Raw genomic sequence first — 71,707 nt, 5'->3', positions numbered from 1 at the left:
GGGCCTTGTACCCCTGGGGGTTTGGAGCTCTGGAATTTGTCTTTCTGCCTGGGGAAAGGCCATGGAAAATTACTGGGAAAACTAGCCACTAATACAACAGGTGACAGAGCTCCAAATATGTGTGTGAAGAATACAGAAAACACAGAAAAGGAAAAAGGGTAAAAACCAAAAGGGCATCACTCTGAGCCCTTGAGGTCAGGTATTGCCTGTTCAAAGCTGTTACAGAACCCAGCAGTGCTGCTGCTCTGGTTACACTCAAAGGCTTTTCAGCAGAGCTGGGGATGTTCTTGTTGCTGGACTGGGCTTGTTTTGTCAGGTTTTGCAAGTCCAAAGTATTTTGCTGAAGCAAAACTTCTTTCTCAAGACTTTTTCCAGGCTGTTGTAGTTCCTGGCACTACAAGATAAAACCATCTGAGGAGTGAAACAGAGCTTTGGATGAGTTTTAGTGATGACTAAACTCGCATGACTCAGTTCAACTCGAGCAGAGGGTATCTCACAGAGTTGTAGAATCATGCAATGATTTGGCTTGAAAAAGGCCTTGAAGGTCATCTTGTTCCACCTCTGCCATGTGCAGGGACACCTTCCACTGTCCCAGGGTGCTCCAAACCCTGTCCAGCCTGGCCTTGGACCCTGCCAGGGACGGGAATCTCACCTGCTTGGCTCTGACCCTGCAGTGTGAACATGGGAAGCAATTCCTGAGGCATGGCTGCAGGGTAGGCCTGATCTGGAGTACCTGCACTGCTGCAAGGCTGGCCTCAGCCCTTGGTGCTGTGTTAAAGAGAGGTTTAAGAGCACCTGCATTGCTCTAGCCCCAGTCTGAGTGGGTTTCTCTTACAACTCTCCCATCTTCACCAATGCCAAGTGTGCCAGGCTGCCCTCTGTGGTGTAGGCTAAGGCTGGACTTTGTTTTATTGCAAAAATTGTGTTTTACTGCTGTGCTTTACCCAGAGAGCCCTTTTGAAGTGGCTGAGGGGATGGGGACCTCAGTTTGGTCCTGATACCATTAACCATTCACTCTCTGATGTGGGAAATCACCAGAGAGTGAATCATTGTTTAATTCCACCACAGAGCAGGAGAACAGGTGGTGTGGGCTGTGAGGCTCCTTGTGTTCCTGTTTCACATGAACTGGAGCAGTTTCATCCTCTGCTCCAGCAGAATCACCTGTGTAGAGTTTTAGAGCTGTAATTTCACATCACTCTGTGATTCTGTGCATCAAGCTCTCAGCCCCTGTTAATTTTCACTGGGTGTCTGCTAATCATGAGCTCATGCCTCAGTTTCCCCACTCAGATGGCAATCAAAGCTGCTCCTACAGCTAATCAGGCCTCTTTGCATATTATTCATGCTCAGCCTAATGCCATAACATCACTAAACCCAGAGCAGAGAAACCCTGAGCCTGCAAATTCATTCACCAAGCTCTTGGTGAGTATCTGTGGCTTTGCAACCCCTGTCGCTGCAGTCACCAGCATTTGAATATTATTAAAAGTATGAATATGATAAAATAGGAATAATAAATGTAAATGAATATATGCATATTATGAAAAGCTTTTTCATCAGTCTATTCTTCATCTTTAAAAACCTCTCCTGGACCCTGGAGCCTCTGTTCCCCTACCTGCCGAAGGAATTTGTCAGAGCAGAGGGTGTTGTGTGGGAAGGAGAGTGTTTGGTTGCCATGTGGACTGCAGGGCTGCTTGTTTTGTGATGACAACACGAGCTAAGCGAGACCCTCCTGGGCTTTTCCTGAGTTGCACTGGCACCGTGTTGGTCTGAGGAGTAAAAACATGTGTTTGTGTTTCTGCTCAGAGTGTGACTCACAGCAACACGGGGAAGATGTTTGTGGTGATGAGGTGTCACTTTTATGCAGTTTCTTCTCTGAATGCAGCCACATTTTAAAGCTTCTTTGCATGCCTGAGGAGCAGCAGGACTGAGACAAGGGGAAAACCACTGAGACTGGAGTGGTGCAGAGCAAAATTCTGGAAAGCAGCACGGAGTTGGGAGCCCATGGCACAGCCTTAGGGATGCAGGAGTGTGCCCTGTGCTGGCAATCAGATCCTCTGATATTTTGGAATTTGATGCCTTTGGTCCACTGTGATCTGTTTATGTCAGCAGAGCACTCAGATAGAAGCTCTTTAATCTCCCAGAGCTTATGCACATACCTCACAACACTGCAGATGGATTGGATAAGCACAAAGCAAAAACCAAGCCCAACCGAAAAATAAAAATCAACTCAAGCACAGCCTCTTTAAGCAGCTCAGAGCACACATCCCAGGGGTGCTTTTGACCATCTTGCCAATGCAATATATGTTTTACAGTCCTTTTAAAACCTGGGCAGGGTAATTGAGCTCTGAGCATGTTTGCACTGGGAGCAGGGTTAGTGAATTAACCCTTGCAGCAGCTCAGGGTCACCTCTCCTCTTTTCCTAAAGGTCACATTTCCCATGGCCTTGCAAGATTTCCAAGAAACATTCCTTCTCCAGGGCCTGTCATGGATCTTTTCCTGTGCCATGGGGTGACCCTGGCTCCAGGGGATTGTCTGAAGTTACAAGATCTGTCTGGGCTGTGTGTTCTATCCCCATCTGGCAGAGCTGGGGCAGTTCTCTGCTCTTCATGGGGCAGTTTTTTCTTTATCTCTCCCACAGCCAATCCTCCCTCCAGGAGATCTCTGCTGTTCATGGGCCATTAATCATTAATTATCTTCTGTTCATGGGCCATTATTCATTAATTCTCTTCTGTCCATGGCCACTGAGTGTCCCTGCAGGGCTGATCCAATCCCATCATCCCATGGGGAGATGCTCCGCCCAGGGGAGGAGCCAAGCATTCCTACCTGGATCCAATCTGAGCTTTGGCACAGCCCAGCAGCCTTTGCCCAGTGCATTGCCAGAGGAGCAGCTTCTGCTGCCCTGCATGGCCAGAGGGAGCCCAGGCCCATCTGCAGCAGCCCTGGAGCTGCAGAGGAAAACTCCCCCCTTGTGCAGGATCCCTGCTCCAGCAGAGCCACAGCTGGCACTGCAGGAGGGCTGAGCCCCCATGGGATGGGGCTGTGCCACCCCCTGACACACAGGGGACAGGTTGTGGGTTTTTTTTTTTGTTTGTACTATTGCATTTGCATTTTTAATTTTCCTAGTAAAGAACTGTTATTCCTGCTCCCATATCTTTGCCTGTGAGCCCTTAATTTCAAAATGATAACAATTCAGAGGGAGGGGGTTTACATTTTCCATTTCCTGAGAGTCTCCTGCCTTCCTTAGCAGACACCTCTCTGTTCAAACCAGGACAGGGATGCCTTGGAAGAGCTGTCACAATTCCTGCCTCTCATGCTGGCAGCTCCTGGCTTCTCCCTTGTCCTGATTGTGTCCTATTTGCAAGGCAAGGGAAAAGAGGTGATCTCAGCATTGTGAGCTGATACCAAATTCTTTTTGTCTCCAGTGTGGCTCGGTATCCTTCAATTCTGTAGTTAAATTTTGTGGGGAGAGCAAAAATCTATTAATCTTACATGCAAACTCAGAAATTAGTGAGGGTGGAATGAGCTGTGCTCCATGGTACATCTGGTTATTCCCTAAAGCATCATGAGTGATAAAATCCATGTTATTTTTCTCCCAGCTCACACATTAATAATGCTGAAATAGTGCATTTATTCCAAAGCTTTGGTAATTAAAACTCCTGGACTCTAATCTCAGATTTTATTACAGGTTTTTATTTGTGAAAGTGGCCACTGCTTTTGGGTGCAGGAGCCCTGTAGTTGGCTTTCTCAAAACTCATGGTGGGATTTTTGGGGCTGTTCTGTGCAGGGATTTGGAATAGAAATAGGATTTTGTGCAGGGATAGGATTTAGACTTGATTCCAGAGAAACTGTGGCTGCCTCTGGATCCATGGCAGTGGCCAAGGCCAGGCTGGACAGGGCTTGGAGCAGCCTGGGACAGTGGAAGGTGTCCCTGCCATGGCAGGGGGTGGCACTGGATGGGCTTTAAGGTCCCTTCCAACTCAAACCAGTCTGGGATTCTGGGATTCTGTGATTGATTCCCTTCTTGCATGAGGTTATTGTCCTTATTCTGCCTTCCTGAGGGCCACACTTGCCTCAGTGCAAGAGGAATTGGGTGATTGTCCCATCAGACAGGGTGGGAGCACTCATGGCCTCCAAAATCTGGCCACAGGGAGCCACTGCTGGCTGAGTTGAGTTTTCCTGCTGCTCTGAAATTGGGGTTTCTGCTGTAATGAGCCATTCTGTGATCCTTGTGGGTCCCTTCCAGCTCAGGACATTCTATGATTTTAGGGCAGATTTGTGAGGGTTCTGATCATCCCAGCCCCAGCTGCCACCTCTGGAACACAGGCCCTGTTGAAAATTGCAATGCAAGTTGTTTTCAATTACCATCTGTATGGCAGATTATCTTTTGTCAAGTGGGCAGTTTGCCTTATCTCTCTCTCTGAATGGCCACATTCACTCCTCCCTCAGGAGGGGACATCTGCTGATAACAGCTATGGAATGTCCCTGCATGGCTGATAAGAACTACAGCATCCCATTGGGAGATGTGAGCCCAGAGGGAGGAGCCAAGAATTCCTACCTGGATATAATCTGGAGATCCTGGAACACCAGCCAAGCATTCCTACCTGGATATAATCTGGAGATTCTGGAACACCAGCCAAGCATTCCTGCCTGGATATAATCTGGAGATTCTGGAACACCAGCCAAGCATTCCTACCTGGATATAATCTGGAGATTCTGGAACACCAGCCAAGCATTCCTACCCAGATATAATCCAGAGGTTTTGAGACACCAGCACAGCTTCTCCATGGGATTCCCCAGAGAAACAGCAGCTGCCTCTTCTTCCACTGGATCTTCAGAGGAAGAATTCATCCTTCTCTACAGAATCCCTGCTCAAGCAGAACCAGCCCTGACACTGCAGGAGGGCTGAGCCACAATTCCAATGGTTCTGCTGCCAACACCCTGACCCACAGGGTGTCAGGCTCTGTTCTGACTCTGGCAGTGTTGTTCTAGTTCACTGCATTGTTTATTTTATCCTTTTATTTTTTTTCCTTCCCTATTAAAGAACTGTTATTTCCTTCTCCCCTATTTTTGCCTGAGAGCCCCTTAATTTAAAATTTATAGCAATTCAGAGGGGTGGGGAGGGTTCACATTCTCCATTTCAGGGGAGGCTCCTGCCTTCCTCAGCAGACTCCTGGCTTTCCAAACCAAGACAGGCCCTCAATCCAGTGCCATCATCAGCCCTGCTGTGATTTCATATTCAGCATCCCAGTGCTGAAGTCCCCAAATGTGCTGGCTGCCTTCTCAAAATGTGGGCTGGAAAATCACCTCTGTGTGCCTTGGCTCCTCCTGGAGAGCAGGGAGGAATGGTACCTACCTCAGAGCAGGGCTGTGCTCGATAATGTTCGCAAAGTGCTTTTTAATCCCCTGCTGAAAGGCTCTGTGCGAGTGTGAGTTATAATTATTACGTAAACGTGCCTCAGATTTTCCTGCCCAAGCCTTCAGCTTGCCACAGAGATGTTTTCCCAGTCTTTATGTGGATGCCATTGGGTTTGTAGCTTCCTGGCTCACTGTAGGAAGGCACAGACTTCCAAAAGAGAGAATTAAATGCTTTTCATCAGCTTGCAAAGCCAAACCAAACCCCAAACCGCTTTCAGTCAAGCTTTCCAAAAGGAGAATTGATTATCCATCAGCAGGGAAGAGATGCAACTTCATTAAGGATGGGTGAATGGCTCCAGTTCCTGCAGGTGCCCACGTTGGGAGCAGGGCTTGGGCCCCTGGGTCAGCCAGGTCTCCTGGAGGGAGCAGAGACAGCTGAGCAAACATGGGCTCTTCATGGTGTCAGAGCAGGCTAAAATAAACCATGAGGTCATGCTGGCATCACCGTGGCACCCTGAGATAATTAAACCAAGCCCTGGTCCCCCTGCAGCCCCCAGCCCCAGCCTTGCTTACAGGTGTGTTGTCATTGAGCAGCTGCTGTAACAAATCCCTGCCAGTGCCAAGTATGAAACAGCTCAGGACCTGTCCAAAAGCAACAGAGCCCAGCCTGGAGATGGAGCCCAGGGGGTGCAGCTCTCCCTCCTGGAGATGAAAACAAATCATAAAGGTTAAAAGGCAGGAACTGGGGCTGGTGATGTCTGCAAACTGAGGAATCTCTGTGCCTCTTCCCAGGAGGAAAGCAGTTAATAGGTAGCCAAGGTGAAGGTTTAAAAATAGAGCTTTTTGCATAGCTATTTGGTGATGTCTCTGGCACTTCTGCTGCCACAAATCCCAGTGTGTTCCCAGCAGGTCTTTAATGCTGGGTGTTTGCAGGCTTTTTATGATGGGTTGGTGAATAGGGAAAATGGGCTTTGGAAGGAATTACTTTGGGGCACTGGAAACCAGGTAACAGACTGTGTTGGGCCCTCAGTGGTGCTGGCACGATCCCAATGGAATTAACAAGGTGGGTTTGAAACTGGGAGGACACTTCATGGAGCCCACAGTGTGTGTGAAGTGATGGGTGTCCCAAAAAGCTGTGCCTGCCCCTGGAACTGCTATAAGCCAGGCTGGATGGGGCTTGGAACCACCTGGGACAGTGGAAGGTGTCTCAGATTGGAAAGGGATGAGCGTTAAGGTCCCCTCCAACCCAGACCATTCTGTGATTTCTGTGATTTCTGTGATTTCTGTGATTTCTGTGATTCTGTGATTGATTCCCTTCTTGCATGAGGTTATTGTCCTTATTCTGCCTTCCTGAGGGCCACACTTGCCTCAGTGCAAGAGGAATTGGGTGATTGTCCCATCAGACAGGGTGGGAGCACTCATGGCCTCCAAAATCTGGCCCCAGGGAGCCACTGCTGGCTGAGTTGAGTTTTCCTGCTGCTCTGAAATTGGGGTTTCTGCTGCAATGAGAATTCCTGAGCCAGCAGCAATCCCTGGGCACAGAGCAGAGGCTGTGGCTGACAGTAAATGGGAAAGCTGGTATTGAAACTCAGCTTTTTTCACTTCATGAATGCTGCTGCTTTCATTTACACAGGTATCCCTATTCCAGAAAGGGATTTCACAGTCCCTGCTGGGGCAGAATTTCCTGTCTTTGCCAGTTTGGGTAACTGTGGTGAAAGAGAAGAAAATCTCTCACCACAGCAAGTTTTCTGATCTATACAAAGTTCCTGCAAGGCCCTAAATATTTTGCTTTCAAGGAACTTTTCCCTTGTGATTTTTAAGACACTGAAGGATTGCTGTGCCTTTCTTTCACATTATTTCCATTTATTTTGAGCACATCTTTGAAATGCTGTTAAAAGATGTACTGGGGAAATGCAGGGTTGGATTGGAAATTGGATTAGCCCCTTACAACTCCAATAATCTGGCTTTGGTTTGATTAGAAGATTTTGTTTCATATGCTCACAGAACAATGCAGTGTTGCATAGCTGATGGTCTTCCCACCCCATTTTCTCCACAGTTCAGTTCCCTTCACTTTTCCTCATCTACAAACACAGAGCAGGAGCAATGAGTCCTCCAGGAACAGTTTGATCCATGAGGAGGAGCTGGGCTTCAGCTCCCACTCTTCAGAGGAATGTGGTGTCCCTTTTCCTCTGTCCCAGTACAGACAGGTCAAGCGAGCAGGAGAAAAACTCAGCCCCCAGCATGACTGGGAGTCCTCTGGACCAGCTCTTTCTGCTCTCATCCCTGATAGGCAGCTGTTCCATTGAAAATTGGGATTTCTGAACTCTCTGCCTTTGGTCCTGCTCCCATCAGAGAGAGCAGCCTGCAGAAGGAGCCCAGCACAAGATCCAGTGCTCCACTGGCTCTGTCCTCACATGTTCTGCGCTCTCTGACACTGTTAAGGAATAAAAGATCCTGTGCTGCCATGCCAGAACTTTCAGGAAGATTTTTTGGAAGGTGCTAATCCAAGGGGTCAGAGCAGACAGGAGGAATGTGCAGACCCCAGGTTTCCCAAAAGGAATGCAGACACGAACACAACACTACCCATCAAACCAACACTGTCCACAAAGGCTCTTCCCCAGTGTCCTGTGTCATCAGCCCCTGCTGGGTGCTGGGCACAATCCTAGAAGAAGGATCAAACATCTTCCATGTCGTGCAACAAAGAAGAAATAAATTTTAGGAACAAATTCTTCCCTGTGAGGGTGGTAAGGCCCAGGGTGCCCAGAGCAGCTGTGGCTATCCCATCCCTGGAAGTGTCCAAGGCCAGGTTGGATGGGGCTTGGAGCACCCTGGGATGGTGGAAGGTGCTACAGCAAGGCCTGGCTGCCAAAAAAAAATGGAACAGATGAAGTGGGAGATGTATAGAGATTTTGTACACATTGTGTACACAGACCCCAGAGACCAGAAACTGGAGTGCTGTGAAAAGAACAAGGAATGGGAAATGTCCTGCAGAATGGCTTTTGTTGTACCTGTGGACTTGGCAGCCTTTGGAGTGTGTACCCAGGGTTAGGAGACCTTTAAAACTCAGATTTGGAAGGGTCAGGATAGACACTAAGCATTTCCCAAGTTTTAGGCTAGAGCTATAGAATTTAGGTCAGGATTCCCACCTAAAAATTAATTACTACTCAGAGGATTAATCCTGGGAACATGGATGTGTCAGGACAGGACTTAGCCATGTGTTCAGCTTGTTACAGCTGAAGGAGGTGGGACAAACTGGCCATGGCAGGAGGGTCCCCTCCAACCCAAACCACTCCATGATTTTATGGTTCTGTGAAGTTGTAGTGAAAATCTTCCTGTGGTGAAAGAGAAGAAAATTTAGGCAGCCAGAGCATGAAGGTTAATGCACATTATCTAGGGCTTCTAAACAACTGAATGTTCAGGGGTGGGGATTTTAAATCCACAGGGTGATGGAGGTGACCTGTCTCACCAGGCTGATGAGGGCCTGGGAACACAAACCCTGTGAGGAACCCCTGAGGGAACTGGGGTTGTTTAACCTGGAGAAAAGGAGACTCAGGGGTGCCCCCATCACTCTCTACAAGAGAGACAGGCTCCTTTCCTTCCTGAAAGGTGCCTGTGCTCAGCTGGGGCTGGGCTCTGTCTCCAGGAACTGACACAACCAGAGCACACAGCCTCGAGCTGCACCAAGGGAAATACAGGTGGACAGCAGGAAGAAGTTTTTCACAGAAAGAGTGATAAAGTTCTGGAATGTTCTGCCCAGGGAGGTGGTGGAGTCCCCATCCCTGGGTGTGTTTAACAAAGCCTGGATGTGGCACTGGGGGCCAGGGTTGAGTTGAGGGGTTGGGGCTGGGTTGGACTTGATGATCTTGAAGGTCTCCCCCAGCCTGGTCATTCTGTGATTCTGTGAATTCCCAAGGTGCTGGTTGATCCTCCATCCCTTGGGAAATGAGGAGCAGGCAGAGCAGGAACAGAGGGAACCAGGTTTGCTTCTCTTGAGTGTGGAGAAGTGTTGGTCCAGCTTGAATCCACTTGGAGCTGACTCCCCCCTCCACGAGGATTCCCTGAACAGGAGTGCCCAGACACCTCTGCTGGGGGAACTGCTGCTGCCTGCTGTTGTCTCCCCTTGGAGGAACACATTCCCCTCAAATCTGAGATAAAGGCCCTGCTGTTTAAATGGTGTTTGTGTTGCAAACACCAAACTCTTGCTCAGTGAGGAGAGTCTGGCAGTTCTCCTGCTCCCCTGCTGCCTGACGGGTGGGAATCCACGATTTGGGGTCTGCTCTGCAGGGCTGGGTTTATTATTGGTGACTGGCCTCTGCTGTGGACTCCATTCCTGCTCTGATCCTGGAGGATAACTCTCTCCTAGGCTGCTCTCAGAGGGAACTTGCATTCCTTTCTTATCTCCCACCAGCATGAGTTATGCTCTCAGAAATTAGTCCTTATTTATTAGCATGGCGCAGCCAAAAGCCATCTCCAGGATTTTCAGTTGCTTGTGCAAAAATTCCTCCTCCCTCTTCTAACTCCCCTGGAGAGATTTGTTAGGAATAACCTCACCTTTCAGGGAATCAGATGCTTCTCCAAGGATGTTGACTCCCAGCATGTTTGGAGACAGTGTCCCAAAGAGGTTAATGGAGTCAGTTCATCTGTTTTTATTTAATGTAGCACTGGAAGTGCATCTGGAGAGCTGTGAAATAAACACAAGGGCCCTTAATTCTCCTGAAAACTCTAAACTGAGGCAGAAAAACTGGGATTCTAAGGGGGGGTAATTTCACTTTCTTTCAGATTCAAAACAATCAGGGGAAATTTATAATCTGGTTCCATTTTGGTGCTTCCTAAGGAGAGGAGAGTGAAACCCGAGGGCAGCCCCAGAGCAAAGCCTGTGCCTCATCCCCACCTGGCAGGACAAGGATGGGGAGGTGAAGAAAACAGTGACAGACCCAGCTGGACAAGGACAATTCTGATTTTGGTTTGAGTCAGAGGAAAACTCTGCCCTGCTGATGCCCAGAGGTAAAGAATTACAACAATGGGAGGGACCACGATCAGCAGGGGAAGCAGGAAAGGCACCAGGGGGATCAAACAGCCTGAGAGGAGAAATGCAGTATCAGCAGCTCCCAGACACTGGGAATCACCAGGAAAAGCAACAGCAATGCAGAGGTGGCTCCAGTGCAGTTAAAAAAAATGTTTCATTAATGAATAAATTTAATTAGTTAAATAAATTAATTCTAGTGCAATTAATAAAACCTGTTTCATTAATGAATAAATTTAATTAATTATTAATTCCAATGCAACTAATAAAACCTGTTTCATCAATGAATAAATTTAATCAATTAATTAATACCAGTTTAATTAATAAAATATTTTAATTAATTGATTAATTAAATTAATAAACCCACTGCAAACCAGTGGAACTCAGCTATTGCAGAGCTGCAGCTCTGAGCTGGGGTGGTCAGGAAGTCAATCCCAGAGCAGGCACAGAGCAGGGCTCGTGTTCCCTGTCCTTGTGCACTCCTGCATCCCTGTAACCCTGATTTGTGGGAAATCTTGGTTTGTGTATCCCAGAGGAAGGAAGTGCTCTCTTGAGACAGGGTCAGACCCTGGATCCAGCCTAGCTCCATGTGTTTGCAAACCACTCAGGGAATGTGATAAGTCCCTGGTTTTATTCCCTGCTGACAGTTTCCTGAAGTATCTGCAGGTGTGGAGGGCTGGATGGGTTTCTGTGCCCCTGGCTTCTGCTGCAGCTCATGGCTGTGGAACAGCAGGGCTTCACTTTGCTGGAGAGAAGAGATAATGAGGGCAGGGATGTTTTCTTTAACCAGTCAACAAGCAATTGTGAAGAAATCAATCAATCACCAATCCCTGTGCTGCCAACAACTGGAAAATTCAGATTATCTGTGTTTTTTCACAGACAAGACATTTTTTCATTGCAGTGCAAAGAAACACGGGCAAGACATCAAGTTACAAGGCAGAAATCTCACGTAATGGATAATGGCCCATTATTGACATAGGAAGTGGGATGGTTTTGATAAAACAAGCCCACAAAAATGATTTTCTGGACATACAATTTGAGGAGTTTTTGGAAGGAATGTGATTATTGTTTTTCCCTGTCTTCTTTTTGCTTGTTCCATTATTGAACAGAAAGGGAGGGCATTGCAGGAGGAGATTCAGCACCCCTATTGCTCAGGGAGGCTGTCACTGCCTGCACCCCATGAGTTTTTCCCAAAAACCATCTGGTAGGAGCCTGAGTGGGGTGGTAATAATGGAAAGCACATCCTCTGTGGTGAAAAATTGTTCTGCACATGTGCTGTGTCTTGGGCCAGTTCTCAGACAAAACAATCCAAGTTCCCTATGTTGCTGCTGAGAGGTTAAAATGATAACTGGATACAACTTTGGGGATGCTTTTGGTCATATTTGTGTTTTCAGGGGATGCTGGACTGAAAAATTTGGAGACCCCAGTTCGTGTCATCCTGTCTGTCACGTTATGGAGAGAAACAGACACACTTTGCTTTCTTTCATCTCCATTTGGTGATTTTTTGGGATTTTTTTTCCATCTCAAAACCATGTTCCATCAGCCTGCCTGCATGTTTTGAACGTGAGGAATCAGGGGTCACACTCAGGGTTATGCTGATCCCAGCAGTCCCATTTTTGTGGTGCGTTTGGCTGCCAGCTTTCTTCACCCATTTTGAAATCAAATGGTTCGTGAAGACCTAAATTAATTTGAGGTGGGAATGTTAAGTATCATTAAAAGTGATTAATCTCTTGCTGCTGCCAATCCCACAACCATTTTTGGAATCTTCTGGCTGGATTTGTAGGTTGAATCCTTGAGCTTCTGGCAGCCTGGAATCAAGTGAACAAGGTTGTTTGTGTTCAGTTTTCCTCGTTGGCTTTGTTGTTGTTGGTTTAGGGCAGGAGGAAATTGAAGTATGAAATTAGGGGGAAAGGTAAATCTGGATGGGATTTGTGCTGCAGTTTATTTGGATGTGTGATGTTACATAGAAGTAAACTCTCAAAGTACCTTTATCTCAAAGTTTACAAATACAAATAAGTCCTACACAAAACTTAGTACATGATGAAAGATGCAAATATACACAGGGAGAGTGTTTATTTGAACGTGCTCTGGTTGCTCTGTTTGTATTCAGAAGTGGCTGTTTCATTGTAGGAGGTCCAAAAAAGTTAATTCACCAGAAGAAGTGAAGTTTTGGAAACAGCAGGAAAAGGACTGAAGCTATTTGGGGATCTGGTTTTCAGTTTCTTTATTCATTTTTGGAAAAAGTTTGTTCTGGCTTGAGCCAAACCAAGCTTTTTCTGAGATCTTCGTTTACCCAGCTCTGATGCACAGCCACATACCCAGCCAAGCTCAGTAAATTTCTCAGACTTTCATTTTTTTCCCCAGGGCTCCTTTCCTCCCCACAGCCCTCCCCAGGTGCCTGCACCGCAGCTCCAAGCCATGGCCAGGTTTCCCTGGGGTTCTGCTGGGTTTGGAGATGGGGAGAGTCCTGGTTTGGACAGACAGGTGTCTGTAAGGAAGGAGCCTCCCCTGAAGTGTAAAATGTAAACCCCCTCCCTCTGAATCGTTATAATTTTGAAATTAAGGGGCTCTAAGGGGTTATAAAGTTCTTTATTGCCTTGTAACAAAGAACTTGTGTGACTACTCTTGAGCTATGGTCAACTGCTTGTCCTCTAAAATCTCACAGCCTCTGAGACTGATGTTTATCTGAGCAATAAAACATTCTTAGCCTGAAAACAGTCCCATGCCTTCATTACTGGTGGTGATAATGGTGAGAGACCTGTGGAGCAGAGGGATGGGGTTACAGCCCCACAGTTATGGGACAGCCAGGGCCAAGGGCCAAGGGATTGTGTCATGGAAGAGCCAGGAGCTGGGCCCGAGCCTTTCCAGTGCTGGTGACTCACTCCCTGACATTTCTGGCCACTTCCTGGGCTGGAAAGGGCAGAGGGAAAAGCCCTGGAGCCGTGATGCTGCCTGCCCTGGGCACAGGGCTGCAGGAGAGGGGTTTCCACAGAGGATGCCTGGTGCCTTCTGCTGCCTCCTGGGAGCAGCTGTGGGCAGTGTTCAGACTTTTAGGCACTGCAGTGCTCATGGGGATAACTTGGAGTTGCATCTAGGAAAGCATGAAAGGTCCATGTCTCATTCTTGCTGAGAAACTGTGGAAAAGGATGTTTCAAAACACTTTATGCAGGCAGTGCAATCTAAAAATTTCCCAGTAATTTCTCATTGAAGTCTAACAGATGTGTCTTTCCTATCTGTTTCCCAAGGACAAATCTCTGTATTCTCTTTTTTCAGCTGTTGTATTGGTTGCTCTGTGTTTCAGCAGGGAAAATATTGAATATGACATTTAGGAATTGGCTCTTAACTCTCAGCACTTCTCTCTGTGCAGAAAGAGAAGCTGTCTCAGCTCTGTGCTCCAGCAGAATGGAGCTCACACCATCTGAAAAGGTTAAATGCTGCTTGTCTGTGCAAAGGGGAAGGGGAGGTTATTTTTGTGGTGGGTTTGGGGTTGATTTTTTTTTGTTATGGTTGTTTGGTTGGGGTTTTGTTGTTTTGTTTTGTTTTTTAATGTTTGGCGTGCATTAAAAATGCCTGAGACTGCACCTTCCACCCTGTGCCTCCTCTGCCTCTGGCACCTGCAGTGTGTGTATTTTAGAAGGTAATGAAATTGGAATTATTTTCTGTCATGCCTCTAAAATAGACTTAAAATCTCCACTTAGGTTTAGACTTCTCAAATTTGGGAGTAAGGAGTTGAAGGAATCAGAACTACACCTCTTGGGTTTGGTACAAAATCCCAGTTTCCTTGTTTTTCAACAGCAGATGTGCTTTGAGGTTTGGTTTGCTGAAGGGAAAGTATTTTCCATTTTTATAACGTCTTTGTGCTTTCTTTTCCACATAGAGGAAATCGGGAGAAAAGCAGGAGGAAAAAACAGTTTAAACTTGTGGGCAGGACTATTTCTGTAGGGGAGAAAAAAACCACAGGCTTGTGCCCAAAGGGAGAATTCCCTTCAGAAAGCTCCACCATGGCACTGGTGCCACTCTGCCCAGGTGGCAGCTCCTGTGTCATCTCTCTGAGCCTTTCCTTGCCAACATCTGGTCCACAGCCTCTGAAATCACCAGGAATTTTGCCCTTCATTCCCCAGGCTTTCAGATAATGTTTTGTACTCATGCAAACGAACGTGAGCATTAAATATCCTGTTAAGTCTGCTTGGCTTTTTCCATCAAACGTGTCATTTAAATAACTTAATTAAATGAAGTCCTTCCATTTTAGATGATGTTTAGATGATGCATATAATTGCCCTGAGAGTGCAGCCATCCAGCTGGCAGGGAGGTTATAAAAGATGTAAAACATTTTAATAAAAACAAGACCCTCCTCGGGTTTGGACTCTGTAAACTTGATGCCTCAGGTTTTGGCTTTTCTATTTTTCAGGTTCTGTGCTGCTTTAGTGTGTGGGTCTGGGTTCACATCAGGGGATGCTGAGCTCTGGGCACAGAGCAGGGAGACAAAACAATTCCTGCTCCAGCTGGGCACCAAGGACAAATGATCCAAATCTCAGCCCAGGAGCACAAACCCCGTGGGCTGAAGAGAGAAAAACAAGGATGGGACTGCAGGGGCTAAAGCTGGAATGGGACAATGAACTGCAAGGTGCAAATGGAGCAGAACTGATCCAAGGGAGAGACCCCGGGAGCGCTCGTGCATTTTGGGACCATTTTGGTTCATCTTGGGTGCATTTTGGGGCCATTTTGGTTCATCTTGGGTGCATTTTGGGACCATTTTGGTTCACCTTGGGTGCATTTTGGGACCATTTTGGTTCATCTTGGGCTCATTCTGGGACCATTTTGGTTCATCTTGGGTTCATTTTGGGACCATTTTGGTTCATGTTGGGTGCATTTTGGGACCATTTTGGGTCCATCTTGGGCTCATTCTGGGACCATTTTGGTTCATCTTGGGTTCATTTTGGGACCATTTTGGTTCATCTTGGGTTCATTTTGGGACCATTTTGGGTCCATCTTGGGCTCATTCTGGGACCATTTTGGTTCATCTTGGGTTCATTTCGGGACCATTTTGGTTCATGTTGGGTGCGGCCCTGGCTGGGCTCTTGTGCTGCCCAAGGTGTGTCCATGGAGGCCTTTTAATAAATCCCTGCTTTATTCTTTAACTCTGTCCAGCCTCTGTTCTAGGCCAGCCTTCCCAAGGCATCAAAGGCATGGAAGGTTCATGCATTGCAAGGGCTTTGATAACAGCCCCAGGCACCAGGGAGCTGTCAGGGCTCTGAGTGCAGAAATTTTCTGACCTTTCCTGTCCTGAATGTTACCTCGAATTCATGGGATGTTCATGGAGTCAGAATATCCTGAGTTGGGAAGGATCACAGGGATCACCCAGCCCAGCTCCTGGCCCTGCCCAGACACCCCAACAACCCCACCCTGTCCCTGAGAGTGGTGTCCAAACACTCCTGCAGCTCTGGCAGCCTCGGGGCTGTGCCCATTCCCTGGGGAGCCTCCAGTGCCCAGCACCCTCTGGAGGAAAAACCTTTCCTGATATCCAACCTCACCCTCTCCTGATTCCTGAAAATTAAAGGATTTTACCTCTTGGCTGGCACCTCAGTGCAGCACAGCTTGGCAAGGGACGTCCTGCTGCTTTTATACCTCATGCCTAAAGGATGCTGGAGCTGAAGTCTAAAAGGTCTTATGAGAGTCTTTGTACCAAACTGGGAGAGAAACTTCTGGGCTTTTTGCCTTTTTAAGCAGACAAAGAATAAATTAGTTACTCTGTCAAGAGGGCACATTCATACCAGGCCCGGCCCCACACTCCTGAGCACCTGCTGCCATTCCCTGTGCTCTTCCTGCCCAGGAGCTGACAGATCCCTGGCTTGCTTAGATTACATTATAAATGGATAATGAGATGATTGGCTCTCACAATTAAGGGATAACTATTGTGTGAATATTAAGACAAGCTTTAGTGATGTACAGTTATGTTATTGCAGTTTAGATGGCCTCTGTTCTCCCCATGGTTCCTTTCCCCCCTGTATTGCTGCCCTCAGACAGCCTGGGCTGTCCAGGACAGGTACAAAGAAGCTGCACAGGTGTCCCTTACCTGGGGCAGGTGGGAATGGAAAAGCTTGGGGGTGCTCAGGGGGTGGGCATGGCAACACCTGAGCTCCAATGCAGTGACAAGAAAGCAGTTTGCACTGATAAATGGCACAGAAGAGCTGAGTGACAGACCTTGGGAGGGGCCAGGGCTGGCTGATGCAACCCCAGGGGTATAAAAGCCTGAGCACCCATCTTGAACATGAACTGGCCATGTGCTGTGCACGAGGGGCAGCTCCCAGCGCTGCAGCTTCTCCCTTGTGTAGTCCTTTGTTGTATTTTTGTCAAGGTTTAATAAACCTCTTTAAATTTCCAAAGTGAGCAGTTGTTTCTCCCAGATTAGCTGGAGTTCCTTCTCCCAGGCATGCAGAGCACACACATCTGCTCAGCAGGGACACGCTTTTCCAGGAGCCCCTTCCCTGCACTGTGATCCCATCCCAGCCAGAGCTGGGAATCCTCAGAGCCTGGCTGTGCTGACACATCCATCCTCACCACAACACAGCAAACCCTGCTCACTGGGGCCTTTTAATCCTGCTCCAAGCTACAAAGTGCTCAGTGTTTCCCTTTCCAAAGGATTTGGGCCACGTCAGGTCCTGCAGAGACAGGGGCTCTGCACACCAAGGCCCTGGGGAGGGATGCCAGCAGGATGGGCTCCTTCTCAGCTGCAATAGGTGAGATCCCACCCAGTTAACTCTGTGCTTCCATGAAAAAGCATCTCCCACCTCACATGGGACTCCCCTTTCCTGCTCCCTCCCAGGATCAGAAGTGCCCACCAAGGCTTGCTCCATGTGTAGACCTCAACTGTAGCTATGATATTTTCTGAAAAATCCTTTCCTTAGGATTTTATCTCCTGAGAAGCTGAGAGGCCTCAGGAACAAAATGTAAACAATGGTTATCTGCTGCTGTGGAATGCCACAAAAGCATCTTTGGTCTGACATGGTTTTTTCTAATCAATGGCCAATCACAGTCCAGCTGTCTCGGACTGTCTCAAGTCACAAGATTTTATTATCATTCCATTCCCTTTCCTTTCAAGCCTTCTGATTAATCCTTTCCTCTCTTCTTTTAGTATAATTTTAATATATAATTTACTTTTAATATCATATGTATCATAAAATAATAAACCAGCCTTCTGAAACATGGAGTCAAGATTTTCATCTCCTCTCTCGTCCTGGGACCCCTGTGAACACCACCACACTCGACCTTGTCTGCTCAAGCAATATCTGAACCTCCCCAGCGCCCAGACTTGAGGAAAACAATCCCAGCACAACCTCTCCATGCTCAGTGTTTCCCTTTCCAAAGGATTTGGGCCACGTCAGGTCCTGCAGGGACAGGGGCTCTGCACACCAAGGCCCTGGGGAGGGATGCCAGCAGGATGGGCTCCTTCTCAGCTGAAATGAGATCCCACCCAGTTAACTCTGTGCTTCCACAAAAAAGCATCTCCCACCTTGCATGGGACTCCCCTTTCCTGCTCATTCCCAGGATCAGAAGTGTCCACCAAGGCTTGCTCCATGTGTAGACCTCGACCTTGTCTGCTCAAGCAATATCTGAACCTCCCCAGCCCCCAGACTTGAGGAAAACAATCCCAGCACAACCTCTCCATGCTGTCACCTCCACTTACAGACCATGGGGGTGATGTTGCTGGGGTGGTTTTTAGCCAAACTGTGGTCTGGGGCACCTGGCTCTGGAGGAGGGACCTTTCTCCATCCACAAAATCCTGCTGGAGCCCTCCAGGAAAGCACAGCCAAGGCAATGCTGATGCTGCCCTGCTGCCTCTTTGCAGCCTGGGTTGTTTTATTTTTCCTCTTGCCCCCTCTCTCCTGCAGCACAAAAGGACATTCTTGTACCCAAGTATTTTTTTTCCTGCATATTTGCAGCATGAGCAAAGCAGGAGGGGTGAGGGCAAGGAAGGGGATTGAAAGGTTTGGGAAAAAAAAATCTCACACAGGGCTTAGTTTACAAGGGACAGCTGAGTGTATAAACCCTGTCTCCAAAGAGGGTTGTTAGGAGCTTTTCTGGCAGGGTTTCCCCTCCTGCCCCCAACTTCTGGCTAAGCTGCTCGGAGGGAAAACAAGGAATGAGAAGGAGGGGGAGAGTTTTTGAATGTTCCAAAAGTCAGAGCTAAAAAATCCCCCTCTGTAAGATCCAGAGAGGCTCCTGGAGCTGAGCAAACAAACCTGGGCGAGTGGCTTGGGTGGGTCAAGAGCTGCAGGTGGGGGCTGATGGTTTGTGCATCTGAACCAGCATTATTTGATAGTGGAAATGATCCCAAAGAGGGACAAGCATCCCTGTCACACAACGAACTGGTGACTGGGGTGAGGGGGATCCCAAAGCATCCCAGGCACACAGAGTGCTCTATAAATCCCCTGAGGATGCCCATCCCAGGCAGTTCTGTTGGGGGCTGATTTCCCTGTGATGGCTCAGGACACAGCAGAGGGGGGTGCCAGGGTAAGATGCCTTTCCTGACAGATCCCTGGTAACCCTGTCTTCCCTCTTCTTCTCCATGCACTTCTGTCTTAGGTTGGAAGATGTGTCCAGGGGTGTGTGTTCTATCACCATCTTTTAACATTGAGCAGGGTAATTGAGCTCTGAGCATGTTTGCACTGGGAGCAGGGTTAGTGAATTAACCCTTGCAGCAGCTCAGGGTCACCTCTCCTCTTTTCCTAAAGGTCACATTTCCCATGGCCTTTCAAGATTTCCAAGAAACATTCCTTCTCCAGGGCCTGTCATGGATCTTTTCCTGTGCCATGGCGTGACCCTGGCTCCAGGGGATTGTCTGAAGTTACAAGATCTGTCTGGGCTGTGTGTTCTATCCCCATCTGGCAGAGCTGGGGCAGTTCTCTGCTCTTCATGGGGCAGTTATTTCTTTATCTCTCCCACAGCCAATCCTCCCTCCAGGAGATCTCTGCTGTTCATGGGCCATTAATCATTAATTCTCTTCTGTCCATGGCCAGGGAGTGTCCCTGCAGGGCTGGTCCAATTCCAGCATCCCATGGGGAGATGCTCCGCCCAGGGGAGGAGCCAAGCATTCCTACCTGGATCCAATCTGAGCTTTGGGACAGCCCAGCAGCCTTTGCCCAGTGCATTGCCAGAGGAGCAGCTTCTGCTGCCCTGCATTGCCAGAGGGAGCCCAGGCCCATCTGCAGCAGCCCTGGAGCTGCAGAGGAAAACTCCCCCCTTGTGCAGGATCCCTGCTCCAGCAGAGCCACAGCTGGCACTGCAGGAGGGCTGAGCCCCCATGGGATGGGGCTGTGCCACCCCCTGACACACAGGGGACAGGGCATGGGCTGACTCTGGCAGTGGGGTTTTGTGTTACTGCATTTTTATTTAAATTTTCCTAGTAAAGAACTGTTATTCCTGCTCCCATATCTTTGCCTGTGAGCACTTAATTTCAAAATTATAACAATTCAGAGGGAGGGGGTTTACATTTTCCGTTTCAGGAGAGGTTTCTACCTTCCTTAGCAGACACCTGTCTGTTCAAACCAAGACAACTTCCTTATCTGCAGTGTGACTGAGACTCTTGATGTTTCAATAATTGTGATCACTTTGGACAGGAGGGTCCAGTTCATAGACATGGAATTGAAAATGCAGTTTCTGGGATGCAGAAGGCCTTTGCTTTCTGCAAGTCCTGCTCATAAAACTGAGCCATGCAAGCTTGCCTCACACCAATATAAGATTTTTTTCTTCTCCTTGGGCTGTGGGAAGCAAAAAGCATGGTGCTTGCACAGGCCTTTTCTTCTGGTATTGAAATTATCTCTGGATCTCAGCAAGTCTGTCAGCCTCATGATAAAATTAATTTTCAGGCATGCGGTCCCAGTGTTTGATTTGGGGGTAGTGCTGGGCAGCAGGGAGGATGCAGGAGGGTCTGGATGCTACCCACCACCCCCACTAAATACCTTTAAAACAGTTACAAATTAATATAACCCTGATTTGTTGTTGTTGTTAGGTGTGACACTATAACGTGTTTTCATCCTGTCCCAAAGCAACGCTAATGCTGCGAAAACACAGCTCCTAAATCTGCATTTCATTTGCATCTGGTGTGGGTGCACCCCAGGTATGTGCACAGCACCTCAGCTGAGACAAGTGCTTATTAGGAACACATTTGCTGGGAATTCCCAGCCCTGTCCACATGGATCCCTCATTAAACACCCGGGCTGGAGGCAGGGAGGCAGGGAGGGATTGCAGCCTCGGGCTCTCTGCGAGATCTCTCAGCACCACATGCAATAAATATGGTTTTAATAAGCAGTCATTAATGAGTGGACAATAACAGCTTTATTAAGCTTAAATTAAAGGCATGCTTGGGAACCTTAGGCTGAGATTATATGGTGTAATGGAATATAGTGGAATTTGGCATTTTTAAGGCTCCTTGCAGGCCAGTGGGGGTGGGGGGAAGATGCATTCCCTGAAGGCTGCTCCTGCCCTGGGATCTGTTGTGTCTGGAGCTGATTTCAGTGCTGGAGCACCCTGGGGAGGAGGGATGCAGTGCCAGCACAGGAGGTGCTTGGTGCAGAGGGACCAAACTGCCTGAGGGTGCTGTGGTGCTGCCTAAGCCTGGCTTGCACCAGGAGCTTGGGAGGAGGGAGAGCTTTCACCCTGCTGTCCTGCCTGTGTAGGGGAGCACTGCCTGATCCCCTCAGCACCCCAAGAAGGGAGGGTCCTTCCCTCCTCCAGCCCGGCAGTGCTGGGTCCCCAGCTCAGTGTGTGGGCACTGCCTTTTCCTGGTGGGAGCCCTGATAAACCCCTCCAGTGCTCTGATAAACCACTGCCCTTGGTGTGTCTGCAGCTGCTGAACCCCTGCCTCCCAAATCCATGGGGGTGGATTCCATACCCAGGGCTGAGTGTCTGTGGAATTGGGTTGGAAGGCTGGGGTCAGGTGCCTCTGGTGTTGTCCTTGCATTTAGAGAGCAGTGAGTTTGGAAAAGAATCCAAGGGCCAGGCGTTGCTTTGGGACCCAAACCAGCAGGGATGCCAAAAAGGAATCCCACTCTCTATTAGATGATGATAAAACCATGGTAAAATAACAACAACACCTAGGCACAAATATCCAAAGTACATTAAGCACAGGGGTTTGGCTGGAAAAATCCCAGGACAACCTACAACAAACTCCCAAGCCATTGGACAGCAATTTACCTAATCCTGTCCCATGCAGGTTAACAGCCCTGCATCCTCCCAGCCCCCCAGTGACTGCTCAGCTCTGCAATTTGCTTTCTTAGGTGGGTTACTTCCCATTTGTGCTGCCCCCCTGGCACAGCTGCTCTTGCACACTGGTGTTCAAGGCTGTAACCACCAGCCCCAGTCCTCCCCAGGAATATCCAGCCCCTGAATGCACACAGTGTTTGGGTTGTGTCTCTTTGGGCACAGGTCAGACCCCTCCTGATGCAGACTGTGCCCAGTGTCCCTGCACAGAAGTCAGGCCAGCACTGCTTCAGCCTGCTCTTCCAAAGCCCTCAGTGTGAATCAGACCTTGCCCAAGCCCAGAGCACAGGGCTTGCATCAGCTCTGTTCCCTTAAATCCAGTTAGTGTCCCTCTGACCTGGACTCCCTGAACTCCCTCTGCTCCTGCCCTGTCCCAGCTGCATCCCTGGCCAGCCCCTGCTGCCCTCTTCCAGCCTCCCTTACCATCTGCATTTTGTTGCTTCATTTACTCTCCTGCTATTTTTTTTTTCCACTTTCTTTTGAGAATTCACATCATTCCCAGTTCCCTCTGCTTACTATAATTGGATGAGTGTGTGTCCCCAGTGTTTTAAATACAAACTGTACTTAGGAACAGGATTGTTAAGTTGAGCTGAGCCAGCCCAACATGTGTCACACACACGTGTCCACACTCAGGTCTGACTCTGATCCCTCTGCCAGCTCAGAGGACACTCTGAAATGCTGTGAGATGACATTTGGGCAGTGAGGGGGGCTCTGTCTGTTCCTTCTGACATCTGTCAGGACAAAATGAACCACATTCCTCTCTGAATTTGTCAGCTCCTTGCCAGGGATGAACAATCCAGCAATAAGGATTTGTTGAATTGGTTCCCTGAATATTCCACTTTATGGAGAAACTGGTTGTGTATGTTCTAGCACCAAGTGTTGCTCTGAATTGGCTGGAATACATAAGATTTTTCTGCACAATATTTCAGTGTTTGATGGGAAGGACAAGGAGTAAGTGAGTTCAAACTGAAAGAGGGAAAATTGAGGTTAAATATCAGGAAGAAATTCTTTTCTGTGAGAGTGGTAAAACACTGGCACAGGCTGCCCAGAGAAGCTGTGGCTGCCCCATCCCTGGAGTGTTCAGGTTGGACAGGGCTTGGAGCAACCTGGACTGGTGGAAGGTGTCCCTGGAGTTTGTTTACATGGGTTCCTGTGCTTGAAATTGGGCTGTTTTCCCAGTGTACTCTCAAATCGGAGGGATCTCTATGGTTTTTACCTTTTCAGTGCCAGCTAAAATGTGGGTGTTAAATCCAGCACCACCTGCCTATTCTTGTGGGCTTCCCTGCACACAAAACAGACAGAAGGCACTGACTTCAGAGCCTATTCAACAAGAAAAACTACCTCCAAAACAGGCAAAAGGCACTTTATTTCAGAGCCTATTCAGCAAGAAAAACGACCTCCCACCTCTGCATTTTACAGGTTTCTTACTCCAGATATGATAAATATTTAGCTCCAGAGAAAAGCCCGAGCAGGGAATGACATCCCCAAAGAGCTTTGCCATGTAGACATGACATTAGACTGAGCTTTGGAGCCATCCACAAAAGCAAGGAGATAACAAAATCAATTTTATCTACAAAAACCTCCTGGTGGCTGGGGCTTTCCCCCTTCTGATTGTATTCTGGATCAATGGGAGCTCAGTGAGGCTCTGAAATAGCAGCTGGAGGCTTCAAAGACATTAAAGCCCTGCCAGGGTGCTGTGCAAATACCACAAATCCTTCTCCCTGCTCTGAGAGGGAGTAGGTAGGAGAAAAGGGGATTTACAGCCACTTTCTGGTGTCACCCTTAGCCTGGAACCCTGGTTTGGTGTCAGGAAGGGATGGGGTCTGTAGGAAGAGTTTTGCTGTGCTGCTGATGGGCTTGAAAGGGTGCCAGGGCAGGGGCTGGCAGTGTGAGCAAGTCCTGCAGTGTGAAAACTGCCATGCTAACTGCAGGGAGAGCTGCTCCAGCCTTCTGCATTTCCCTGGAATTTGTTAGCACAGCTGTAAGCAGGATTTCATTCCCAGCTCAGGGCAGGGGATGTCCAAGGGTTTCCTGGCACAGTGGGCTTCACTGAGTAAGGCTGAGCTGGAGAAGTTACTCCAAGTCCTTCCTCATGCAGTCACTTTGCCCTGACAGCTTCCAGAAGTGTTCTCCTCAGCATTAATCACTCCATTCCCCCTGGTGGTGTTGTGCAAGCCCCTGGGTCAGCGCATGGAGCAAGGGACAGGGGGATCAGGAGCTGCAGAAATGTTCAATCAGCACCTCCTCCCCTGCAAACCTCCTGCAGCACTTTGCAGAATCCAGACCTGTGGCATTCACATTCTCTGAAAAATCCCCTCACCCAGGATTCTTCTCCTGGGAAGCTGAGAAGCCTCAGAGAAAAGGAAAACAATTCTTATCTCATTTGCTTCTCCTGTGTTGTGCTTATGTAGAATGTGTTTGGAGATTGTTCACCCACAGGTGATTGTTCCATTGGATTCTGCTGGGAGTTGTTTTCACTCTTTGGCCAATCAGGGCCAAGCTGTGTCAGGACTCTGGAAAAAGTCAGGAGTTTTCATTATTATCTTTTTATTCTTCTGTAAGGATCATTTCTGTATTCTTTAGTATATTGTAGTATAGCATTGTTTAATATAATATAGTATCATAAAATAATAAATTAGCCTTCTGAGAGCATGGAGTCAGATTCATAGTTCCTTCCTTCATTGGGGGGGCAACTCAAATCCAATCCAGACCTGGAGAATAAGGCTGAGCAAAGGATGGAGGTTGTGGACCTCAAAAGGTGTAGGAAAACATCATTTAGGGCCAGGCTGCAGATTTCTGCCTCTCTGATCCCTCTGAGGAAACATCTCCCCAGTACAGAGCTGGGGTTTAAATCTCTCCTCAGGAGGGAACTTCCTAAAGCAAAACAACCTTGTGAATGCTGGTGGGACTCAAACCTTTGGCTCCAGTGTGTCTAGGGACTGGAAAGCTGATGATTAGATAACTGTAAACCATCCCCATTTTACAGCTCAGGCTGGCTTTGCTCACAAAGGGAATGAAGCACAGCAGGCCCCTGGAGTGGAGGGAAGAAAGGGGGCTGTGGTTAAATGAAGCCTCACATTATTGAAGCTGAAGCACCTGAACTTGCTGCAGGGTTTGGGCAAGTCTGACTCCCTCAGTGCCTCAGTTTCCCCAGTGCCCCCCACCTGCAGAGCTGCTGCCCAGCCCAGGGAGGAGCTGGAGCTGGTGCAGAGAGTCCAGAGGAGGCTCCAGGGTGAGCAGAGGGATGGAGCAGCTCTGCTGGGAGGAAAGGCTGGGAGAATTTGGATTATTCAACCTGGAGAGCAGAAGATTCAGAGTGACCAAATTGTTGCCTTTGAGTGCCTGAAGGAGCCAACAAGGAACAGAGAGATTATTTACAAGGGAGTGACAGGACAAAGGGGAATGGCTCAAAGCTTACAGAGAGTGGGTTAGGGGGGATATTAGGAAGAAATTCCTGCCTGTGAGGATTATGAGGCCCTGGCACAGGGTGCCCAGAGCAGCTGGGGCTGCCCCTGCATCCCTGGCAGTGCCCAAGGCCAGGCTGGATGGGGTTTGGAGCAGCCTGGGACAGTGGGAGGTGTCCCTGCCATGGCAGGGGTGGAACTGGGTCAGCTTTAATTCCCTTCCAACCCAAACCACTCCAGGATTCTGTGGGAGTCTAACTTGGGCATCCCACTCACACCTTGCTCTGGGGGGAGGCAGCAGTGACTGGGGCACCAGCAGGGGTGCCCAGTGGGTTTTGGAGCTGATGGGTCCCTCACTGGTGAAATATGATGGTCCTGCACCTGCAGGTCCCTGCTCCAGCCCCCAGCTCAGGCACAGCTCCATGCAAAAACCACACTCTACCACACCAACCCTCCCCACATTCCTCTGGGGCTGTTTTCCTTTTGGAATAGGGGAAAGAAAGGGACAATAAAAGTCTTTAGTTGCTTTTCTCTCAATACCTTGGGCCACTGATCAGAATTTTCTGCATGTTGACTCTCAACTGAAAAATTTCTTCAAATTGAGGCTTTTTCTGCTCATGCTGCCCTTGAAATACATTGACTGAAGGTGTTAGTCTTGTCCTGCAAGCCCAGGGAGGGGAAAGAGGGGACAAACAAAAGGAAGAAGAAGGAAAAAAAATACTAATGAAAGAGAAAAATAGGGTTTAACCAAGTCTGATGAAGCTTGTCAGGGTGGGAGTGAAATCCCAAAGCACTGCAGCCCCAGCCCCATGCCAGCCTCTGATCTCTCCTGGTGCTGATGTCCTTATCTCCAGGAAAGATATTCCTGTTTCCTGCCTTGTTAAGTACTTGGAAAGTCCACCCCAGCCTGAAGTGGTCTCCAGCTTGAGCTGCTGTGTTTTGCCTGGTTGCTAAGCTTGTCTCATGCATGGTTAATGCCTGATGAGATCATGGTGCCATTTAGCATTTCATGGATAATTCAGGATTATTCATTAGAAAAATCAAGAACAAGCAGGTGTATTCATAGCCTGCCTTCATGGAAAAAAGAAAAACAACAACCTTGGGAAAGGCCATGAATTATTCAGTGGAGACCAAAGGGCTGCTTGAGTTGGGGGAGCATGGGGAGATGGAAATTGCTTTTCGGACCAGCTAAATCTAAAGCTTTTTAGACCATTAACCCTGCAGATGTGGGTGGTTGAGTCAATCTTAGTGAAGAGAGGCTCCTGTCTCCCAAGAGAAGCTAGGAAAGGCTTTGGAGAAAGGTTTTGTGTTTATGTTCTGTGGTGGGTGAGCGGAGGTGACAGCAAAGGAGTTGGAGAGCAGGAGGGGGCTGCTGTCCCTGGAGGCACTGAGGTCTTGTCCTGCCTCCTTTGCAGGGAACTGAGCTGGAATTGTCCAATCTGCAGGCAGAAGGTGTGGGATAAACCCAGGGAAGATGTAAAGAAGCTGTAAAGAGCTGCCTGCCCTGCAGGGTGTCAGCCCTCTCTCATTCTGGAACGTTCCCTGGGGACAAACTGGCCCTGGGACACTCTGGTGGTCTCAAGGACACAAGAACTGCACTTGAATCCTTGGCCAGGCAGGTGGAAACCACAATTTTTGAAAGTCTCTGTTTTACTGAGATGCCTGAATGTTGGACCCTGGTTATTGAGAATTTCAGACTTTCTGTGCTGCCAGGCACTGACCCCCAGGAGAACACTGCATTGACCTGAGGCTGTGGAGAAGCTCCCAAAATGGAATGACAGAACTGGGATTGTGGGAGTGGGGTTTGGATAGAAGTGTGTGACATCCCAGGGTGGGGAACTGAGACTTTAAGGGTTTAGAATATAGCAATATATATAAAGCAAGATGGAGGTTTTAGAACAGAGGCTGATCCTTCTTCTTCTTCCTTCTCCTCCTTCTCCTTCACCTCCTCCTCCTCCTTCACCACCTCCTTCTCCTTCTCCTTTTTCTCCATGGGTTCGGGTGGTTTTGTGTAATTGGATAAAAAAGTCTGCATTGCAGGCATGGGTGGTTGATTATTGGATTAAAAATGAAAATAATTCAGCTGTCATTTCTTAATGGGACAGTTTATCCTTAAAAGGCCTTGTAGAGAGAGATGGGGCTCCATTTTTAGTTTGTTAGAGTGAAGTGCTGTAGAACTCAGGTTTGTGAGACTGTAACAGAGATAAGAACTGATAAACATCTGAGTCACAACAAGAAATTGCCATCTCACACATTTAATCCCAACCTCAGCAAAAAAAAGAAGCAAAGAATCCACACCTGAATGCAAAGGGAAAGTGCTGCCTGTCCAGGAAAAATATTTTAATTAATTTGTGATGTGTCCAGGCAAGAAAGGAAAGCGTTAACACTTGTTGGGTAATAAAAATAAAGGATTTGTGACCAAAACTTTATGATCATTCACTGCTCCAAGTGGTATTTCTCAATTTTCAGGTTTTGGTCATTTTATTTCACAATAAAACAAGTGAAACACTTTCAAGGAAATCAGATGCTTTTTGGTGAGCTTTTTCCAGTTAAATGAAAGCTCAATCTTCCCTTGGAAAAATGGACATTTTTCAAGCTGGCCTAGCAGAGATTTTTGCAGTTCAGTAGGGAGGAACTGCAAAAGGGAGGAAGTTCTGTAGAAGGGAGGAAGTTCTGTAGGATCATGGAGCAAATCAGGAAACTCCAGGGAACTCCAGGGACTGGAACTTGGGAACTCCAGGGACTGGAACTCCAACTCTTGCATTTAATGTTGAATTGTCCCAGGGTTGTTTTGTTCTGGAGTGCTCAGACTGTAAATCCCAGCCTGGGGAGCTGGAGCTTTGCCCTGTCTGCAGGGTGGGCTGTTCCTGGGGGTGAGGGGAGCACAGGAATGCTGTGGGGTGCACAGGGAATGGGAAGGGAGCAGGAAGGGCCATTCTCCACGCTGGGATGTGGGGCTGCAGCTCTCCCTGCTCAGCAGCATGGGCTGAGCTCATCCTCTGCAGCTGCCCAGAGCCATTTGGAGATGACAAGCGTAAAAACTTGGCCTTTATCAATTCTAGAAACTGGAGATGCTTAAATTTTCCATGCTGATAGCTGGACCTTAGTTGTTGTTGTTGTTTTCACCATTATTTTTTTCTCCTTCAGAAGCAAAAGCTTCAGGAAACCCCTTTGGTTGCAATGGGAGGGACCAAGGTATGGTGCTTGGACACTCACCTGGAAGGACCTGGTGTTTATATCTTTAATTTACACTCATTTATTTCTTGTCAGAAATGCTCCTCACTTACAAAAATTTAAGAGGTTTATTAAAACCTTATCAAAAATATAACAGCAGACTGAATAGAGAAAATAATACAGCACCAGGAGCAGAGGATTTTGCCCACCATGACCTCACCCACACAATGGAGATTTCACCTTTTAACCCTTTAGCTCCTCCCAAAGTTCTGTCCATCAACTCCTCCTTCCCCGCCCAGGGGTGGAGATCACTGCCTTAAATCCTGATTGGAGGTCAGGAGCTGCCATGGTAACAACCCCACCCTCCCAAATATCCCAAACCCAGGGCACCCCCTGATAACAACACAACATGGTAAAATATAACTATAAATCTATATAATTATATCTAGTTATAATTATATCTATATAATCTATATAGTTATTCTATATAATAGTTGTAATATATATAGTTATAATAGTTATATATAATAGTTATAATATATATAGTTAGAATAGTGATATGTACCAGTTATTATATATATAGTTATAATAGTTCTATATAATAGTTAAAATATATAGTCTAGTTATATAAATAATCCATATAACTATAAACCTATAAAACTTCTCTTAACATATATCCATGATATTTGCCTTTTAATTGTTAGTCAACCATGGCATCCCTCAATTATTGCCTTTCTTTAATTTAATAATAATAATAATAATTGGAAAGTTTAATAATAATGATAATAATTGGAAAGTTTCATCACAGAATCCTGGAATGTTTTGGGTTGGAAGGGAACTGCAAGATCATCTCCTTCCAACCCCATGGGCAGGGGACATCCCAGTAAATCCAGCTTCACCTTGGGCATTTCCATGGATGGGGCAGCCCCATCTTCTCCGTGCTGGTTTTATTGAAATCTTGAAAAGCATTTGCAGGAGGAGAAGGCTTCCCTAAACCAGAACAGCCTTTTGGGGCAATGTAAAAGAGAAGAGGGAAAAAACGTGGATGAAGATCCTGCTCATGCTTGGATGAGAGATGCCAGCACTTCCACTGGTTTTTCTTCCTGAACAATCTCACTCACTGTGCCCTGCTCTGAATTTTAAATAAACCTAAAAGCCTTTTTGGTCAAATATATTACTTAAATTACTTTTCTCCACGGGCTGGCTTGCAGCTCCCCAGGTCTTGAGGGGGAAATATGTGTAGGAAGGGAGAAGGGGGGTGACTGTGTCTGGATTTTATCTGTGTGCCTCTATTTTACACCCAATTTGTGCAGGGACAGATGCTGAAATAAATGCACAGTAAATGGAAGATCTTTCCAGTCCCTTTCTTTCTTCATGAGTTTGTTTATGTGAACCCAACATATACGTGCTCTCATTAGAGTAAGGTTTAACTTCTCTTTTTTCTTTCTGACAAATAGTAAATTCACTAAAAAATGTGGCAGAGAAATGACTCACAAATTCCAGTCTCATTTGGCAAGTACATTTTAGCCAGAAAGTGGCTTGGGGTTTTGGGGTTTTGTTTTTTTTTCTTTTTTGATGTAGAAATGTTTTGCTTTGACATTTTTCAAAATAAACCCTTTTGACCCTTCTTCTTGTATGGAGGATTTTCATGAAGTGTCCAAATTAAGAGAATAAAATGTTCTACTAAATTAAAAGAATAAACTACTAAATGAAAAGAATGAATCAAAGTGAAACAGAATGCTGTTTTAAATCAATGAAAATATTAAGTCGACCCAGTTTTATTTATATTTGGATTTTTTTTCCTGAAAACTCTCCCAAGAGCCAATTACTTTTGACCCAAACTGCAAGTTTCTCCTGCTTTATTTTTTTTCCTTCCTCTGCTTACAACCACCAAGGTCACAAACCTATTATGTTCAGCAAAAAAGCTCCTCTCAAATTATAGTCATGAACTCTTTGCTTGCTGAGTTCTCCAAGGGAAGCCAGCTTGCTCACACCTACGTATTTTAACTTCTTCTCTGACTCACTTTGAAGGCAATAATGATTTTAAAAATTATAATAATTAAAAATCATTCCTGGTTATGGGTGCTGCCTCTAAATTAGTGGAGTTCTGGATGTTTCTTGAATATTTTGGATGAGGCTTGGAGCAGCCTGATGGAATGGAAAGTGTCCCACTGGTGGTAGGGGGTTGGACTAGAAAGGTCCTTTCTACCCCAAACCCTCCAGGGATTCCAGGATTTTTCTCCCTGGTTCTCTGTTTGCCCCAGGGCTGGTTTGGAGGCTGTTGGGGCATCTCACCCCAACCTCCAGTGTGGAATTTTGGGCAGGTTTCCTCCAGGCTGGAGCCCCCAAAACTCCCCCCAAGCCCACCCAACCCCACACCTGCTTTAAATCCCCCCCAGCCCATGGAAAGGGGGTGATGCCAGCCCTGCAGAGCCTTCTGTCACCCCAAATTTCCCCTCTAAACCTGGTGCTTTTTGGGCTACCTAAAAACAGAGGCCAGACAAAATTAAGGGAATAAAAAGCAGTTCCATTTATTGAGGGGCCTTCAGGTACATTCAGGGCAGACAAAACCCCTCAGGGGCTACACACAAAAATGGACTCACAGGTTTCACACTTTTAAAAGTTTGGTCCATTTGTATTTTGGGGGTGAATCTGCCAATTACAGCTTCAGCTGATGAAGTCATTGACCCCAAGTTTGCTGCCCCCAACTCCCTTTTGTTCCCATCTCTGGGGCCTGAGGCAGTGAGGTGTCCTTGATTGCCAGGCCTGGAGAGGAATTGTTGTGTCTGCCCCAAATGGCCAAAGGGTTAAAAGGTGAAACCTCCATCGTGTGGGTGAGCACATGCTGGGAAGGGTCCTCTGCTCCTGGCGCTGTAATATTTCCTCTATTCAGTCTGCTGTTGTATTTTTGATAAGATTCTAATAAACCTTTTTAAAAATTTGGAAGTGAGCAGCATTTCTCACAAGTCTTTAGCCCCTCCCAAAGTTCTGTCCATCCACTCCTCCTTCCCTGCCCAGGGGTGGAGATCACTGCCTTAAACCTTGATTGGAAGTCAGCTGTTGCCAAGGCAACAATGCCACCCTCCCAAATGTCCCAAACCCAGGGCACCCCTGATAACAACACAAGGGAGGGTAAAACATAAGTATAAACCTATAAAACTAGTTATATATATAATCTGTATTTTTATATATCTATATCTATATAGAGATATATATATAGATATATATATGTATAGATTATATCTATATAGATATATATAGATGTATATAAATATAGATTATATTTATATAGATATCTATATCTATGTCTACATAGATATATATATATATATCTATATAGAGATATATAGAGATATATATAGATATAGATATATATAAATGTAGATTATTTATATAACTATAACTAGTTATACAGATTTATAGTTATGTTTTACCCCCCTTGTGTTGTTATCAGTGGGTGCCCCGGGTTTGGGACATTTGGGAGGGTGGGGTTGTTACCATGGCAACAACAACAAAAATATATCTATATAGAGAGATATATATAGAGATATATAATATATACAATCTATATATAATATAGATTATATATTTAATATAGATTACATATATTATATATGATATATATTATACAATAATATATAATATATATTATAACTATAATATATATTATAACTATATTATATATTTTAATGATATATTATGACTATAATATGTATATATTATAGTTATAATATATATAGTTGTAATAGTTACCTATAATAGTTATAAAATATATAGACTAGTTATATATATAACTATATAACTAGAAATCCACAAATCTTCTCTTAACATATCCATAATATTTGCCCTTTAACTGTGAGATCCAACCATCCCATTCCTCATCTATCACACCAACTTTACATGAAAACAGCTCAAAGGTTGCTCCATAACCTGGAGCTGCTGCTGCTGTCCCATGAAACATCAACTCCTGCTCCAGACCAACCCCCCCAGCATCTGCAGCTCTTTGAGGGAGGTTGAAACTCTTTCCCCAAGTGCAAGGGCCCATCAGAAAACCTGGGCTTGCCATAATTTCCAGGAAGTCTTAAATTCTGCCCTCTGCAGAGGTTTCCCAGGTCAGCTATACAAAGCCTGACCTGTGTGAATAATGGTTTCTGTGGTTTACAAGCAGCTCCTAAAAGCTTAATAATTAAGAAAGTGCTTGTGGCTCAGTCCAAATAATTCTGTTGATTTTTCTCAGCTAGTAAAAAATCTGAAGTGTTTCTTATCAAATCAAGACTTGTTTTGGTCTGTAGGGATTTTTTTTTCCGTTTCTATTCCCATTCTTTCAACTAAATTTAAAAGGTGAAAATTTAGAAGTGGCAATCAACTTGGAACTGGAAAATCATAGGCATGAGAGGAACCAGCCCGGTGCCTAGGTTGGTGAAAAAGTTCAAGGGGCCTATTTTTACTCCTTCAAAATCGTTTCCTTTTGGAACAATTTGCAAAACCAGCCTGAGCTTGTGCTATTTATGAATCTTCCAGAATGCTTCAGGGAAAAATGGCTTATAGGTCTAGGCAAGGTAAGTCCAGGCTGCTTTTATTTCTCCTTTCAGTCTCCAGGTTTCAGCTGTATTCCAGTGCATGCAGCAAACCCAATGTGGAAGGCTGTCTGTGAGTGCTGTAACACCCATTTTTTGGGTGAATTTTCTGGCCTTTCCTGTTTTTCTGGCTAGGTTGGCAGGAGAAGAGCCTTCTGCTGGGGCTGGGAAGATGAAAACAAGGGAAACTTTTACTGGTGGCTCGAGGCATCCAAAAAAAATCATTTGTGTCGTGATTTGGAGCCCGGAGGTGTGTTTAATAACGGGCAGCTCAAAAGGTGCATTCATCTGGGAGCCCAAAGCCCTGGGCAGGGGAGGAATCTGGCACTCTCAGAGGGGAGGTGGAGGTGGCACAGCCAAGGAGGTGCCCTGGTCTCACTCCTGCTTTATCTCTGCCCTCTGCTCGGGGCTCAGAGCAGCCTGGGAGGAGGGAAATTGAGGCAGACCCTGCCAGGTGCCCAGGGAGGGAGCACAGGAATCCCTGGGCTGTGCAAGGAAAGCAAGATAGGGTTAAAAATAAAAATAGATTTAACCTAAATATACATATAAATTTATATTTATAGTATTTATAATTTATAAATCTAAAAATCGGGGTTAAATCTGGATCAGCTCTGAACCAGAGGAGCTGTTTTATCTCTCTGCTTGTGTGGAGATCTGCCAGGCTGCCTTGTGCCATCCACAGGTATTGCTGCAGGTTGGAAATGTGCAGGGAAAGTGGGCAGCCACATGAACATTTGGCCATCTTTCCTGAAAATTCGTGTTTGTAACTCTTGCTGTAGGGCTCCTTTCCCAAGGGATGGCGGGACAGGACACAGGGAATGGCTCCCACTGCCAGAGGGCAGGGCTGGATGGGATATTGGGCAGGAATTGTTCCCTGTGAGGGTGGGCAGGCCCTGGCACAGGTGCCCAGAGCAGCTGGGGCTGCCCCTGGATCCCTGGCAGTGCCCAAGGCCAGGCTGGACAGGGTTTGGTATTGAATTTGCTGGGGGCCCCGGATGAGGGAAGGAATGATGGATCTGACTCCAAGTTCTCAGAAGGTTAATTTATTATTTTATGATACTATATTATATTAAAGAATGCTATACTAAACATGCTAGACTCCATGTTCTCAGAAGGCTAATTTATTATTTTATGATACTATATTATATTAAACAATGCTATACTACAATATACTAAAGAATACAGAAAGGACACTTACAAAAGGCTGAAAAGATAATAATGAAAACTCCTGACTCCTTCCAGAGTCCTGACACAGCTGGGCCCTGATTGGCCAATGAGTCAAATAAATTCACAGAAAACCAATGAAACAATCACCTGTGGGTAAACAATGTCCAACCACATTCCACATCAGCACAACACAGGAGAAGCAAATGAGATAAGAATTGTTTACCTTTTTCTCTGAGGCTTCTCAGCTTCCCAGGAGAAAAATCCTGGGCAAAGGGATTTTTCCAGAAAATGTGAATGCCACAGCTTGGAGCAGCCTGGGACAGTGGAAGGTGTCCCTGCCTGTGGCAGGGGGGGATGGGATGAGTTTAAGGTCCCTCCAACCCAAACCATTCCATGATAATAAAGGCAGGATTTGAATTTGGGCTCCATAGGACACTGGAGATGGAACAACACCCGGTTGTTAGAAGCCAGCTGCAGAGAATCCAGCACAGAGCAGCCTCCAGGTGAGATTATCTGCACGGCAAAGTCTTCCCAGTGTTCATCTCCTTGCCTGGAGTCAGGTGAAGGGAGAGCTGGATGCCTCCAGGCCCCTGATAGGAGCACTGGCTTCATTTCAGCTGAATTTAAACTGAATTATCACCAGCCCCATGATAACCCTCACTCAGAACATGTTCTGTCTGTTCTGACCCTACCCCGGAATGTGCCAGCTTTGATTTATAATTATATTTTTGCCAGACTAAAAATAAAAGAGGGAAGTGACTTGGGAAATCACCAGGTGCCTTTGGCACTGAATGGAACCATGAAAGATCTGCAGGTTTTCCTTTAGACCCACTGGGTTCTGCAGCACAGCTAAAGCTGCAGCTGCAGGAATGAAGGGATTCATCTGGAGATGGGAACAATTTGCCATTCAAGCATTCAAGGGAGGGGGAAGACAAGATGAGAGGGATCCTGAGGGGAGAAAGTTGGAGAAATTAGTTTCAAATGGAAGTTTTCTGTTAGAAGTGTCCAAACTGGATATTTCTCCTCTTGCAAGGTTCTGGCATATCCTTTTCAAAAGGAAACATGAAACCTTTTAAAGAGAAATATCAAAGGAAACACTTCTTTTCTTTCAGTGACATTTTTCACAAAACTGAAATATATTCCTTGACAGACCACAGAGTGATCCAGATCCTCCATCCAAATGCAAATGGACATTTAGGAGCATTTACCAACATATCAAAGAGCTCTAGGCCAGGCCTTTCTTTTTACTTCCACTGCAGCTGCTGCCATTCCTGTCAGGAAATGTGAAAATAGAGCAGGGAAAATGACTCCTGGTATGGTTTTTTTGGTGCTAATGCTTTGGAAGAGCTGCTCTACCTTCCCTTTTTTGAGTTTATTTGCTGGCTAAAATAGCTGAGCCCAAGAAAGGCTCTGGCTTTTTCTTTTGGGAGCCTTTGGGAAATTTTCTCAGAGGGTGTTGAGGAGGATGGGGTGGGAAGCATTGTCAGGTTCACGTTGCACCACTGCCAATCCCATATCCCAGAGAGAGGAACAGTGGATTTTTCTTTCCAAACAAGCTGTGGGTCTGCTGGCAGATAAAACCAGCACTGAGAGATAAAAGAACAATGGGAAGGATTCCACTGATTGATGAATGCAAAAAGATATTTGCCTTTACAAACAAACTGTAGGTTGGCTGATAGATGAAATTGGATATTGAAAGATGAAAGAAACAATGGGGAAAACCCCTAAATTCTGTAAGAATTAATAATTAAAAGGGAGGGTTATTCATGAGAGGGGAATCTCTGGGATCAGGAATTTTGGGAAGTCTGAACCTCTCAAGTACCTCAGCCAATGGGGAAAGAGAGAGGCAAATGGGGATAAAAAGGAGGCTGAGTCCTCCAAAAATGTAAGAGATCCCAGGGCAATGCCCCATGGCGCCTCCCTTGATTGAAATAAAGTTCCAGGACTGCTCTGTCTCCTTTTTGGACATAAACCTCTGATGTTTGTGGGTTAATTTTCCTAACACCAGCAAAACCAAGACCACAACAGGATGGAAAACGACAATCAAAGCAACAGCAAAATGTCCCAGTGGTGCCAAATTTCTGGAAGGGGGCTCAGGAATGATGTCCTGGAAGAGGAGTTGGAGGAGACCCACCCAGGCTGCCAGGTCCCATCCACAGGCATTGCTGCAGGTTGGAAATGTGCAGAAAAATGGACAGCAATGGGAATATTTGGTCATGTTTCCTGAAAATTCATGGAAATACTGTGCTCTCAGACAACTTTTCCCCTCTTAATTCCCAGGATTTGTCAGAGGGATGCTGTGACTTGGAAATAAATGAAGCAGAAGCTTAAAGGGCTTCTTCTGAGTGACTCCAAGTGCACCTGAGGCTGTAAAAGGGAAGGTTTGTGCTGAACTGGAATGGGGGCAGCCTAAATCCTCTCTCAGCACACCTGTAGGGAAACATCAGCAATAAAATATCTTTTTTTCCTTCCCAGGGATTGCCTTCTGCAACTCCTCATCAGCCACATCTGTCCCATTCTGAGCTCAAGCTGATGCTGAATTATCTTTGCTGTGGTTGATAAGGATTAAGCAGAGGTTGTCCTGAATATCATGGAGATTGTCATTCCAGAGCACCCATTTCTTGCTAATTTTACCTTTTCACATAAATGAGATTGGAAAGACCAGAAAATGGTTCTTTTTTAGGGGAAAAAAATCCACTCAGGAATTTGTATCAAGTCTTATTTGCTATCATTTCCCCGACCTTGTGCCTGATGTTTTTATCAAATCCCAAGAGGGGAGCTGGGTTTATTGAGGACTTTTTCCAGAGTGTGGAATCTCCTTTGTTTCATGTTTCTGTGTCCATATATAAATATATATGTGTGTGTTTGTATATATATATTTTATATTATTGAGTATGTTGCAGGACATCAAACCCACATCATTTTTTCCCCCTCCTAATGCCATATCTCTGGAGGCCTGATTTTTTGAGCTATTCCAAGAATGCTGTTGATGTCTGTGCTGTGGATGGATGGAAAACTCCTGTCGATGGCCTTTGCAGCTCCTCGGTGGTGCCTGTAACATTTATATATATAAAAATATATATAATAGATAATATTTATATATACACGTAAAATATTACATATATATATAAATATATGCATAAAAATATTACAAATATAAATATATATATAAATACATGACATACATATATTTATATATACATACATAAATATGTATATACACATTAAAAAAATATATATAAATATTACATATATAAAATAGTTTTATGTATATACACACACAAAAATATTATATATTATTTTTATATATAAATAAATATGTTTATATATTATTATATATATGTATAATATATTTATGAATATATAGATATATTTTAATATATTATAAATCGATTTTTATATATTCCTAAATATATAAAAATATATATTTATAAATATATACACATATATTTTATATACTATAAATAGATTTATATCTATTTATTTTACATCTATTTTAAATATATTACAAATTTATTTTATATATTTATTAATATATTTATATATCTTATATAAATATATGTATATATCTTTCTAAATATGTATTTCTATATTTATATTTATCAATATATGTTATATTGATAACATTTATATTATATTATATTATATTATATTATATTATATTATATTATATTAATATTATAATATATTATATTATTATTATATAATATTTATATATTACGAGCCCTTAGCAGCTCATATCAAAGCAGGATGGGAGCATCCATGGAAAGACCCAGTCCTCACCTGGGTGTGTCCACATGGAATAATTCTTGCAGGAGAGGAGAAGGAGATGCTGGGCCATGGTCCTTAAATCCACACCAGCTCACAAAGCCTTGCTCAATATGTGAGAATCATTCCTGGGACAAGTTTCCAAACTGTTTAAGAATCTAAGCCCTAAATCCCGTTAGGATTAAAGGCTCTGAGGCATTTGGGAAAATGTGACCCTTTGGGAGCCAAAAGGAGCCATGATTTCAGGCTGCATCCTCCAACCTTAGCAAAGGATTCCCTCTGCCATCATTGCAGCCAAGTGTCTGCTCTGGGCACTGAAATTCTTTGCCTTTTCCATTCATCTCTATCTAAAGCTGTATCTCCCCAGCAATGATCCATTACGTGGGAATTCTCTTCCCAGGAGGAGTTCTGATGCCAGAAAACAGAATATTTCTGGCTTTTCTCTGTTCATTTTTTCAACAAAGCTCTGAAAAACTTGAAAGAAGAAGAGGGGGAAAATGTTAAACTTTGCCATGGGACATAATTTCCTGAGTGGGCTGGGGGTGTTGGATGGATCCAGAGCTGGGGTTAACCTTTCCCACTTTTCCAGGGATTTGGGACCAGGATGTACTCAGGGCACCTCCTGTACACATGAGAAACCTGGGGTGGTGGAAGGTGTCCCTGCCTGGGCAGGGGCTGGGTGCTGGAGGATCTGTAAGGTCCCTTCCAACCCAAACCATTCTGAGGTTCTGGGATTCTGGGGTTCTGGGATTCTGGGACTCAGGTTCTGGGACTCCGGAACTTGGATTCTGGGATTCTGGGACTTTGGGGTTCTAGGGTTTTGAGACTCTGGGGTTCTGGGATTCTGGGACTCTGGGGTTCTGGGATTCTGGGACTCTGGGATTCTGGGGTTCTGGGGTTCTGGGACTCAGATTCTGTGACCCTGGGATTCTGGGACTCTGGGATTCTAGTACACGAATCCTGGGATTCTGGGGTTCTCAGGTTCTGGAACTCTGGGATTCTGGGACTCTGGGATTCTGGGATTCTGAGACACAGATTCTGGGATTCTAGGGTTCTGGGACTCAGATTCTGGGACTCTGGGATTCTTGGAAACTGGGATTCTGGGGTTCTGGGACTCTGGGATTCTGGGACTCTGTGGAGTTATTTTGGTGTGAAGATCAGTTCATCACAGCTGCCTGGTTCTCAGGTTTTGGGCTGGGACAGCAGAAGCAGCTCACATCCCCCAGAGAGCCACCCAGGACATCCCAACCCCTGATGTCACCTCATGGAAGGGCCAGGAGATGTTCCTGCCCCAAAAACCCACCCAGGACACACTGGGACATGACCAGAAGCCTGGAAAGCCTCTTTTCCCAGCTCCACCAAGCTCTGATGGTAAGGAGGATCAGCTTTTATCTCTGGGGGTATTAACACCACTATAAACTCCCTAACCCTGGAGTTCCCATAAAAACTGAGAGGTGGGACTCCTGAGAAATGGACACTTCCCAGCTCTGGAAAGAGTGCAGAGGGGCTTTTGTAACAGCTACAACTGTAATTTAAAGAGAGAAAGAGTGGTATTCCAACTATTTTGTCTTTAAAAGGAAATAGTGAATAACTTATGGATAAGACATTAACCCAGGCCTCGACCAGTGCTTGTTAAAGAGCCCTCAGCACTGTTTGCAAGAGGGAAGGTGGAGGGTGTTAGTCTTGGATTCCTGCCTAAATTCCAGCTTAAGGAAATGCATCCCAACCACCTAAAGTCCCACCTGTGTTTTTAGTGGGTCTGTATTCCCAACCATGGATCAATAGGTCTGAATTTCTCTGCCCTTCACCAGTGAGAAAACAGCTAAAGCTGCAGGATGAGGCTGGCTCAGCAGGGAATCTGGCATTCCTCCTGCAAAACCCTTGATTTTGGGGCAGGATTTATGGTTTTTATCCCAAACCTTTATCTTTAGGCTCGTTCACAGGTGGAACAGGTCTGGTGGTGGAAACCTGGGGTGATTAATTGGCAAAAATAGAGGGGGAAAGGGACCAGCAGGGCTGGGAGGATCCAGCATCCCCACTCCAGTCACACCCCAGAATGGTTCCTCATGCAGAAAATTCTCTTGGACCCTCACATCTACTCAAGACTGGCCTCGCTGCCAAATCAGTTTTTAATTCTCCTTCCAGAGGTTGTTATCACTAACAGCTCATCATTTTAATGGGTTAAATATCCATCCTGCAGCAGGACCCAGCGTGGCACAGCCACTGCTGCATTCCAGCCCAAAGGTGGCCACACTGCACCCACAGAATAAAGTCATCCCTGTAAAACAAGTTTAAAACAGTCCTTCTGGATGGAAAATGGGGATATTTGAAGACATTTATTTTATCTTTCTTTGGTTTTAAAGATCACATGTTACCAGCGTGTGAAAAGGCATCATTTTTCTTCCCTGGAGTTATTTATGATCCTAATCCTGCTCCACCCTGCATGTTACAGATTGTGAGGCTTTTCAGTGAAACCATTACTGCTTTAAAAAGCAGATCAAATCCCATTTTCCCACCCTTTTTTTCCACCTCATCTTCTCTGCACCCCAGCACAGGCACATTTTAATAGCAGGAATCAGTTTACCTTCACAGCCATTCCCACAAATACAGTTCAGGTTCCAGAGCGTGCAGGGAACTGTAAATTTGAGGGACACTTTGTATTTGGATATAAATATTTTTCACACCTTGGCAAAGCATGTTTCACCTTGTTTTTGTGAGTAATGATATTTGCTATCCCAGTTTTGCATTTCAGAGCCACTCCCGATGTTCCCAAATGCTCAGGGGGGTGGTGCTGCTGCTCTCCTGGCTTTGCAAATGACAATCCCAATGTGAAATGAGGTTAGGATGGAGCTGGTTATGCCCCTGGCACAGGGAACAGTGGGGTTATTAGGAATATTTATTATTTGATGGGGTAAATTACCTGTGAGGGTGCTGAGGCCCTGGCACAGGGTGCCCAGAGCAGCTGGGGCTGCCCCTGGGAGTGTCCAAGGCCAGGCTGGATGGGGCTTGGAGCAAGGTGGGACAGTGGAAGGTGTTCCATGGGATGATCTTTAAGGTCTCTCCAACCCAAACTATTCTGAGAATCTCTAAAATATCAGAGGAGGAGCTTTATTGAATCAAATGCTGGTGGGACTGGAAGCAAAGGGGGTTTTCTTGGCTCGTTTCAGAACTGTGGCAAAGCCTGTGCTGCTTTTGAGAAAGCTGTAATTTAGTTTTAAGGGGTTTTTATGGCATCTCAGGCAAAGGACTTGGTGGCTGAGCTGAAGGAACAGCTCCCCAAGAGCCTCCAGCCTTGGTTTGTGCTCAGCTGTCGTAGGGTAGGAAGGAAATTTAATTCTTGTTGTTCCATCATGGGGGCAGCCCCTGAGCCCGTGTCCCTGACCAGTCCAACTTCCACCTCAGCTTCAGTGGGAAGGTGCTTCCCATCCTCCTGAAGCCCTGCAGAAGGATATCCCCAACTCATGAACTGTTTACAGCTGCAATGCACTGAATTCCTGCTGGATCAGTGCTATTCAGCTGGAAAAAATAGAAACAGGGCTTCATGGACCCAGGCCTGGCTGGCAGGCTGGGGAAGGCTGTAAATGTCTGGAGAGAAGCCACTTGTATCCATGACACACACAAGTGCCCCTTTCCTCCTGCTGTTTTCCTTGTTTTGGAGCCATCTCCTGTTATTTGTAAGAAGCTGTCCGTGTTTCAGACAATCAGGACTCCTGCCCACTGAGGGGACACGTGGAGCAGGTGGTGTGGGAGTGATGGGGGTAGGATGGTCAGGATGGACAGGGATGAGAGATCTCTGCAGCCAGGTCCTGGAACTTGTGGGTTATTGCAAAGGGCCTGGGTGCAGGGCCCTGCTGGGAGCTGCCAGGCACAGCTCAGAGCAGCCCCAAAGGAGCCCCAAAGAGGAGCCCCAAAGAGGTGGGAAGTTCCCATTACAATACAATAAATCTTCTTCTGTGCTGAATATGGTGAGAGACAACTGCTCACTTTGGAAATTTAAAGAGGTTTATTAAACCTTAACAAAAATCCAACAAAGGACTACACAAGGGAGAAGCTGCAGCGCTGGGAGCTGCCCCTCGTGCACAGCACATGGCCAGTTCATGTTCAAGATGGGTGCTCAGGCTTTTATACCCTGGGGTTGCATCAGCCAGCCCTGGCCCCTCCCAAGGTCTGTCACTCAGCTCTTCTGTGCCATTTATCAGTGCAAACTGCTTTCTTGTCACTGCATTGGAGCTCAGGTGTTGCCATGCCCACCCCCTGAGCACCCCCAAGCTTTTCCATTCCCACCTGCCCAGGTAAGGGACACCTGTGCAGCTTCTTTGTACCTGTCCTGGACAGCCCAGGCTGTCTGATGGCAGCAATACAGGGGGAAAGGGAACCATGGGGAGAACAGAGGCCATCTAAACTGCAATAACATAACTGTACATCACTAAAGCTTGTCTTAATATTCACACAATAGTTATCCCTTAATTGTGAGAGCCAATCATCTCATTATCCATCTAGAACAATATTCTAATTCTCACTAACCAATCTAGTACAAGAAACAAATCTTATAGCATTTACATACAGCCTATAAAAATCATTCCATTACCACACTGTGTTACATTTTAAACCCTAAAAACTCCTCTTTGGGCCCCTTCTGCCAAGCTGTAGGGTCTGCTCTGCCCCTTGGGCCTGTCTGCAGGCAGAGGGTGTTGTTCCATCAAAAGGGGATCACCTTCAGCAGCCATACCATTGTTTTCCAGTTGTTCAGTAACTGAGGGATCTCAAAGCTTGCTTTCATTTCAATCTCGCTTATAGTTTCTATATTCTCAAAATCTTTTGCCAGACAATCATATTGATAAGGCTTTCCTGTTTCATCTTCCCCAACAGGTAGGAAATGTCTGAGTTCAGGGGTGCTCTGAGAATCACAGCTCACAGCAAAGCTCGTAGGGCAGCACAGACTGTGCTGGGCTGAATCAGGGGCAGTTGGGTTTTACATCCTGTCCTTTTGCAGCCAGGACATCACAGGGAGTCTGTGCAACCCTGGGGACCAGGCAGGTCCTACAGGTGTGGGGTTGGAGAGGGGAAAACGCTGCTGATGCAGATGGAGCTCCCAGGATCAGCATTAATGGCACAGAGAGACAGGGGAATAACCCAGAGAGGGGCTGTGCAGGCAGGGGTGGTGCTGCTGGGAGATCTGGGCACATCCCTGTGCTACTGCAGGGCAGCCTCATCCCAGCGGTGAGCAGAGGGCACCAGGGGCTGGAAAGGGCTCCAGGGGCTGGAAAGGGCACAAGGGGTGCCAAGGGCATCAGGGGCTGCAAAGGGCACCAGGGGATGGAAGGGCTCCAGGGCTGAAAGATCTCCAGGGGCTGCAAAGGGCATCAGTCCTGCAAAGGACTCCAGGGGCTGGAAAGGGTTCCAGGGCCTGGAAAGGGCTCCAGGGGGTGCCAAGAGCTCCAGGACTGAAAGGGCACCAGGGGTGCCAAGGGCATCAGGGGCTGCAAAAGGCAGCAGGGGCTGAAAGGGCAGGGATGAAAGGTACCAGGAACTGCAAAGGGCTCCAGGGCTGCAAAGGGCACAAGGGCTGTCAAGGGCAATGCTCTGCAGGGCAGCAGGAATTCTGAGCAGGATGCAATGATCGTGTGACACCCCACATGATGGAGATTCTCTGCTTGGAGCTCCTGGTGCCCTGCTGTTTATTTTTCATGCACACAGCAGCCCTGAGATGCAGGAACTTTCTGAAGACCACAGATGGGGCACCTGTGGATGGTGTCCCTGCCCGAGTGAGGGAAGTTCTGGCCCAGACTAGAGTGGAAGCATGTTTACTGCTTAAACTGGAGCTCACACCTCAACCTGGGCTCCTGGAGGATGGAGGAGGCAGACAGCTGATGTGCTCAAGACAGAAAACACCTTTGGACAAAGCACATTTCTGGTGAGTCTGAGAGTCCTGAGCATCCCATGGGAAGAGAGACCGGGTACTATGAGAGGAGAGGGATTTATCTGCATGTGAGAGGTGGAGGTGGCATGTCTAAGGGCAGGCTGAGCTGTGAGTGTGTCTGGCACAAGCTCTCGGACTAGAATAGGTTTCCATTTTCCAGGCAATCACAGAGGAACGAGATTGTCTCATTTTCTCGTGTGCATATATCTGGTCTCCCAGTTGCCGAGGCAACACTGTATATGTTTGCAGGCTGGAAGGATCTGGGGATGGAAAATGAAGCCAGGGAGTGGACTGAGGAGAGAAGTCCAGCAGGAATTTTCCCCATGACTTTTGGGGCCGATTGGCTAGCACTAATTTAAAGCTCTCTCCAGGGATTAGTCATCAAACCTGAGATTTTCATTTTTATGATTTTGAATCCACCGCGGTGGCTCCTGGGAGGCCGTTTGTTCATGTTGAAATGAACCTCGTGGAGATGGAGGGGCTGCAGGATGGGAGCCAGCAGGGAGGGCAATTCCATAGAAACACAAACAAGGTACAACATCTTGCTCCAGCCTGTGGAAAGCTGAGCCCCCGGGGAGCAGCAGCTCCCTGGCAGTGCAGCCTGGTGGATACCTGCATTTTCCCCTGCAGGATGGATTCTGCATTTCAGTGCATGATCCTGGTGTGCCTGCAGCCCCAGGGCTTGGGTTTTAGGATGCCTCAGGCACAGGGAGAAGCTGCTGGAAAAACCCTGCACGAAGCTCTTCATGCCAAGGAAGCTCCTGGTTGCAACTTGGAGAGTCCTGTGGCACAACTGAAGGTTCTGAGAAGTTTCTTTTTGTCCCAGATCTGGGATCATCATTTCCTGACAGATCTTGCTGCCTCGAGTTTGCACTCAAGGTGAGCCCTGCCCCCAGATTTGGAGCATCCCTTGGGCAGGGAAAGGGAGTGAACCCCAGGGGACACGGGAGCAGTTTTGTGGATGCCTTGAAGAGCTGAAGAAGGACATTGTTGACAATAATTAGTTTATTTACATTCAGTCCTGCTGCACTGCTCAGAAAGTCACAGTGGGTTCCTGCCTGCTCCAGAGAGGTTTTTGGGGATTCTGCCTTTTAAATTCTTACTGACTTGAAGGTTTATTTGTGTTACTGTGAGGATTCTGAGGCCCTGACACAGGGTGCCCAGAGAAGCTGTGGCTGCCCCATCACTGGAAGTGTCCAAGGCCAGGCTGGATGGAGCTTGGAGCAACCTGGGACAGTGGGAGGTGTCCCTGCCATAATGGGTGGGACTGGATGGGCTTTAAAGTCCCTTCAAACCCAAACTAATGCCAAAATGCCTCAGGTTTTAGATTTTCTATTTTTCAGGTTCTGTGCTGCTTTAGTGTGTGGGTCTGGGGATGGTGAGCTCTGGGCACAGAGCAGGGAGACAAAACAATTCCTGCTCCAGCTGGGCACCAAGGACAAATGATCCAAATCTCAGCCCAAGAGCACAAACACCGTGGGCTGGAGAGAGAAAAACAAGGATGGGACTGCAGGGGCTAAAGCTGGAATGGGACAATGAACTGCAAGATGCAAATGGAGCAGAACTGATCCAAGGGAGAGACCCCGGGAGCGCTCGTGCATTTTGGGACCATTTGGGTTCATCTTGGGTTCATTCTGGGACCATTTTGGTTCACCTTGGTTCATTTTGGGACCATTTTGGTTCATCTTGGGTGCAGCCCTGGCTGGGCTCTTGTGCTGCCCAAGGTGGATCCATTGAGGCCTTTTAATAAATCCCTGCTTTATTCTTTAACTCTGTCCAGCCTCTGTTCTAGGCCAGCCTTCCCAAGGCATCAATTTGGGATTCTACCCTGCAGCCTGAATTGCCCTGGCAGGGCCAGAGCCAGACCCACACAGGCACCTCCATCCTTCCCATCACTCTTTCCCCCACTCTACCTGGCACTTTCACCCTCCATGGACTGTGTGTGTAATGAAAAAGCCCCTTCAGTTCTTCAAAGCATTTTGGGGGTTTCCTGCAGCAGAAGTGACCTTTTCTCCACCTCTACCCCTGCCTGTGAATGGTGATTTGTGCTGTGACTTCAAAACTCCTGGCACAAGGTTGGTGTTTCTGCTGGGCAGCTTCCCCTGGCTTTTTTCATCTCAAGCAAATAAATAAGGCAAGAACTTCACAAGGAAAAGGGAAGCAGAGGAGGTGGCAGTGCCATTCCTGTTGGAAGCTGGCATTCCCCACCTCTGCTAAATGAGGTTCAGAGAGGACATCTGGGATGTGGATTTTTAATCTCCTCCTTTGATTTCACTGCATCGAGGTTGGGTTTTGCATCCTTTTTTGTTAATCACTTGAAAACAGACTTATAAATAGACGAACTGTCCAGGAATTGGTGTTCAAAAATCCTCCTTGCATGTAAGACAGGATTCACTGAGTGTGGGGGTAGGGAGATGCTGGTGCTGAAGTTGATGCCTTGGGAAGGCTGACCTAGAACAGAGCTGGACAGAGTTAAAGAATAAAGCAGGGATTTATTAAAAGGCCTCAATGGATCCACCTTGGGCAGCACAAGAGCCCAGCCAGGGCTGTACCCAAGATGAACCAAAATGGTCCCAGAATGAACCCAAGATGAACCCAAATGGCCCCAAAATGAACCCAAGATGAACCAAAATGGTCTCAAAATGAACCCAAGATGAACCAAAATGGTCCCAGAATGAACCCAAGATGAACCCAAATGGTCCCAAAATGCACGAGCGCTCCCGGGGTCTCTCCCTTGGATCAGTTCTGCTCCATTTGCATCTTGCAGTTCATTGTCCCATTCCAGCTTTAGCCCCTGCAGTCCCATCCTTGTTTTTCTCTCTCCAGCCCACGGGGTTTGTGCTCTTGGGCTGAGATTTGGATCATTTGTCCTTGGTGCCCAGCTGGAGCAGGAATTGTTTTGTCTCCCTGCTCTGTGCCCAGAGCTCAGCATCTCCTGATGTGAACCCAGACCCACACACTAAAGCAGCACAGAACCTGAAAAATAGAAAAGCCAAAACCTGAGGCATCAAAATCCCCCTGGGATATTTCTCCAACCTCTCCCCTCCCCTCTCTGGGCCCTTCCCTGCTGGTGACACTTGGCCTTGGGGCAGCTGCAAGGGGCACAGAGGGGTCTGTCTGTCTGTCTGTCCTTAGGGAGACCAGGCTGAGCGGGGTGTGGATGTCTTGGAGCAGCATATGGAGGGTGCTTACAGCCAGAGTGTTTTCAGCTGTTGGGAAAAAGGCTGTAAAATGTGATTCCCACCATTCCAGCCCTCTGGGTTCGGACTACATCAAATTGGGTATTTTGCCTCTGGCACAAACCAAAACCTGATGTGCCAGAGGATGGTAAAGCCCTCACTTAATCCCTTTAATTGCTTAATACCACAGCCAGCAAGGAAATGTGTTCTGATCCCGTTAATCTTTGCTGTGAAAGAAAAGCTTTTGTAATTGTATCCGCAGCTCAAAACCCCCTGTTCTTCCCAGAGCCCAAAAACACACCCTTCCCATCACCACCAGCACCTTCAGCAGGCTAATGGGAGAGGCAGAAAATTATTGTTTCACTCATAAAACTCTTAAAAAATAAAAAAGAGGTGAAGCACAAGGTCCAGCTGAGCAGGATGGGCAAGGCAAAGGGGCTGCCCCAATTCACGGGATGCTCCAGGGAGCTGCCTGGATCCCTGCCAAGGTTTTTAGCCCCTCCAGTTTCCAAAGTAGCACACTTCATCCAAAGAGGAAGAGAGGAAAAGCTGGGAGGGACAGAGGGTGTTTCTGGTATTGAGCAGCAGTGCAGGGCTATTTCTCTCAGCAGCTGACAGTGTAAATGCATTTCCTGGCAGGCAGCTCGCTCTGTATTAAAATTCTTGATGAAGATTATTAAAGTGTGTTTATGAAAAGCCTGCGAGTGCTTCTTGGACTGCGAGCTGCCTTTTCAGAATGACATGTTTGGGTGAGTGCTCAGGGGTTATTAAAACCAGGCTGGCCAAACCCACCCCATCCACTGGCTCCAGGTGGGATCTGCAGCAAACTGGACTGTCCCAGTTTGGTCAAAAGGGAACCAGTGTGGGGTGACTGTGGCTGCTGCAACCCCTGAACCATTCCCCAAAGCCTGAGTGTGTTCTGTGATTGTGGAATGGATGGATGATGGATGGATGGATGATGGATGATGGATGGGGGATGGATGGATGGATGGATGATGGATGGATGATGGATGGATGGATGGATGATGGATGGATGATGGATGGATGGATGGATGGATGATGGATGGATGGATGGATGATGGATGGATGGATGGATGGATGGATGGATGGATGGATGATGGATGGATGGATGATGGATGGATGGATGGATGGATGGATGGATGGATGGATGATCGATGGATGGATGGATGGATGATGGATGGATGATGGATGGATGAGGGATGATGGATGGATGAGGGATGGATGGATGATGGATGATGGATGGATGATGGATGGATGAGGGATGGATGATGGATGGGGGATGGATGGGTGGACGGACAGATGGATGGGGGATGGATGGATGGATGGATGGATGGATGGATGGATGATGGATGATGGATGGATGGATGGATGGATGGATGGATGGATGGATAGATGGATGATGGATGGGGGATGGATGGGTGGACAGACAGATGGATGGGGGATGGATGACCCCCAGGTGGGTCAGGGCTGCAGTGAGGTGCCCAGGGATGCTGAGGAGCTGGGTCACTCCATTTTCCCCCCTGACAGGGCCCATGGGGGCAGCTGCAGTCACCACCCCTGCACTGGTGCCAGTAAAGCTTTTGGGAGACGTTCCATGCTGGAGACAGCCATCAAATTCTACACACAGATGAATGTCCCCATGGCAATGCCACCTCCTCTGCTGGCACCTGGAGGTGCTGTCACCCTTTTCTCTATGCTCTTCCCTTCCCAGCCTGAGAGAGGGTTTTTTTAATGTGGGAGATCAGGTTGTATATCTAAATATATGTCCTTAAAAAAAAAAAAGTTTCCAAGAACAATGGTGGAAAGAGCCCAAAAATGTGCTAAGAAGGATGAATGCATTAGGCTTGGAGTCCAAGGAAAATATCAAAAGAGTGAATCAGAGAGAAAGAGAGGAAGAGGAAAGAAATAGAAACGTATGGAGTTCTTAAAAAGCCATTTTTTCCTTTTAATGTTCATGGCAGCTTTTCAATTTGAGCTTTGAGTGCAGGAGAAATGTGTCCACTGCTGCTGCCTGGAGCTGTGCTCTGAGGGGATGCAAAGGCATTGTAGCAGTGACACGTTCAATCTGGTTTCAATCCAGCCCCATTCAGAAATACAGAACAGTTTGGTCAGAGGGGACCTTTGGGGGTCACATTCTTAGAGGAACATCCCTTCATTCTTTGGGGTCTTTCTCTGGGGTTTCCCTCTTGGCTCCTGCTGCCTCTGGCTCGTCTCTGTAAAACTCCACGTGTGCTGCAGAGTACCCAGCACATCCTCCTAACCCTGGGGGGGCAGAGACAGCGTGTCCTGGGCAAACCTGGGATTGTTCTCCTCCTCCAGCAAGTCTAAAGCTCTTCCCTTTCGAGAAAGGTGAATCCCATGTGATGCCAGTGATTTTTGTAATTGTATCTGTAGCTCAAACCCCCCTGTTCTTCCCAGAGCCCAAAATCACACCCTTCCCTTACCATCACCACCAGCAGCACCTTCAGCAGGGTAATGGGAGAGGTAGAAAATGCTGGTTTCAGCCTTAAAACCCCCCAAAAATAAAAAAGAGGCAAAGCACAAGGTCCAGCTGAGCAGGAGGTGGGAGCAGGATGGCACTGGGCCATGGCAGGATGGTCCTGGTGCCACCCAGGCCATCACAGGAGGACCAGGACAAGGGGGAATGGGTTAAAATTGCCAGAGAGCAGGGCTAGGAGGGATATGGGGAAGGAATTGTTTCCTGGGAGGGTGGGCAGGCCCTGGCACAGGTGCCCAGAGCAGCTGGGGCTGCCCCTGCATCCCTGGCAGTGCCCAAGGCCAGGCTGGGCAGGGCTTGGAGCAGCCTGGGACAGTGGAAGGTGTCCCTGCCATGGCAGGGGTGGAATGGGATGAGCTTTAATTCCCCTCCAAACCATCCTGGGATTCTGAGTGTTGATGGAGCAGCCCAGCAGGATGAAATTTGTAGGTGTGGGACATTTCCTGGAGCAGGGCCAGCCCTGTGTCCTCTGCAGGTGGCACCACCCTGGGCTTAGGCTGGTTCTCTGTGTCTGCTGGTGGTGTCTGCAAGCTCAAGCATCAGCCTGGGTGTCCTGGCAGATCTCTGTCCCCTTTTGTGCTTTGGGCAGGCTAAACCCAAGCTGTCTTTTCCCTTATCCCCCCCCTTTTGTTGCTGGATCTGTCCCTTCACTCCTCCTGCAGCTCAGACCCCTTCCCACATTATCAGAGGTCCCAGCCTCAGGAGTGCTGATTGCTGAGGGCAGATGAGGAGGCTAGAAAACAAATATTGTGATAAAATCTTGATTTTGGTTGCATGAAGCAGGGAGAATGAGGGTCAGTGAGGATGGAGTGCTGGCTGCAGGCAGAGGTGGGAGGAGAGCTGGGACATCGAGCCCAAATTCATACCCTGGTGACTGTGACATCCATCAGGGTTAAAGACAATCTGTGTCTCATTAATCATCTGATATAAACAGAGGGAGACTCACTGGAACAGAGTGGTGTCACTGGATGAATGGCCTGCAGTTGGAAAATAAACATTTCAAGCTCTGTCTCAGCGTTTATTTTTGCTAAATGCCTTCTCTGCACCCGGGTGTTCTGCTCACAGTGGGGAACCACTGCCCCAAATCCATCCCCAGGAGCAATGCTGGAGCAGGGACCTGGGCTGCTGGGGGAGAGATGCAACAAACAGAGCAGGAAAAATCCTGGAGCAGCCACAGTGGGGAACCACTGCCCCAAATCCATGCCCAGGCTGCTGTGTGGAGCAGCCAGAGCAGGCTGCCCTGCTGGGGAAGATGAAGCAGGAAAGCCTTATCAATATGATTGTCCAGCAAAAGATTTTGAGAATATAGAAACTATGAGTGAGATTTAAATGAAAGCAAGCTTTGAGATACCTCAGCTACTGAACAACTGGAAAACAATGGTGTGGCTGGCTGAAGGTGATCCCCTTTTGATGGAACAACACCCTCTGCTTGCAGACAGGCCCAAGGGTCAGAGCAGACCCTACAGCTTGGCAGAAGGGGCCCAAAGAGGAGTTTTTAGGGTTTAAAATGTAACACAGTGTGGTAATGTAGTGATTCTTATAGGCTGTATGTAAATGCTGTAGGATTTGTATTTTGGACTAGACTGGTTAGTGAGAATCAGAATATTCAACACAGAAGAAGATTTACTGTATTGAAACAGGAACTTCACTCTCTTACCCTTTTACTCTCTTATGCTTTTTACTGTCTTACCCTCTCTCCCCTCTCTTCTCTCAGCCCTGCTCTGAGCTGTGCCTGGCAGCTCCCAGCAGGGCCCTGCACCCAGGCCCTTTGCAATAAACCCCAAGTTCCAGCCCTGGCTGCAGAGATCTCTGTCTCTGGTGTCCGTCCATCCCGACCATCCTACCCCCCCCAGACGTTCCTACACTGCCCTGGGTGGTTTCATGCTTTAACTGAGAGCCAGAGGGTTTCTCTCCTGGTTTCCCCTGGGTTTTAGCAGGTAGGAGGTGCAGCATGGCTGGGTTTGGGCAGGGTGGCATCCCTGGAATCCCAGCCTGTGGTCAGCTGTGACCCAGGGAAGTGGCACTCGTGTCTCCACAGGTGCTCCCCACATCCACTGCTGCATTTCCACAAACCACAGTTGGTTTTTCTTCAAACCTCTCATTACTCTTGGGGTTTTTCCCTCCCCACTTCCCTCTGCACAAACCCACCAGGTGCAGTCTGGAATTACCCCAATATGTCTTTATTCTGATTTATTAACCTGCTTATTGTATAGATGATTAGAGACATGTTTGGGAGATTTTACCACCTCAGAGCAGACATGAAGCTGTTACAGGGCAGTTAATCCTTTACAAATATGATTTTAATCATGCCACATTTCACACACAAGCACTGTCTTATTCCCTGTAATGGATAGCTGGCAACCTCAGTATAAAGAATTTAATTTCAAGCTATTTTTTTCCCACAGGCTCATTAACTTCTGCTGCTCAGGAGATATTAACAAAACCACAAGTGCACAGCTCAGCTACAATATCCAACCCTTCCACATCCCTCCAGGATCCCAGCTAGTGCATTTGCTGTACAAGGATCTCCACAGGGAGAGGGATTGCTGAGCCCTGAGCAGGTGAGTGGATTTTGCTGCATCAATGGACCTGTTACCTGATTATTATTTTTACCATATCTCAGTGCACCTTGTTCCACCTTTGCCATGCTGCCTGTTGAGGTTGCAAGAAGCTGGAAGTACAACCTATCCCCCCTGCTGTGACATCAGGAATAATAAATTCCATTAGAAATGGCATTTTGGGCTTTAGGTTTCTGCTGGTGAGAAGAAAGCAACGCTTGGTAGGAAAATAAATGACATAAGCATTGGCTTTTCCTGTGCCTGCTGACTTGCCATGCCATCCAGCCTGGTTCCCATCCAGCCACTCCCCTGGATGGGCTGGTTACAGGAGAAGACAGGTGGAGAAAAGAAAGAATTTCCACTGAATTAAATTATTTGAGCTGGAAAAATAAATTCTTGGCACAGCCTGGAGCCAGTGCCTGCCTGCTGCCTCCCCAGCTCAGCAGGAGAGGCTGCCATGCAGCAGGAGAGCTCCCTGCCATCCCAGCTGAGCCAGGGAAATGCACACGTGTGGGACCCCCCAGTGTCGCCAGCCAGGGCCATGTACAGACCTGGAACGGGATGGGATTGCTGTGGAACTGCCTTGAGCTGGTTTGTTTTCCAGCATCAGGCTCATTCCATGGCTATGACAATGGGAAGATGCCACCAGCTCACATCCCAGGCAGCAGACCAAGAATTTAATGTTACAACTTACTTTATAAGCTTCTTGACCAATCACACAAAGCAAAAGCACATTGACAGTAGCTCTGTCTAACCACTATAAGCACACGTACCTTTGGTTAAAGCAATGCTTGCTTATTTGGAATACAATACCTGCTTGTAACCCTTAAAACACAACACACAGAGCTCCATTATTAAGCTTAGAACTTCCTAATATCTTGCTAGATAAACTTTTCTGTAGCTTAGAGAGTTATTCTAGACAAGTGTTAATACACAGACCATTGTTCTATTTGTCTTTGCTTTTCTACTTTTTAAATAATTTTTCTGCTGACCTAACTCATGGCTGCTGCTTAGCTCTGCTCACAGTTCTACTGTATCTGAGGCCTGCATCTTGCAGCTTTCCCAAAACCCTCTGATTTTGTGGATTCCCACACGCAGCACCCCCTGGCCGTGTCCCCAGGGTGCCACTGCCTCCAGTGTGCCACTGCCTCCAGTGTGCCCAGGGCTGGCTGGCAGGGAGGGGACAGCAGCCCTTTGCCCTGGCACAGAGCAGGGACCCCAGAGCTGCTGGGAGCCCTGGCTGCCCCCCCTGTGTGGCTCTGTTGTGTCTGGGCCTCCACACTGGGGGGTTTTGTCCCCAGCCCCGCCCTGCCCTTCTCCCCCAGCCCCAGGGCAGGGAGGACAAGGGGACATTCTTTGGAGAACAGTGGGGGATCTCAGAGCAGGGCAGCCAGCCCACGCTGCCCTCCACACCTGGGTCACGCTGGGCACTGGCATTTTTGGGACTGTCTGGGCACCACAATGAGCTGAGCACAGAGGAGGGTGAGGAGATGGGGCCAGGGCTTGGGGCAGCCGGGGAGAGGGGACATCCCACAGACCCTGCAAGCAGCACTGCAAGCCTGGAGCAGCCCAGGGAGTGAGCGCTGAGGGCCTGAGCCATTCCCTGCTGGCTTTGCAGTGTCCCCCTGGCACCCCACGTCTGTGGGAGCCCCCCAACCCCACTTGCTGTTTGGTTTGGACTGAGGGAGGCTTTGTCTGCAGAATTTTCCACAGTCCACCTCCTAAACTTCCCCATTCATGGCCTTCAGCACACCCAGCAGCTCCCAGCAGGTCAAATATTCTGATGGCCAGGTGCTGCTTGCATGCCTGGCCTCCCCACAGGGGAGGATGTTGGTGGGTGGGTGGGATGCTGAGTGAGACCTCCCTTTCCTGCCCCTCTGCCCAGGATCCCTTCCAGCACGGCTGTTTCCACTCTCCCTTTCCATGAGAAACTGCCCTGCCTTGCTTCCTGCAGGAGATGAGCTCTGGAAGGCTCCCAGTGACCATGCACAGGGTGTGGAGGGCACCAGGAGCCCGGGGAGGATGCAGGGGGCTGCAGGGTGAGTGAGGATGCCCAAGAGTTGCTGTGGAAATGTGAAAGAAAAGGGGGAAAAGCCACTAAGCCCAGCCAAGGATGGAGTGCTCTCCATCCATGCAGACCTTTCCTTCATGATATATTTACTGTTAAAAAGTTAAAATGTGCATTTTGCACAGCTCAAATCCCAGCAAGAACAAGGTCTGGGGAAGGGGGGGAAGCAGAGTGACGCAGGGCTGGGTGGGTTGATGTCCCCCTGGCTGCCTGGGGCTATCAAACCCTGGCTTTGGGCTAGGGCTGGGCTCTGTGTTGGGCAGAGGGTGAGACCCCATCTGTGGGAGAACCAAGACTTGGCCCTCCCGGGTCAGGCTCAGGAGGGCCAAGAGCAGGCGATGTGCAAAACCTCTGGGATTTTTTCCCTTTTATCCCATCACAAAAACCTCCCCTCGGGAGTTTTTCCCACCAGCCTTCCTCTGCACAAGCAGGAACCTCCCCGAGGGTGGCCGAATTTCCACCACGGCTTTCCAGGGGATTCCTCCCCCCTTCCTGCTCAGCTCTCTCCCTGCCTGTGCAGCTGCGGAGCAGGGATGGTGCAGGGCCAGCTCTCCCCACGGGTTTGCAATAAAGCTGTCGGCAGCGGCGGGGCCGGGCGGGCCGGGGCTGGGGATGCGATTTGGGAGGCAGAGCTTCCCCTCCATCCCTCCACCACCGCCGCCGGGGCCAGCAGACAGAGCTGGCACTGCTCCCACCTGAGCAGCGGCCAGAGGCAGCCAAGATGTCTGGTGAGGAGGAAGAGGCGTCTGTGAGCACCGAGGGGAGATCTCCACAGACCCCCTCTGCCTCATGCAGCTTCCCAAAGGCATTAGCAAGGCCAGGAGCAGGCAGAGAGGTGTCAGGATCTCCATCAGAAACCCTAAATGTAAACCTACCCACAACCCTTATCATAATCCTAATCTGATCCTAACCCTACCCTGATACTGAACATAACCCTACAGCTAGTCCTAAACCTAACCCTAAACCAAATCCTCACCCAAACCATAATCCTAAACCTAATCCTAACCGTAATTCTAACCACAACTCTAAACAAAATTCTAAAGCTAAACCTAACAGTAAACCTCCCCTTAACTCTAAAATTAATCCTAACCCTAAACCTACCCCTAACCCAAATTCTAATACTAACCCAAAACCTATTCCAAAGCCTAACAGTAACCCTAATGTTAATCCTAACCCAAATCCTGACCATAGCCCTAACCCTAACCCTAACCCTCACCCTAACCCTAACCCTAACCCTAACCCTAACCCCTCCATCCCTCCATCACCGCCTGCCAGGACAGGGACAGAGCTGGCACTGCTCCCACCTGAGGAGCGGCCAGAGTGAGCCAAAGTGGTGAGGAGGAAGAGGCGTCTGTGAGCACCGAGGGGAGCCCTCCACAGACCCTCTCTGCCCCATCCAGCCCCCAAAGGCATTCCCAAAGCCAGGACCAGGCAGAGTTATTGGGATCTCCATCAGAAAGATCTCCATCCTAACCCTGACCTTGATCATAATCCTAATCCAGACCTTAACCCTAACCCAAACCCTAAACCTAATCCCACAGCTGAGAACATGCAGAGAATTTTCTGGAGCTCCATCAGAAAGAGAAACCCTAATCCTAAACCTAATTCTAACCCTACACATAATGCTAATCCAGAACCTAACGCTAACGCTAATCCTAACCCTAAACCTCAAACTAACACTAAGACAAACCCTAAACCTAATCCTGACCCATATCCTAATCCTAACCGTAATTCTAACCACAACACTAAATGAAATCCTTATCCTAAACCTAACCATAATCCTAACTCGAACCCTAAACATCACCCTAACCCTAAAACTAACCTGGACTCTAATGCTAACCTTAAACCTATACCTAAATCTGACCCTAATCCTAATGCTAACCTTAACACTAATCTCAATCCTAATCCTGAGACTAACCCTAACTCCAACCTTAACCTTAAACCTATACTTAATCCTGACCCTATGCTGACTCTAATCCTAATACTAATCCTAATCCTGACCCCAACCCTAACTCCAAGCCTAATCCTAACCCTAACCCCAACCCAAATCCTAACCCAATCCTAATCTTAACCCAAAACATAACCCCAACCCTAACCCAAACCCCAATCCTAACCCAAACCCAAACCCCAACCCTAAGGACCATCAGCCTTGCACATGCCAGGGACATTTTTGCCCCTTCCCACTGTGTCCTTGCACTGTGCATGGGGAAACTGAGGCAGGGGTTCCCAGAGGGGATGCTCCACAATCCCCCAGCAGCAGAACCCCTCAGTCCCACAGGAGGTGCTAAGGAAATAAGGAATTTCCATCCTGCCAAAAATTCAAATGTTTCAGACTGTGTGGAGTTCATCTTTAAATAGAGAAGTTTGGAATTTCACCTACAGAGGAGAAATTTCCTCTTGTCTTTACAAATCAGGCTGAATACAGGAGAGGAACAAGCACAGGACAAGGGCTGACCCTCCCCAAACACAACACTCTCAGAACCCTGCAGAAGTGTTCTCTGAAGAGGTTTTCATCAAACCAAAATGTGCCTGCAAAATGCTGTCTGCTAAAACTCTGCTCAGCTGGAAAAACACTGTCTAGCTTTTTCCCTTGAAGTTATCTCCCTAGACCTCATACAAAGTCTTATTTTTTCACTCCTTTCTGAGATGGGCTCCAATTCTCTACCTCAAGGTGCCCACAAATCATTATTTTCTTCTCTTTTTATTTAATTTCTTAAATTTCCTTCCTTTAAAAAAAAATCTTTAATTTCCTTTGCTTTTTGATTTCATTTCAATTGTGTCTGTTCCTGCTGTGGGTTTGATTCACTCACAGATGTCTCTGAGCTTCTCAGTGAGTTTCAGAACAAGAAATGTGTTTTTAGAAATGTGTTTTCTTATTTGGCACTGCAGATGCTGCTGAAATTATTCAGGATGTGAAATAAAGCAGCCATCAGGTATCTCTGAAAATTCAAAGAGAGGGAAAACTGGGGTGGGGATGGGATGGGATGGGATGGGATGGGATGGGATGGGATGGGATGGGATGGGGTTTGTGTGGAGGTTTCAGTCATTGGTTTCTCTGTGTCTGGATTGAAGGCACTTGGGACAGTAGTTCATGCTCAGACTCAGGTGTTTATTATTTCTTATCAGTAAAACAGTCTCACTACTGTGAGTTCTGCAGCCTTTCATTAGAAGGCACAAAATGGCCAACAATCTCTTGTTACAAGGTCTTTTAAGACTAAACTATCCAATTAAGAACTGACACCTGGATTATTTTCCCTTTTAACCCAATAACTGATCCCAAAGAGCCCACAATGCAGACTTTTCTGCCCAATTACAAAATGCCACCAAAACCCAAGAAGAAGAAGGAAGAAGAAGCACGAAGAAGAACCCCAGGATGACACCCTGTGCCCTCCATCTTGCTTCCATCCATAACACACTAAAAATCCCAAAACCTCAATTTCTCACCAAGTGATACACCTACACTACTCTCTGTAATCTATTTCACACTTTTGTGGATTCCAGTCTGTCTTGAAGTCTGGGAAACTTTCTCCATGGATGAGGGTCAAAGTCAGTGCTGCCCTAGGGGTCAGGGCACCCCAGAGCAGACACAGAAATATTCCTGGTGCCCTGGGTTTGCACAGGGATGGGGATGGGATGGGATGGGATGGGATGGGATGGGATGGGATCCATGGGATGGGATCCATGGGATGGGATGGGGATGGGATGGGATGGGATGGGGATGGGGATGGGATGGGATCCATGGGATGGGATGGGGATGGGGATGGGATGGGATGGGATGGGATGGGATGGGGATGGGGATGGGATGGGGATGGGATGGGATGGGGATGGGATGGGGATGGGGATGGGATGGGATGGGATGGGATGGGATGGGATGGGGATGGGGATGGGATGGGATGGGATGGGGATGGGATGGGGATGGGATGGGGATGGGGATGGGGATGGGGATGGGGATGGGGATGGGGATGGGATGGGATGGAGATGGAGATGGGGATGGGGATGGGGATGAGATGGGGATGGGGATGGGGATGGGATGGGATGGGATGGGATGGGATGGGATGGGATGGGATGGGACGGGGATGGGGATGGGGATGGGGTGGGATGGGATGGGATCCATGGGATGGGATCCATGGGATGGGATGGGATGGGGATGGGGATGGGGATGGGGATGGGATGGGGATGGGGTGGTTGGTGATGCTCTCAGCCCACAATACTCCTGGGAAGCTGTAAAGGCATGGAGACAGTTGTTTTCATGGAAGCAGCTCCTGCCTCATGCCCTGCCATGTCCTGGGACATGAGGACATTAATTTGGACCTTTATGCTTCAGTCCTTGTCTCTCAGGCACATGGTGGGATTTTTGGAGTTGTCCTGTGCAGGGCCAGGGTTTGAGCTGGATGGTCCTTGTGGGTCCCTCCCAGCTGAGCATATTCTGCAATTCTAATCTGTGGTTCCTGTGTTATTTCTGTTCATCCTGGTACCCAGGGAATGCTGGGGTCAGGAGGAGCTCTGGCCCTTTCCAGAGGCCTTGGCAAGGGATGGAGAGGTATTTCTGTATCAGCTGGGGGCACTGGGAGCTCCAGGCTGACTTTCTCATGGGAAGAGCAGCCTTGGTCAGTCTGAGTGACCCCTCCTGTGTGGATTTGTGCTTTTGGGGCTGGGTGGGCTCTTATTTCCTTGGTGCATTCACCTCTCTGCCTCTCTCACAAATGTAAATCCTGTGTTAGATCCAGCAGTGGGTGTTTTATCAAAGCAAGATGAAGAGCCACCAAAAGAGCAAAAATTAATAGTTAAAGGGATGAGGATGGGTTCCAAATCACCATTTTGGTGATCCTGCCCCCATAGCAAACAGTGGCCCTGGCCAAGCCCGGAAGGGAAGGAAAGGAAAGGAAGGAAAGGAAGGAAAGGAAGGAAAGGAAGGAAAGGAAGGAAAGGAAGGAAAGGAAGGAAAGGAAGGAAAGGAAGGAAAGGAAGGAAAGGAAGGAAAGGAAGGAGGGAGGAGTCTGGCTGTGATTTCACAATTCCCCTGGAGACTGAGGATGCTCACAGGACTGACAAGCCCAGTGAACCCCAGAGCAGCTGACAGCTCAGCTGGGAACAGACACAGCCCCATCCTGCCCTGGTGTTGTTGTTGGCAGGCAGGCCTGGAGGCCTCCAGGTTGCATTTGTCAAGAGCACAAACTCAGGAAAATTGTTCTCATCTGAACAAACACCATCAGTTGCTGCCAGCTGTTCCAGTGCCCCAGCAGAGGGTTCACAGGGCTGGGCCTCTTCCCCAGCCTGGGCTACTGGTTTGACTGGCAGGCCAGTCTCTTGTCTCTCTCTGGGATGTTTTCAGGGGGTGTTTTGTGGCTCATCCCTCTCCACCTTCCATCCAGGTGAAGGAATGGGGTCAGTGTGGACACCTGTCAGAACCCAGGAAATTCCTCTGGCTGCCCTGGAGGACTCGAGCCCCTGCCCAGGGGGCTCAGAGACCTTGGCACAGAGCCCCAGACCCCTGTGCCTTTAATGTAGAAAAACAATTACCAACCTTATATGAAGAATTACGAGCCACGACAGTTTAAGTAGAATGATAGTGAATTTATCACAGGGTGAAAAATCGATTTTTTGGGGTTTTTAGAATGGGGGTTCAGGGGGCAAGATGGAGGAATTGGGCATGTCCAGCCTTTCTCCTTCTTCTTGGCCTCCATCTTCTGCTGTGATGGTGGCACTTTGGGATTGGTTTAGAGTAGAAGCTCAGTGTCTAACATAGGTGATAGGTATTGGGACGTTATTGTAAATATTGTACACATAGTTTTTAGTATAAAAAGATAACACAGCCCCAGGGGCAGACAGAGTGCCTGGAACTGTCCTGCTGAGCAGACCTCGGCTGGACAGAAGGAAGAATTTTATAGATAAGAAACAATAAACAACCTTAAGACTGAGAATTTAAGAGCTCTGACTCCTTCTTCGAGTGCTTAGAGACTTTCTAACATATCTTGGGGTCACTGTGAGCAGCAGAGATCCCGAGAGTCACCCTGAGCACTGCCCTTCTCCCTGATCCCCTGGGACACAGGGAGGGGTTCTGTGGCTGGGTTGCACTTCCCAGAGGGTGGGAGGATGGCAGGAGGGTTGGAGTGAAAGTTCTGCAAGCAGCACCAGCTTTGCCTCATGGATGTATTTGTTTGTGCTGGTTTCACACTGGAATGATCAGTGTGTGTGTCACTGCTGAGGGGCAGAGCCACACCAGGGAATGCCCTCTGACATCTGCCTCTCTCCAAACACACTCACTATTAGCCTTTCTCTAGGTTTTTTCCCCCAAAATCCACTCCTGTCCTGCCTTTGGGAGTGTCAGGTGGGGGTGGCAGCACAGCTCGTGTCACTTTTACAGCTGCACAAAACCATCAGGGAAAGTCTCTCACACAGACAAACCCATGAGTTCCTGCCCTCCCTCATGTTGCGTTGTGATCTCAGGGTTTACCCCAGAGCCTCGGGTCCCTCCCCTGCAGGTTCCCTCCCAGGTGTGTCAGTCCCCTCTCCTTTCCCCTCCCTGACCCCTCCCAGCACTGTCTGTCAGTCCTGGCATTCCAGAAGGGCATCAGTGATTGGCAGATCCAAAGGATGCCCTCTGTCCCTGGGGGGCACTGGGCCATCCAGGTGTCCTTTGTCCCTTTGTCCCTCCCCTCCTGTCCCTGCTTGGTGGCTCCCTGCCCCTTCCCTGCCCCTCTCCCCGGGGTTCAAAGGAGCAGCAGCCACGGGCTCAGGGAGTTCTGTGGGAGCTGGTGCTGCATTCAGAGGCTGTGGGCCAGAATAAAGCTCTGGATCCAAACCCTCCATCAGAACCGACTCCTTTCCTTCACCATGGCCTGAAAGCTTCTCTGCCAGAGGGAAACCTGAGGAGCAGCCCCTGTTATGGGGGGAAGCTCCATCCCAGCACCACCAGAGCTCCTGCAGGCCTGGATTTGTCCCCACGTGCCAACTGCAGCACCCAGGCAGGCAAAAGTGTCTGTGGGGTGAAACACCACACACCCAGGCAGGCAAAAGTGTCTGTGGGGTGAAACACCACACACCCAGCCAGGCAAAAGTGTCTGTGGGGTGAAACACCACACACCCAGCCAGGCAAAAGTGTCTGTGGGGTGAAACACCACACACCCAGGCAGGCCAAAGTGTCTGTGGGTGAAACACCACACACCCAGCTGGCCAAAAGTGTCTGTGGGGTGAAACACCACAGTGCTGCTGTTTGGTTCAGCACCAAGGCCCAGACAAGCTCAGGCACACCCTGTCCAGCTATATTGGTAATATTCAATACCCTCAGCCCTCTCCCTGCAAGGAGGAATGATTTCCCAGGCTCAGAGCGTGGCTGTGCTGTGAGCAGGGCCATGCTGGCAGATGTGCTGTCCCCGTGTCCCCCAGCCAACGCAAACAGCACCGAGTGACCCAGTAACATATTTTATATTGCATTAAAATGTCGTCTGCTCTTCACAGTGCTGCCTGCTGGGTGTCTGCTGCACAGGAATTTCTGTGCCCTGAGAAGAGGGTGGCTCTGGGCCCCAGGAGATCTGAACATTTCTTCTCTGTGCCTTGGCCAGCTGACAGAGCAGAGCTGTGCTGCTTGGTGTGCAGTGGGAATGTCACCAGTGTGGGATGGGATGTTTCCATCTCTGTTCTCTGGTCAGGTTTGTTGCATGGTGGGTGTTTTAATGGGAAAACTGGGCAGTTTTTCTTCCCTAAAAAACCCTCCTGGCTGAAGCTCAACCCAGCCCTTACTCCCTGCTCTTGTATAGTTCAATCTGTTCCTAATTGCCAGCAAAAAAAGCCAAACTCCACCTGCTTCCTACCACCCACAGGCAGCCCACCAAGCCCACTCCTCCACTCTCCAGGTTTAAACTCACCTCTTATTGCTGCTACTCTCTCTGAAAGACATTTCCAAAGTGTCTGACAAAAATAAAATACTCAAAAAACCTCCCTGAAAGGGAAACCTGCAGCTCTCAGGGCATGAAGGATGTCTGTGGCTTCACAGCATCTCCACCACTCTGGGTACCTCCTGGCACCAATGGATGGAGGGGGCAAGAAAGGCCCCAAAATGACTTAAAATGTGAGTAATTTTTCCTCCTTTAAACCCCACCGTGGGTCTCTCATCAGTGCAAGGAAATGCATCTGCGTTCCTCTTTTATTTGGTGATTAAAAAATGGGGCAGCTGGGGCCACTCATTGCTGACCTGGAGGAAAGCAGGAGGCTTATAAAAACCCTGAGTGCTGCAAGAATTATGAGGTAATTAAAAAAAAAAAAAAAATCAGGCCAGAGCTGGGATCACGTCAATAAAAGCAGGAGGAACTGATGTCAGCCCCATGCAGGATGTGGGGACTGAGGCTCTGCTCTGCTCCTGGTGCTGAGCCCCTGGTGGTGCTGACTCCTCCTGGTTCCCCCTGGCAGGGATTTGGGAATTCAGGAAGAGAACAGATTCTGGGGCTGGGTGGGCTCTTATTTCCTTGGTGCATTCACCTCTGTCCCCCTCTCACAAATAAATCCCATGTGACACCCAGCAGAGGATGTTTTATCAAAGCAAGATAGAGCCACCAAAAAAGCAAAAATGAATAGTTAAAGGGATGGGGATGGGTTCCAAATCACCATTTTCAGGTTAAAAGGCCTGGTTTTAAGGGGAAAGCATATTTTGCTGGCCACATATTAAACCAGGGAGAAAAATGGAAGGTATAGGTTGGATATTAGGAAAAAAATTTTCACTGAAAGAATAATAAAGCACTGGAATGCTCTTCCCAGGGAGGTGGTAGAATCACCATCTCTGGATGTGTTTAAAAAGACTGGACATGGCACTTGGTGCTAGAGTCTGGTTGAGGTGTTAGGGCACAGGTTGGGCTCGATGATCTTAGAGGTCTCTTCCAACCTCATCATTCTGTGATTCTGTGATTATTTAACACAATTTGACCCAAGACTCAGCTTGCCTCCTCCAGGAGCAGCACACAGGAGGTTTTTGGGAGCAGCCTCCTGCCACCCACAGCTGTCCCCAGCCCTCAGTCCTGCAGGACACAGGGTTTGGGTGTTCAGTGCCAGCAGTGCTCAGCTTTCTCCCAGTGTGGCCCTGGCAGGAATTAAATCCCTGCCTTTAACACCTCCCAAGCATATTCCCATCCCCACAGAACCTTCACGTGTCCCTGCAAGCCCTGCCCAGAAAAACCCTTCTGGGGCAGTCAAGGGAAGGTTTCCCCTGTCAACTCTCCCCTAATAATTTCTATCTTCATTAATACATTCTCCCTGTTTGGAACCCAAGCTGTGACTTCACCCTTGAGAGAATCTCAGGTTTTGCCTGTTTTCAGGGTCTTTATTCAAATATAAGGCCTTAATGAGAATGATATGGGGAAGAAATCCAGCCTCACTGCTTTGTTTCCTGAATATTTCCATCCCAGCTGATGGTATCAGGTTGGTGGGTGTGGGTTTTTCCCCTTTTATGAATGAACATGTTAGTTTTGCAGAAAGGGAGGTGTGAGCTTGGATGTTTTCATCCTTGGATTTTAGTGATCATTAATAAAGCCTGCAGTGCTTTCTGTAAGCACAAGCCAAAGATTTGGGATGTAACACTTCCTAGTGGAAAAGGGGATTTTTTTTCCCAAACTATAAGGTTTTGCAAAAATGACACCTTGATCCTGATAAATTCTTTTCACTTTATTTCCAGCTTTTTGTCCTCCTCTTGTAAAAAAACTTGCCAGGTATATATTTATATATATATTTATCATAGAGATTCCTTCTTTAAACAAATTGTTAATTAATTAAATGAAATATTTCTGCCTGGTTAAGAGAGAAAAAGTGCAGCTATTTGTCACTGAAAGGGATTTTGCTGTGAGCTCCTCTTTGCTGTGCCCAAATCAGGTGAGCACATGAGATTTGCCACATTCCCCTGGTCACCCCCAGCCTGGGCAGGGCAGGAGATGGGGGGCAGGAGGCAGATCCTTGGGATGAATCCCAGCTGATTTTCCAGCCTGAGCTGTCCAGCCACTCCTATTGGATTATAAACTGGAACTTTTACAGGCTGTCTGTGGGGTTTGTGGCTTCCTTTCCTTCTCTTTGTCTCCAAAGTCCATGATTCTTAATAAATCATCCTCTAGCCTGAGCTGAGTCTCGTTGTTTTAAGTTTAACTAGATTATTTTTTGCTGATAAGCCAGACTTTGAATTCTACCCAAGATCACGGGTTGGGGCCCGTAATATCATGGAGGAGAGGCTGTTCTGGTGATCCATCACATGCAGGGGAGCAGCAGCAAGCTCTCAGCTTTCCCTTAGATCAGCAATTAAAGGCACAGCACTGATGGAGCTGGTGGGAGGGGAGAGTCAGGGCTCCCACCAGATCCGTGGAAAATGGACTGGGATGACAGGAAAATGTTGTGTTATACATCTATTTATTGCACTGCATCAGTGCCAACAACTTCCTGAGGCTTTGATCCTGACTTCACTCCAAATTTCTCCTCTTCCATCCAAACAGACCCAAATCCACCCAAGGGTGGGATTGACGTGGAGCAAAGCATTGAGAGAACCTGCTACACCCTCCTGTTGTTTCCCTCATTCTTCTTTGCCACCACCCTAACACCACAAAAATTTATTTTCCTGGACAACTCCAGGCAGATGTGTCACATTTTCAGATCCATCATGATCCCATCCTTGTTCTCCCAGCCAGTGCCTGAGCTCCTCTCCCAGTACTGCTGTTGACTTTGGCCTCCTCTCAGAGCTCAGCCCAGCTCCCATCACGTCCCACAGAGGTGTCCAAGTGTGTTCCTGTAGGATTAACCCTGTAGGATTAACCCTGTAGGGTTGGCACAGGTCACCCTTGTATCAGGAGAGGGACCAGCCCTGCCCTGGCCAGAGCAGCTCCTTGACTGGGATGAGGTGGGAAGTGAAGAGTCCCCCTTGAGGCATGCCATGTGCTCACAGCCTGGGGGAAGAATGGATTCATCAAGGTTAAAGGTGTTCCCAATGAGAGCAGCCAGAGGAACATTCAGGATCCATGAGACACGTGCATGGTTGTGGTTTCCAGTCCCATCCTCCCTCTGCTAATGCCTGGTACTGGGCAGCCCAGCCCCCTCCGCCCCTGGGCTGGCTGTGGTTCCCTGTGGAAACCCAGGGCACTGGAAATATTGCTCTGTCTGCTCTGGGGTGCCCTGACCCCCAGGGGAGTGTGGTATTTTCAGGGGACCCCGGACGAAAGGAGGAAAATGATTATTGTGACTCCATGTTCTTACAAGGCTATTATATTATAGAATGCTATATTATATTATATTATATCATAGAATGTTATATTATATTATAGAATGTTATATTATACTATATCATATATCATATCATATCATATTATAGAATGCTATACTAAAATTATACTAAAGAATAGAGAAAGGATAATTACAGAAGGTTTAACAAGATAATAATGAAAAACTCATGACTCTCTCCAGTCCTGACAGACCCTGACCATGATTGGTCATTAAGTTAAAACAATTGACATGAAACCGATCAAACAACCACCTGTTGGATAAACAATCTCCAAACCACATTCCAAAGCAGCAAAACACAGGAGAAGCAAATGAGACACTATTGTTTTCCTTTTTCTCTGAGGCTTCTCAGCTTCCCAGGAGAAGAATCCTGGGCAAAGAGGATTTTTCAGAAAATATGAGGGTGACAGGGGAGCACTGACTTTGGCCCTCATTCATGGAGAAAGTTTCCCAAACTTCAAGGAAATGGAATCCACAAAAGTGTGAAATAGATTATAGAGAGTAGTGTAAGTGAGAAATTGAGGTTTTGGGATTTTTAGTGTGTTGTGGATGGAAGCAAGATGGAGGGCACGGGGTGTCCTCCTGGGTTTCCTCTTCCTGCTTCTTCTTCCTTCTTCTTCTTGGGTTTTGGTGGCATTTTGTAATTGTGCAGAAAAGTCCCCATTGTGGGCTCTGTGGGATCAGTTATTGGGTTAAAAGGGAAGATAATCCAGGTGCCAGTTCTTAATTGGATAGTTTAGTCTTAAAAGACCTTGTAACAAGAGATTGTTGGCCTTTTTGTGCCTTGCTGCAGAACTTGTGGTTGTGAGACTGTTTTACTGATAAGAAATTATAAACACCTGAGTTCAAACATGAACTACTGTCCCAAGTGCCTTCAATCCAGACCTAGAGAAACCAATGGCTCCCCAGCCTGACTCATTCTCCCAGTTTAGCCACACAAACCCCATCCCTGTAGTCCCAGCATCCCCCTGCATGGGGATGGCACATTTTTTATCTCACTTGGCCCAGCAGGCCACACATTCCTGCAGTGCAGGGGTCGGGAGGCAGCTCCCAGTGTCTCACACATCACTCAGATTGCTGTGTTGGGAAATCTGTGCTGCTGCCCAGCTGGGGGCTGGAGACCAGCCAGGGGCTCTGTGGGAAGGCAACATGGAAGACACGGTGAAGCTCTGTCTTCATGGGAATTTGTCTTGCTTGTGCTTTTTTATTTTTTCTTTTTTTTTTTTCTGTTTAGTTTTTCTTTTTGGGGGGAAGTTTTAAACCACCACGATGCCATTTTTGGTTTTGTGCAGCGGAGGGAGGTCAGGGGCTGTGAGCTGGAGGCATCTGTCCTGTCTGTGCTGCCTTCCTGACCCAGCTCCAGCCCCTTCCCCTCGGAGAGTTCTGCAGGAGATCAGTCTGGCTGGCAAAGGCTGGGCCCAGCTCAGGTGTGGGCTGTGCTCCTCTCCTTTGCATCACCTTGCAGGGACACTGGCAGATCCCCTGTGGGATCTGGGGGGTCCTGGATGCCCTCCCAGCTCTCCTCACTGCAGCCATCACTTCATGATTGAATTCCCAAGGTGAATCCCTCAAGGAGGGGGAGAGCTGCACCACGTATCTGCTGATGGATGTGTGTTTTCCTTGGCCTCCTCTGCCTCGTGGCTGCTGGATAGTTATCTGAGTGATGAATTCATCTGCTCAGGCACCCCTGAATCGTGGGGCAGAGGGAAAGCATCTGTCAGAGCAGCTTGGAGTGAGGGAGAAGGAATAACAAGGAGGAGAGGGGTGGTGGTTGCACATCAAAGCCGTGTCTCTGTTTTCCAAGCCCATATTTTTCCTAGCCTATCTCCTGGATTCCATCTGGCTGTGCTGACAGCAGGCACAAGCCAGGGGTCTGGTGTGCTCCAGGCAGAGTTTTTGGATTCCAGCTCTGCTGGGCACGTAGCTTTCCCCATTGCCTGCCCTGCCTCGGGTGGTTTTTCCATGGCAGCGCTGCAGCACCAGGGCACTGCCACAGGGGAATGGGACAGGAAATTCCTCTGACTGCCCTGGAGGCTCAGAGACCTCGGTACAGACTCACAGACACCTGTGCCTTCGATTTTAACCCATGGAAACAATTACCAACTTTGTGTGAAGAGTTGCAAGCCACAAGAGTTTGAGTAGAATGATAGTGAATTTATCACAGGGTGAAAATGTTGAATTTTGGGGTTTTTAGAACAGGGGTTCAGGGGGCAAGATGGAGGAATCTGGGAGTGTCCAGCCTTTCTCCTTCTTCTTCTTCTTAACCTCCATCTTCTGCTGTAATGTTGGCACTTCTGGATTGGTTTAGAGTGGAAGCTCACTGTCTAACATAGGTGATAGGTACTGGAAAATTATTGTAAATAAAGTACAGGTAGTTTTTAGTATAAAAAGCTAACACCACCCCAAGGGCAGCCAGTGTGCCATGAACCAACGTGCTGGACAGACCTCACCAGGTCAGAGAAAGAATGTGATAGATAACAGAAAATAAACAACCTTGAGAACCAGAGCCAAGGAACTCTGACTTCTTCTTGGGTCTCAGGGCTGGGAAAAAGAGACTTTCCAACACCTCGGGGTCATCTCAACACCAGAGACCCCGTCAGGAGGGACATTGGTGTCCCAGCTGTGGAACTCCAGGCTGCTCCTTTAGAGCCAGCAGCTTGCTGAGCTCCCAGATGCCAGCAGCAGGGAGAGAGCTGAGCCCTGAGCCCTCATCCCTGGCCCTCCTGTGCCTGTGCATGCAGAGGTGTGGGGTGCTCTTGCTCCTTCTTCCCCTGAAGCACCTGGGACTGCTTGGATCTGGAGCCTTTTCTCAGGGCTGAGGAGCCCAGCAGGAGCCTGAAGTTCACAGAGTGGGACCATGGGCTTCACCTCCCCTGTAAGGAGATGCAGGCAGGGATGTCTGTGACTGCTGAAACCCAAATACCCCTCAGGAACAGCAGGATGGCTTGGATTTGGATTTAAAAGGGAAACTAATTCAATTATAACCCAATGGAAAAGAATCCAATGATCAGGAAACTGATAACATGTCTCTGATGAAGAGAGGGATGGAACAAATCTGGGAGAGGGATGCAGGGCCAAGCACTCCTGGGATGTGAGGAAGGTGCAGGTGGGTATGGAGAGGTGTTTGGAGAGAGATCTGACCACTGTTTCTGTGCTATACTGCTCTGAAAACAGCCCCTTTCTTTTCTTCCCAAATCCAGGGTCTGAAAGTGAAACCACCATCCCAAGTGGTCTGAGAGGAGTTGTGGGGTCTCTCTGAGCTGTGTCCCAGGGCAGGCTCTGTGACAGCCAGGCCTGTCAGAGACAGCAAACCCTCATCACCTCACCCTTTGGGCTGCCATCAGAAAGCTCAGCAGATCCCCCTGGACCTCCTGGAGATCATCTGGGTGGCACAGCAGTAGGGAAAAAAGCAGGAAAATGGGTTAAATTTCTTCTTCCCCACAATCTCCAAGCATTCATGAGGGGACCTTTTGCCAGCATTGTGCAATGCTGGCTCACGTTTTGCTTGAACTTTAGTCCTGCTTTAATGCATGCCACAGTAACCTCCAGGGAAAGGAATGTTGCTGATTCCTGACTCGAACTGTGATCAAAACCTCTCAGCTCCTTCCCAGGCCATTGTTGTGTGTCCTGTCAGCAGTGTCCCCAGGGCAGGGGCAGCTGTGTACCTGGATCAGGAGTGTTCCTCCAGCCCTGGAAAGTGATCCTGCAGATGCCTTGGAAAATCAGCATTGTACCCGTGGCTTCCAGTGCCCCAGAACAACAGTGAAGTCTCAGATGTTTGTTTGTTTGCTTGTTTTGGCAAGAGGAAAAAGGGCCAAATGGAAGTTTAGGGAAGTGCATCATGCATCCTTCATCTGGGAATGCCGCTCCCCACTTCCTTCCCTTATCAATTAATGAGGTGGTTAATGAGGGAAAGGACAGCAAAAAGCACCAGCCCTGGATCAGGCATTACTGCTTCAGTTCTTCAGAGCCTGACTCCAGGGCCAGCCAGCTCCAGGAACCCCAAGTTTTAGGAGGATCTGTTGGGGAAGGTGAAACAGGAAAGCTGGATAAATATGATTGCCTGTTGCTCCTACAAGGATCCCTGTACTCACCCAGCTCATCCAGGTGAGGGGTGCAAGGGCTGGTTTGGGGGATTCTTCCAGATAATTTGGTCCCTCACTCCATTCCCTCAAGGCAGGAGCTGGAGGGACAGTGTGAGCCCACAGGCACCAGAACAGGCAGGGGTGGAAGCCTTCCAGTCTTTTTGGAAGATTGGGAGCAAGAGAGGAGAAAGGCAAGGGGTTCACACAGGCAAGGAGGGTGCACATGTGCTGCTCAGATTTCAGCCACCCAGACCCCCTTTTCCAGGACAGGCCAGCCCTCACCCAGCCTTCCAAGGCCACTTTTAGCTGGCAGTGATGACAAACTGCATGTGACCATCTCAGCTGGCTCTCTCCTGGAAGAGGCCTTTGCTGTCCCACCCTCCCACCACTCCAGAACATTCTCCAGGAACGTCTCCAGCCCTGCTGGTTCTCCCAGGGCCTCTCAAGATTATCTGTTTCTCATGAGCCCAGTTCCCTGCAGTCCAGTGTCCATCCCAGCTGGAGATGGAGAATTTGGCAGGAGGGAAAGCGATGCCAGGTGTTGGAATTGGGCTGTGTTTGGGATTCTTGTTCAAATCCAATTTATGAACATCATTGAGTCAAGCCAATCTCCATGTGCTCACAGGCAGTAAATCTGGGTTTGCAAGGGGATGAGGAAGACAAATGCTGCATTAAGGACCTTAATTTAACTGCCAGAATAGCTCTGGGTGTGGATCCAGGATCCCTGCTCCAAGAGCAGCCCTGAGGGGTGAAAACATTCATTTCTCCATCTCCAAACCCACCGTTTTTAAGCCCTTTTAAGGCGTTTGCAGATGACGCAAAGTTATTTAGATTATGCAGATTAGATTATGTAAAGACCCTTCCCAAACTTGCCTGCAGTTGGAGAAATTGTGATTTATGTGGACTTGGATCCTACAGGTGTCGTTCAAAAAACTGAAGGGAGGAGAGGAGAGGAGAGGAGAGGAGAGGAGAGGAGAGGAGAGGAGAGGAGAGGAGAGGAGAGGAGAGGAGAGGAGATTTGAGCTAATAAATCCCCAAGGACTGAGTTTTGGTGGATTTACTCATTCAAATCCTGTGTTTGTGTGCTGCAGGTTAAACCAGGGTGTCCATGTTCTGCAGGCTTGCAGAAAAGTGGGAATTCAGCCTGGAGGAAAGAACCAACACAAATAAAAGCAGCAAACACCCAATTCCTACAACCCCTCTGTGTATATCTGAATTAAGGCATGCATCCCCTTCCTCCCTGGCCCAGGAAGGGCCACACTGTGTCCCTTGTTTGTCACCCTCCAGAGCGTGGCACCACCGTCCTGCCCCAGGCTGGGCACGGCCATTGTGATCCACACAATGGGGATGGAGAATGAATGGAAAATGATCTCCTGTGTTGAGCTGACAACCAGCTCTCTGTTCCCCAGGCAAGCTCCCAGCTCCTGGGTGAAAGGAGCTTTCCCTCCCCAGGAAATCCCTGCTTTGATCTTCCTAGAGCTGCATTGCTGCTTCTTACAGCTCCGGGATAATTCAGTACTTTAAAAAATAGAGAGGAGAAGGAAAATATTCTTTTAAAGCATTATTTACTGGTGGTTCTTGAGGAGTCTCCCACAAAATCTGCTTGTAGGAGCATGGCCAGGGAACAGAGAGAAGGGAAAGCCTTCTGGAACATCCAGGCTGTCGGATGATACCCACAGGAGCTTTGTATTTTCCTTAAAACATCTCAGCCACTTCTTAGAATGGTGAGGGCACAAATCCATCCAGGATTTGTAGAGGACACTGGGGTTTAGCATTTTCCATGCCACGTTTTGCATGTTCCAGAACCAAAGAACCCCAGAATGGTTTGGGTTGGAAGGATCCTCAACACTCATCCCATCCCTACCAAGGGCAGGGACACCTTTCTCCAGACCAGTGTCCTGGTTTGAACAGACAGGTGGCTGCTAAGGAAGGCAGGAGCCTCTCCTGAAAACAAAAATGTAAACCTCAGCCCTCTGAATTGTTATCATTTTGAAATTAAGGGCTCACAGGCAAAGATATGGGAGCAGGAATAACAGTTCTTTACTAGGAGAAGAATTTAAAAAATAAAGATAAAACTAAAGATGCAGTAACACAAAACCCCACTGCCAGAGTCAGCCCATGCCCTGTCCCCTGTGTGTCAGGGGGTGGCACAGCCCCATCCCATGGGGGCTCAGCCCTCCTGCAGTGCCAGCTGTGGCTCTGCTGGAGCAGGGATCCTGCACAAGGGGGGAGTTTTCCTCTGCAGCTCCAGGGCTGCTGGAGATGGGCCTGGGCTCCCTCTGGCCATGCAGGGCAGCAGAAGCTGCTCCTCTGGGAATGCACTGGGCAAAGGCTGCTGGGCTGTGCCAGGCTCACATTGGATCCAGGTAGGAATGCTTGGCTCCTCCCCTGGGCGGAGCATCTCCCCATGGGAT

The 71,707-nt window shown here is 47.9% G+C and overlaps 1 long non-coding RNA gene across 1 annotated transcript; it reads left to right on the top strand.

Moving 5' to 3' along the window:
- Positions 1–43,371: 43,371 nt before the first annotated feature.
- LOC139600953 (uncharacterized) lies at positions 43,372–56,919 on the top strand. Its single transcript, XR_011682735.1, has 3 exons — positions 43,372–43,638; positions 51,747–51,902; positions 56,857–56,919. It is a non-coding gene; the product is annotated as an uncharacterized lncRNA (long non-coding RNA).
- The last annotated feature ends 14,788 nt before the right edge of the window (positions 56,920–71,707 follow it).

This window comes from Agelaius tricolor, unplaced genomic scaffold (assembly GCF_023055355.1).
Source record: "Agelaius tricolor isolate 1412-34295 unplaced genomic scaffold, bAgeTri1.0.p SCAF_29, whole genome shotgun sequence".
Classification (NCBI taxonomy): domain Eukaryota; kingdom Metazoa; phylum Chordata; class Aves; order Passeriformes; family Icteridae; genus Agelaius; species Agelaius tricolor.
The sequence above is the reverse complement of the archived record's forward strand: the minus strand, read 5'-3'. Positions and strand labels throughout refer to the sequence as shown.